Here is a 72,089-nt window from a genome sequence, read left to right as displayed (position 1 = left end):
AGTTTAGGTTGAAAAGATTGGTTGGGCTGAAGGGAAGTTTTTCTTTTCTTTTATATATATATATATATATATTTTAAGCCATTGATAATGTACCATTTCTTTGTGTGGGTTAGAATCACAGTTTAGGTTGAAAAGATTGGTTGGGTTGAAGGGAAGTTTTTTTTTTTTTTTTTCTTTTTTGAAGCCTTTGATAATGTACCAATTCAACATAAAGGGATTTGATTCATACCCTGATCTGAATTGACATAAAAAAAAAAATCTCTTCAATCATTTGTTAACTCTTTTCTCAATTGAAAGAGTCTATATCATTCTTTTTTAATCAATCAAAAATTTTCTATTGTTTCTGAATTTACTGGCTTAACCTGAGTTAGAGACGGGAATTTCTTAATAATGTGCGAATGAACGAGTAAAAAACGGAATGAGGTTTTACTTTTTTTTCCTGTTTGTATCGGAAAAAACGTGCCCCTAAGGGAATCATATATTCGTCATATATTCTAATTATATTAGAATGAATGAAAAATAGATTTTTTTTGTTTTTTTTAAGCTCTGAAATGGACCTAGAAAAATGGGATCACTCATGAAAAGGCATAATCGCCCCGGTTCAAAAAATAAAAAATTGGGATCACTAATGAAAAGGCAGGAGAAAACAAGTCCCTTTACCTATGGATCAATGCTCAAGCACAAAAGGTGCTTCGATCCTAGTAGAAGAATGGCAATGGCCGCTGCCCATAACTTAAGTTCATGAAGGTATCTATTTATCTATCTACAACATAGTGGTTTGTGATTTTGTAAAACATTTATATTAAATATTTACTCTCTCTTTCGCTCTATCTATCTTTTTCTCTCTCTCTCTCTCTCTCTCTCTTAAATGACTCATTATTTTTTAGATTATTCTTCTTATTTCTACGCACTCTTATTTATTATAAAGATTTATAGTTTCATTAGTAATAAAAATTATCATCGTGAAGCATTATTTAAATTCTAAATTTATATTATAATTTTTTTAAAAAATCTAATTTTTTAGGTTTCTAAAAGAAATAATGGCAATTACATTATTGTTTTTCATTATTGTGTTAAAATTATGTAATGCTTAAAACTTCTCATATTGAGTGTTTAGTGGCAATTGTATTATTTTTTTTCATTATTGTATTAAAAAAATATGTAATACTTAGAACTTGTCTCATATTGAATGTTTGTTGTCTATTAAATTTATTTTATAATCAAAATAAAGTTTAAAATGCAACATAACAATAAAATGAATTCCTCTAACTCAATTTATTTATTTGATTATTGTATTAAGGAGTTTTGATTTTTTAAAGAAGCTAAATGGAACAAATTTAATAGAAGAGGTCCTTAGTGTGTGTGTGTATATGTATATATATATATATATATATATATATATACTACAAAATGCCTATAGGCGAAAATAAACAGTGATTTCACGTACCATCATCACCGTCTAAAGTTCATCGTACGGTCACGATTGTCTGGTAGTATTTCATTTTTTATTTTTTTCTACAAATCGGAATGACCTGAAATTCGGAACGTGTGTTCATAAAAAATAGGCGAATCTAAGAAAAATATCAAAAACATATTTTACATGAAAAAAATAACCAAAATACCTCCGAAATGTTTGGGTATTTTAGTCATTTTGTTTTTCGTCAATTTTTTTTTTTATATTTTTATTAGGTGCGTCTCACTAAGATGTACATAAGCTTCGAATTTCAGATCATTCTGATTTGTATATAAAATAAAAATAAAAAATGAAATACTACCAGACAATCGTGACCGTGCGATGAACTTTAGACGGTGATGATGGTAAGAAAAATCACTGTTCATTTTTACCTATAAGCGTTGGGAAGATTTTTCATATATATATATATACATATATCAAGAGAGAGAGAGAGAATTTTAATAGAATTATTTGTTTGCACTAGTTAGTAGACAGAAAATTTTTATAGAATTAAATTTAATATAATTATTAATAGAACAAATTTTGTAGAGAAAAAAAAAAAAAAAGGAAGAAAGAGGCGAAAGTTGGGGAGGGAGGGAACATAAAGCTAAAAGATTTTACTAAACATAAAGCTAGAACGAGAGTAATTGTCCCACTAATACTAGAATATTTTATACTGCTACGGTAGTATATTTTGAAATACGAGTTAGCGAGAGAGTTTGTTCCATTTTATACGGCTATGAAGTATAAAATATACACTTATATGAGTTGAACATCGCGACAGCGAGAGAGAGTGGGTGCTGCAGAGAGAGTTAAACCTTGATGGAGTAGCGTGCACTTTTGCAGGAAGTAAGAAGCAATAAAACAAAGTCTTTTCTAAAGATAAAAGGCTTTGTAAAATCTTAAATGTCTTAGGTATATACTTGAATGTACGCATTAGCTACGTGTATAAGTTGTTTAGCTATTTTTTCTCTTGATTGGGAAGTATACGTGAGAGGTAATGTTCGTCCTTATAAGACTGAAAGAAAAAAAAAGGTGAGGTGGGCTGCCCTTTCTTTTAATTTTTTATTTTTAAATTACGCCAACTTTAAAAAATGACAAGGAGACTGGTTTTTATTCTTAATAGGACCATCCGATTCAAGGGGGGCTCCCGATATAAGATGGGAACCGGATCGGCTACAATGATTTTTAATCCGAATCCGGTGATTCCGATCTGAAACAACGATTTGTAAAACCTTCAAAAAGATAATTCATTATATATTTTTCTTTTTTGCATTTTTAGTTTCTCAAATTTTTAAAATAGTACTTACTTATAAGTAAATAATATATTTATTAAGATAAGTAAAAATAGTTTTATTTATATCAGTGAATGATATAATTGAATATGATAGTAATTAACCATAAAATCAAATTAGATAGGTAAAAATGTTATTGAAATCATATTTTTAGAAAAAGAATAACCTCAAAATTCAAGTCATAAGTAGAATTATAATCATACTATGAAGTTTATATGATAAATTTTTGTAATTTTATTTTTCTAATTCTCTAGAATAATATTTACTTATAAGTGAATAATAAGTTTTCTAATCTAATTAATAATAATTTTAGAGTGGGTTAGAGACTAATATAATTAAAATATAAAAAAATATTACTTAATAGAAGCCGATATGTGAAGATGGATTCAACAAATTCTCTCTTTCTATTACTCTTTTTATAATAAGATTAAATTTTGTGATTAACAATTAGTACACTTACAACGCACATGTGTATCATTATTATATTTATTTATGGAAGACACTACAAATCGCCTATAGGTGAAGTTCTACAGTATTTCACCTACACCTCATCATCGTCCAAAGTTCATAACACGGTCACAATTGTCCTGTAGTATTTGAATTTTTATAATTATTATACTAATCAGATTTATCTAAAATTTAGGGCATGTGCACATATGATCAAGTCGCACCAAAATAAAACATTAAAAAAATAATAGTCACAAAATAAAATGATGAAATTACCCCTGAAAATTTATAGGTATATTTTGTGTAATTTTTATCATTCAAATTATTTGTTTTACATTTTATTCATGGGCATCTCACTAAGGCGCACACACCTACAAAATTTCAGATCATTATGATTGGTAAAAAAAATATTAAAATTCAAACACTATCAAACATTTATGACCGTGTGATAAACTTTGAACGATGATAAAGCCGTAAGTAAAGTACGGTAGAACTTCACCTATAGAGGTTTTGTAGTGTTTTCTTTTATTTATATATTTATCTATTATCTATACCATATTATTAAACTAAAGTTAAGGGGTAGACATGTGTCGCGAAAATAATATGAGATCTTATTCTATAGAGATTGGACACATTCCTATCTTTGAGCGATAGAATACACACTTATTTTAAGAGGGAGGGAGAGAGTATACACCTATTTTAATATAAAAAAATAGTATTTAAGAGAGAGAGAGAGAAATATACTTATCATATTTAGGGGAAGAGAGGGAGAGACGTGAACAAGACTATGACAGATCGAGAGAGTAACGTGGAATGGAATTGAGAGAGAGAGGAAGAGAGAGAATCAAGGGGATATATAGATTTCCATCTTTAAGGGGAGAGAGAGAATACCCGTCTTTAAGCGGGAGAGAGAAGTGGAGAGGATACTGAGAGTGAAAAGGCTTCATTTGGTTAGTTGGGCTAAGGTGTGCGCACTAATAAAATAAGGTGGTTTGGGTTTTTTTTTTGGGAAGTAAGGTGGTTCGGAAATTCATACAGGAACTCTGCATTACTTTAAAATGGTGGTAGAGAGTACACACCCACCAAGGTTCCTTTTGGGTAAAAATTTTGAGAGGAAAATATAAGATTGATCAGGTTTATGGTATTATAAAAAGCCCAAAAATAAGGTAACTCTTTCCCATATTTAGAGGGGGATTGAATTGGTGGGTCAACTGGAACGCCCAACCCCCCGACCATCCCCACCCCATCTCTTCTTTTTTGTTTTCTCCATTTGCCATCTTATTCATTATTATAGGACTGGGCCAATTGTAGGGTTCACGAGAACCCCTAGCTTGAGGAATCAGGAATCCCAAATATCAGTATCTCACCCAAGGTCATGTACATAATTTGCTAAATGTGAAGTAGAAAAATACAACTATAAATTGAGTGCGAGACATAAAACAAACATAAAAATCACACCACAGCAACACATGATTTACGTGGTTCATCTTATAGGTAAAAGACTATCACCAATCTTTCATTCTAAATTCACTCTCACGACCGACCAACATTGTCGATCAATACATTCTTTCCTATTGCAATACCGCTACCGAAAAGATAACATCGAGAGCAGCCGAAAAATTCTCTCTCTCAAATGAAAGCCTTACCAACTCAAAACTCATGGGAATATCATCTCTCTTTCGGAGGCCATGTCTCTCTCTTTTGGAGACTCATCTCCATATTGGAGATTCATTCTCATACCTCTCAAAAGGGTGACGCTCAAAATGATGAATATTATGTCTTCCTTCACTCTCTTATATAGAGACCACTTTCTTGTTTCTTAAGAAAATTTATTTTTTAGTTACCATAATACCCTTAATTTTTATAGGAAAATATGGGTATGGTGATTTGGCTATCATCAAACCTAACAATCTCCACATTGATAGCAAAATCACCTTAATTGCCTTAGCAACTTTCATTGAATAGATTTTCTTGATTTCTACTTACTTGCCTCCATAGTAGAATTTTCACAAATATTTTTTCCCCATATTTTTCCACTTCAAACCATGTATCCATCAAATTCCATCATTAATCTTTTTTTTAATGCAATCCTCCTGTACACACCTTGTGTTCTGATACTAATGGTAAGGTACTCAAGAACCCCTAGCTTGCAGAACCGAAAATCCCAAATACCTGGATCCCACCTAAGATCGTGTACATGATTGACTAAATACGAAGTAGATGAATACAACTATAAATCGAGTGCGAGAAATAAAGCAAATATAAAAATCACACCACGACAACACATGAGTTACGTGGTTCACCCCATAGGGATACATCAACAGCCTCGGCAAACAGAAATGCAATATCTCAATAAAGCTTACAATTTTGAGTTACAAGCGATATACTTTTCTTTAAACATCGATAAAAGACCATCACCAATATTCTCTTCTAAACTCGCTCTCTCGACCGAACAACACCGTCGATCAATACCTTCATTTCCATTACAATACCGCTACCAGAAAGATAACATCCAGAGTAACAGAGAGATTTTCTCTCTAGAAGTGAAAGCCTTATTAACCCAAAACTCATAGGAATGCTGCATTTTTTGGAGGCCATGTTTCTTTCTCTTGGAGACCCATATCTATATTGGAAATCCATTCCTATAACCCCCAAAGAAATGACCCTCAAAAGGCTGTGTAATATGTCTTCCTTCACTCTCTTATGTAGATATCACTTTCTTACTTTTTAAGAAAGACTATTTTCTATTTATCATAATACCCTTAATCTTTATAAGAAAATATAGATATGGTGGTTTAGTTATCACCAAGCCTAACACCAGTAACCCGGCTTGTATTAGCCCTACCCCACCCTAATTCTCTATTTTTGTCCCTTTTTTTTATCTTAATTCATTATTATTCAACCTTAAAACCCTCTTAAGTCTATATAGCTTTTTTTTTTTTAAATATCCAATTAAAATCAAAATCAGTAAATAGACGATCCACCCTGCCAATCCATAGTATAAAATATACTAATGTAAAGTAAAGAAAATACCCATGTATTAAAGATTTCTAACTAAAGTACATGCCTCCCCATATTAAGAGGTTAGGATCGAACGAGAGTGGTTGTTCCTTATCGATGTGATGAGTTAGCATTTTGTATATTTAAAGGATGTGATTAATTATATAAAGAAAAAAAGTTCATATAACGTGCAAAAATTATATTGCTCTAAGAAAGATGCATCTTAAAAATCTAGAAAACCCTTAAATTGATCATCTCGACCTTTATATATTTCAATATAAAGAAAAAAAATGATCTCAAGTCTTAAAAATAGTACATCATGTAATAACTTATCTAGACTCTCTATTTTCATGATTTTCAAATATTTATAGATCTACTTAGTCTATAATATTTTAAAATGTTAAATTTCATAACTAGAGTTGGAAATAGATTTTCAAAAAAAGATTTCTGACAATAAAAGGCCATTTGGATACTTAGAAATACATTTCCAAAAATGTATTTAAGTAGAAATGGCACATTTCTGACATTTAGATTGAAATTTTGGGACTGAAATGTATTTTGGCTCATAAATGTTTTCTTCATTTCGAGCCAAAAATAAAGAAATTTGTATCATTGCATTAACCTTCCTAAATTGATTTCTACCTAGATTTCTTTATTATAGAGACGTCCACTTTATAAAATATAACTACGTCCACAAAACACCCCCACGAATTAGAGAAACTATCTCAAATTTTATGTTTTAGAGAGAAAGTATCTTAAAATTTTGGAAAAAGAAACTATTTTGAATTTTAGAGAAGAAAACTAAGTAAATATTTTCGATAAAGAAATTATCTCAAAGTTTTTAAAAATAGAAACAATTTCAAATTTTAAGTTTTAGACAAAAAATAACTTAAAATTTTAGAGAGAGAAACTACATCAAATTTTAGAGAAAGAAATATCTAAAAATATTTTAGAGAGATAAACTATCTCAAAATTTTTGGAGAGAAAAACTATCTCCAATTTTAAGTTTTAGAGAGAAAGTATTTGAAATATTTTAGAGAGAGAAATTATCTTCAATTTTAAATTTTATAAAGAGAAAGTACCCGAAAATTCTTAGAGAGAGAAATATTCTCAAATTTTAAATTTTAGTGAGAGAGTACTGAAAAATTTTAGAGAGAGAAACTATCTCAAAACTTTTAGAAAAAAATATATATCAAAATTTAAGTTTTAGAGAGAGGAAGTATCTTAAACATTTAGAGAGAAAAACTATATCAAATTTTTGAGAGAAACAATCTCAAAATTATCAAATTTTAGAGAGAGAAACTATCTCAAAAATTTTAAAATTTAGTGAGAGCAAGTACTTGAAAAATTTTATTGAGAGAAAGTATCAATATTTTTAGAGAGAGAAACTATTTCAAATTTTAAGTTTTAGAAAGAGTTAGTACTTGAAAAATTTTAGGGAGAAAATATCTCAAAATTTTTAGAGAGGAAAGCTATATCAAAATTTTTTAGAGAGAAGCTATCTCAAATTTTATAAGGTTTAGAGAGAGAAAGTATTTGAAATTTTTAGAAAGATAAACTTTTTCTAATTTTTAGAGAGAGAACCTATATCAAAATTTAAGTTTTATAGAAAGCGTGTATTAAAATTTTTAAAAAGAGAAACTATATCAAAATTTTTAGATTAAGAACTAACGCATATTTTAAGTTTTAGAAAGAAAAGTATCGTAATTTTAAAGAGAGAAAGTATTTAAAAATTTTAGAGAGAGAAATGATTTCAAATTTTAAGTTTTAGAAAGAGAAAGTACTTAAACATTTTTAGTGAGAGAAACTATCTAAAAATTTTAGAGATGAAAATTATCTCAAATTTTAAGTTTTAGGGAGAGAAAATACCTTTAAATTTTAGATAGAGAAACTACATCAAATTTTAGATAGAGTAACTACTTGAAATTTTTTAGAGAGAAATTATCTCAAAATATTTAGAGAGATATATTGTCTCAAATTTAATAAAAAAACATCATGATGAATAATACAATAAAAATATTTAACAAATTTTTTTTTAGAAAAAACACATGAATAATGTTATGCATCCATTTAGCATCCAAACAATTGAAATATATTTTAAAGGACCTACTTTTTTCGAAATATATTTCAATAGAAATAGATTTTTCCAGGTAATCCATTTCCATGGATCCATTTTAGAGAGAGAAACAATTTCAAATTTTAAGTTTTAGAGAGATTTTAGTGAGAGAAACTATCTTAAAAATTTTAGAGAGGAAAACTATCTCAAATTTTAAGTTTTAGGGAGAGAAAATACCTTAAAATTTTAGAGAGAGAAACTACATCAAATTTTAAAGAGAGAAACTACTTGAAATTTTTTATAGAGAAATTATCTCAAAATATTTAGAGAGAGATATTGTCTCAAATTTAATAAAAAAAATATTACGATGAATAATACAATAAAAATATTTAACAATTTTTTTTTTTTAAAAAAAAAATGAAAATGTTATGCATCCATTTAGCATCCAAACAACTGAAATATATTTTAAAGGAAATACTTTTCTTGAAATATATGTCAATGGAAATGGATTTCTCCAAGTAATCCATTTCAATAGATCCAAACGGCCCTAAAACGACACATCCATACAAAATTTTATATGGTGTCTCATACTTCTACAATGTAAGGATACATTACATAAAGGAAAAAGTTTATCTAGAGCCTAGGCTCTAAACAATCAAATCAGAGTCTACCTCAAAAATTTCACTAGAAGAGGTAGTTTTGATTTCCAAATATGCTCAAATTGATCATCTTGACATCAAGATGCATGAACATTAAAAAAAAAAGGATTTCAAGTTTTGGAAATAGTGCATCTTGTAATGCATTTTTGGACCGTCAATTTTCAAGTTTTCATAGATCTACTCAATCTACACTATTTTTGAAGCTTTAAATTTTATAATTACATATAACAATATATTTTAAGGCTATCATAAAGATTTCCAACATTAAAACCATATTTCTCGATACCATTTGAAAGTGGGCTCCATTTTGATTGTTTAGATCATCGGCTCTATACAAACAACACCCTTATATAAACTTCATCTTTAATTTAGAGAGAGAAATTAGGGTTTTAAATTATTGCATCCCCATGTTTCTCTCTAGAATTTGGCTATTCCTTACAAGAGAGAGAGGGAGAGAGAGAAGGGGGGGTGTTTGGGAGTTGGGGTGACAATAGATGGACCTGACCTGGGACCATTGGGTACACCCAACACAGGTCTGGGTATGGATTCAGCATTTGGACCCGATGGGTCGGATTTGGGTCAAAAACTTGGACCCAACCCGTATGCGTAAATCGTTAGAGATAAAATACTTTACTTTAAGCCATATTCGTTTGAGTGTATTAAGGATCGTATACAATAAGAATTTGTAGTCATCTTTAGCTATTAAACGATAAATCAGATGGCTTGAAATCTAATGGCAATAGACCTTCCGACGGGGTAGACCTAAGACCCGATGGGTACGGGTATGGGTCCAAGTTTTGGACTTGCCAAATCAGATCTTATTCCAAAACCTGGACCCAAATAATATTTGGATTTGGTTCGGATCCAGCCGAACCCTACACATACCCGACCCGTTGCCACCCCTATTTGGGAGCGAGGTGTACTGACTACAAAAGTGTAAAAGAGTGGATTTCATTTGGAAAAGGATGGGGAAATTGAATTGGCACCCACTTTGGACAATTGAGTTATTCTTGAAGAGGTAGAGAAGATGGACCACCTCAAAGACAAAGCAAGAGATTTTATGTTAAAAAAAAAAAAAAAGCGAAAAGAGGAACTGAGATAAAGTGGGCCAAAGAAAACGAGATATGGTGGTTCATTTTAAGTATGTCGGCTCTATTAACTTCATTAGGAAGATATAACCACCTTTGCTTGTTCAATCAGACTAATAAAGTAAGCTATTTTGTCTATTCTGGTCAAGTTGATTCACAATTGCTTTCCACTGTCAATGTAGAGGGTATTTTCTTTTCGGGTGCTATTTGTATAGAGCCGAGGCTCTAAACAATCAAATTAGAGCTCACCTTCAAATAATGTCAAGAAATGTGGTTTCAATACTAAAAATCTTTGTGATAGCTTTAAAATATATTTTTATCTTTAATTATAAAATTTAAAGCTTCAAAAATAGTGCAGATTGAACATATCTATGAGAACTTAAAAATCTTGAAAATTGATGATCAAAAAATACATTACAATATGCACTAGTTTCAAAATGTGAAATTCATGTTTTTTTCATATCCATGCATCTTGATGTCGAGATGATCAATTCGACGATTAGGCACTAAAACAACCTTTTCTATTGAAATTTTTTAGGTAGGCTTTAATTTGATTGTTTAGAGCCTCGACTCTATATAAACTTTTTCTTTTTTAAAAAAGGAAAGGGTTCCCTCCTTGGTGGTTCTGGCCTCAAAAGCTCCCACACGTGCCACACGCACATGCATGCTTGTGTACACACTACCACACATGCCACACACACTCCCACACGTGCCATACGTGCGACATGCACATGCACGCCGCGTGCACCGGTTCTAGCCTCAAAAGCTCCCACACGTGCCACACGTGCATGCATGCGTGTGTACACACTACCACACATGCCACACACACTCCCACACGTGCATACGTGTGACACGCACATGCACGCGTGCATGTGTGCACCAGTTCTAGCTCGTTCAGGCCTCAAAAACACTTTCAACACGTGTGACACATACCACTCCCACATGTGCATGTGTGACACATACCACTCCCACACGTGCTACACGCACATGCACGCGTACACGGATGCCTTAGTGTTTTCACACTTGTGTTTATTTTCCAATTAGATAGTTATTTATATAGCATATTTGAATACTCATCCTTCGATGTGGGCTAATTCTCAAACATCATTAAATGAAAACAGAATGTAAATATATGCTATTAATAGGCAATTTTAAACATATATGCTAAGGAGGCATGATGGTTATCACTAATGTTATTCGAATCCCCCCTTAGGCCATATAATAGTTTATCCCTTCTTGAGTTAATTTTTGTTCCCCCTTGGGCATATAATAAATTAAAGTTGTATTTCCAAAAATTTTATGTATTTTATTAATTTTTACATTGATAACCAAATCTTTTATTTTATTTATTAATTTTTACATTATGTAATGTACTATTTTTCTTACAGTTGTCAATAATGCATTTTAAATTAGATAATATTATAAAATATTTTTAATTTGTTATTATTTATTTAATAAAATAATTATAAAATGTAAACTAATAATTATAATTTCAGTATATAATATTATAATTAGGTAGGTTGTAATAATTTTGGATTATAGTTAGTTAGGCTGTAATAATTTGGGTTGTTTTAGCGTGTTAGGGTTTTTCGCCAAAACGAGATTTTAATGGCCATTCTTTTATTGATTTAGTCTACTCTTTATTATAGTCCATGTATAATTATATATTTTATCCATGATAATTCTATGATTTTTCTTTTATGTGATGCAAATTTAATACTTAAGTTTATACAGAGAAAGAGCATCTCAATATTCACAAATTGATGAAAAAAATGAAAGTTAATAATGTAGTACTCTAATTTCTTATTGGATTCCTAAAAAACAGTATTTATAATGAATTTTAATAATTTTTTCGGATTTTTTTGAAACTTTAATCCGATCGATTCAGCCGATTCTCGATCCGGATAGCCGATTCGCCGATCCGGATCGGTTTTTGGGATGCTCGATCCCGGTCACCGATCCGCTTTTTAAACTATTGGTTTATATACCTCCCCTAGCATAGAAAATATATGCTCACCCCCATCTAACCATCCAATTTAGATCAAGTGAGCCATTGCCTGTTTGTTCTAGATCCGATACTTCAAAGTATTTTATTTTTAATTTTTTACAAATTAGATAAATATGAAATTCGGTACCTGCCATTATATCATTGTGGTGCACCTAAAAAAAATATTAAAAATAATTTTTTGATAAATATACTGATCAAAACACCCCTTGAGGATTTTAGGGGTATTTTGGTTATTTTATTTATTGAGAATATTTGTTTTATATTTTTCATAGATACGACTTTAAGAGGACTGGCAAAATTTGATTTTAAAATAGTTTGTGAAACTAAAATTAAAAATGAAATAATATAAAGATGTGACATTGTGATTGGGACAGTTGGATAGAGAAAAGCATATAAGTTTTATACTATAGAAAAAGCATAAAAAGCCTTCTATAAAAATGTTTGCCTTCTTATTTTATAAAAATGTTTTCCTTCCTTATTTTATAAAAATGTTGTCCTTCGTTATTTTATATATTGTGAGCTTCATTTCATACAGGACATTAACCTCGAAATAAGGTACTCTAAATCTTCTTAGTAGATGTTTTTTTTTTATAATCATGAAATTTAAAGCCCCAAAAATACTATAAATGAGCAGATTTATACACTTAAAATAACTTGAAATTGGATCGACCTAGATAATATTGTGCAAGATGCATTATTTTTAATATTTGAATTCATTTTGTTTAATATCTATACATCTTGAGGTCGAGAAGATCGATTTGAGGGTTTTCCTGAAAGAAAGACCTATGTGATCTTTTGCCGGATAAATACAATTTTTTTTTTAATAATAATAATAACTTTTTATAATTTTGGTAACAAGATCACTCACAGATGGTCTTATTACAAACAATAGAAATTCCAAAATAAATAACACATCAATAAAATAAATCTCAACTACTTGATGTCATTCATAAAACGTAACACTATGCTTGAGAATATAAAATAAAAGAACTTAACAAATAAACGAAAAGATGCTGGAGATTACCTCAACCATGTTTTTTACATCCTACATCGAGTCACCACACCCAATGACGTGGGATCTGTGATCTAGCTTCAATCTCGAACCGGGATAGCTGATTTCGGCCAAACTACATAACCACCTCTTAAAATCTCTACTAAAACTTTAACCCCCAAAATTAACTTAGGTCTAGAAAGGAGAAACAATATCACCTAAAACTTGGAGAGAGAAAATTAGAGAGAGAAAGATAGAGGAGAAAGAGTTGACGTGCCCCTCTAGGAGAGAGAAAGAGGTTGTGTAGAGATTGGAGGAGAGCACCCCTATTTATAGTGAATATTTAAATTTAGGGTTTTCCCATAGTTTGCCTCTTTCACAACATTGAATCTAGACCGTTGATCAAGGTGACTTGTGGGGTAAGAGATTTGAGTCATCCATTCCATAGATGGGTCATCAACATAGAAGGTGCTTGAACCATTATTCCCCTTTTCTTAACCATTTTTCCATCAATATATTTAAATAAAATAAATATCATGCATTCTATAAAATTGCATAATCCACGTCACATATTCCATAAGGATATGTCAAATATTATCAAGTATATAAATACTACCAAATATAAATAAGATAAGATCAATATTTAATATCAATTCAAATTGACCATATCTCTTTAAAATAAACTTGCTACAAAACAGAAAAAGCCATGGTCAATATTTCCCTTCCAAGATTTGACCACATGCCACAAATCAAACTTACCTTATCTTAAAAACTTGAACATAAAGCAAACAAGAGTATCCAAAAAAGGTGGGGAGTGCCACCCTTTTGTGGCACATGTGGGCCCCCCACCCACATGCCACATGGTGGGCCCATGTACACTATAGGCCCCCAAGGGTTTTTTATAAAAATATATTATTTTAAAATTAAATAAAATAATTTAAAATATATATTTGAATATTTATAACTTTGTAAGAACAATGACTGTATTTTTATAAGTCTAAAAATCACAAATAAAATATTGAGATATTCATAAAAATTCAAATAATAAAACAAAAATCATTTCAATAATAAAATGAATACAATTAAATTAATATGATGGGAAAATGATCCATATGGTTTTAAGAATCCAATCTGTAATGATGGGGTACTCTACCTTCAACTGTGGACTACAGACTGCACTAGCTTTATCGAACAAGCCTTGTGTTTCCCATGACCCACAGTCCAAGCAGGGGCTCATTAGTGTGTTACCAAAGACAGGTCGATGAATCAAGGGGTCGTAATCCCAGTCTGTGGATTACAGGTCCTTCCCTAAAGACGAGTCAAGTTCACTACGACATGATGCGACCACAGCTCTGTGGCGCAGAGGGGTATCTCTCGCACATGCATACGCTTCACCCAAAGGTGGATATCTGGCTTTCCCAAACGACCTATCACTATGCATGCAGTGTGATAGAACATGGATGAGGTTTTGGCCCCCGTCTCAGTAGGCCTACCATCACACACAAGGGTCACACAGTCCCTTGGCTCTCTTATCTAGGCATAAGCTCCGACTTCATTAAGGGCTAACCTAAAACCCTCATCGGTTAATTCCTTATGCCTAGGTACTTTAGGTTTTCCAACTGTCTGGCCTAGATTGATAAGCACAGTCCGGTATAAGCAAACATCATTTGCTTAGTATGGTCCTCAAAACCACACTCCCACTGAGTTTATGTTTTACTATAATGAAAGTATTTCAATACATACTCATAAGGCCTTTAAAGGCTGCATAAACCCAACATTTCCAATGTCCAAATAACTTTTTTCAATATGTTTTTGAGATACGCTTTACTTTTATAATATAATATTGATGCTTTTTCTTTTCTATATTTTATGGATACGAAACTTATGCGATTTCAATGTCAATTTAATTATTAAATATGTACCACTTCATTTTTATTTCTTATTATCTATTATATATTAAGCGAGAGCAATACCCTTCTTATTATTGTGTCACATATCTTTTTTTCACTCAATTCTTATGCTTCTCTCCAATCTCTCTTTCTATTCAGTATGCATGCAAATACATAAAAATAAATAACTCTTTTAGTTGTGCGATGATACCTCATCTTCTCTCCATCTCTCCTACATTTCTATATTAGCTCTCTCTTTTTCTCTCCATCCTACATTCATGAAAATACATACAAATTGGTAACTCTTTTGGTTGTGTGATAACAATCTTATCTCTCTACCAAATAAAGCAAACTAATTTCCTCATCTATTCCTCTCTCCCGTGTTTCTATATTCCCATTCTCTCTCTCTATCTCTCTCTCCATGCATGCAAAGGCATAAAAATAGGTAACTCATTTTTTAATATTATGACACATCATCTTCTAGGTAACTTTTTTTAATGTGGTGACAACTTATTTTTCCTCTTTCTTCAATTTAAGTAAATTCCTTTCTCTCCCCAATTAAAGTAAATTCATCTCTCTCTTAATGACTTGGTGTCACTCCCTCACATATTTCTCTTCCCTTCCCACATTTATCTCTCCTATATTTCTCTTCCTATCCCACATACCCCTCTTCTACATATCTCTATCCCATTTATTTTCTTCTATTTTTTCTCTCCCCCTCTCACAATTCTCCTACCCACATTACTCTTTCACTCTCTCACACATAGGCACGCCACAATTCTCTCTCTTTTCTCTACCTCTCATGCATGCCACAACTCTCTCTTTCTCTCTCTCTCTCTCTCTCTCTCTCACTCACACACACAACTTTTAACCTGTGTTTCACACACAACAAATGTGACTATGATAATTCTCTCCAAGGCAATTATATTTTTTCGTCTACGCAGGTATGTTGATTTTCATTTTCTTTTGATATTGTATATTGTCTGGATTTCTATTTTTTCTTCTTCTTTTTTTTTTGTTTTTCTTTCCCAGGAACCCATAGATGAAGCCCAGTTACACGCCATGCAAGAAGCAAACAAGATGTATCCAGCAGCCTTGGCTACCTTGACAGAGAACCTAGATGAGCATTCATTTGGCTACTCATTGGATATTAGAGTTGTTTGGTATTACTTTTGCTTAAAAGTGTGTGTAGTGTTGAATGTAAGAACTAAATAATTTTTATTTTTTATCGGTTGTAGTTCTATATGTGCAATGAAGTTAAGCAATGTGCTTACATAGATGATAAAATACACCTTAATAAAATGTACCAATGCAAAATTTCATGAAGATGAGTGAATTAAGTGAATTTTTCATTTTTTGTGTGATACTCGTTATTTAATTGCAGCAATTTACAAAATTTCATGAAGATGTTTGGGTTAAGTGAATTTTCATTTTTTGTGTGATACTCATTATTTAATTGCAGCAATTTATTTATTTTATATATGAATCATACAAGTATAGTGTATTTTTAAGAAAATAATAATCTCCTGGTAATAAATATATTTAATTATAAATACTAATAGTAAGAAAAATAAACTACTTTTATTATAATTTTTAATAATAATTATTAAATTATTATAAAATATATACTAATATAATACTATAATTGTCCTACATTTTTCTCTCCCTTCTCTCTTTTCACCAATTTCTCATGTACTTACTCTCTTTCTCCTAATAAATCAACCTTCCCAAATATTTTCTCCTATTTTTTCCTACCTAATAAATCTCCCCCTACTATTTTCTCTCTCTTCACAAATATTTTTGAGGTACCTCCACTCTCTCTCTCTTCTAATAAATCAACTTTCTTAAAATTTCTCTACCTCTCTCCCCCACATTTCAAAACTTCACTCTTTTATAACTTCCATTTACACATATTAAATTTTATTTTCTTTCATATTTCAATAAAAGTTTTTTATTTATTTAGTGAACGGTTGAATGTATGATATAAAATGTAGTTTTCTATCTCATGTAAATTTCTTTCATATATTTAAAATAATTAATGTTATTTGTTTTCAATTTTAAGGAACTTTTTTCTATTTTGTGTAAAAATTATTTAATCTATATTAACGAATGATATAATTATAAATACAAAAAATAGAAAAAAACATAATTATAATTAATCATAAATACAAATTATAGAGGTACTAACATAATTGAAATTATTTGTAAGAATAACTACCTCAAAATCGTGTTGCATTAGTAAATCAAAAAATTTTAAAATTTATAGTATTAGTAGGTGCAAAAAAAAGGGGGGAAAAAAAAAACTCTTCCGATTTTCTTTATTCATTTATGTTTTTCTTCTTCTATTTCTTTCATTGTCTATCCGTAATTTTTTTTATAATTTTCAAAATTCTAAATAATTTTTTTTTTTTAAATTACTATCATAAAAGGGGGAAAATCAATAATACAAACACTATGATTAGTTTCGATTGTGATAGATACATGTTTATTATAATTTTATTATATGTATCATGTGAATTTTATATTTTCATATTCTCTAATTTTTTAAATTTTTACTTAAAGTGAATAATATATGTACTTTTGTAATTAGAAATAAAATTAATTATATTAAAATAATATAACCGAAAATATAAATGCCAGAAAAATAATTAATAACAATACAAATTATAGAAGTTAATAATATGGTAAAACTTATATTGCTAAATGAAACAGAAAGAAAGATACTTTCTTTATTGTTTTTCTTTTTTGCATCTTTATTGTTGGTTAATTTATCAAAATAATACTTATAAATAAATAATATATATTAATATAAGTAAACTAATTAAGTGAATGATATAATTAAAAAGAAAAATAATAATTTGGAAGTCATTGGGCTCTGGTTTGACCCATAAATATGCAGAATGCATTAAATTAGAATAAGAGAAAAATATTCATAGTTTGCATTCACTGTATTGTTTCTCAATTATTTTTATCAAATGAGACCGACAAAGTAGATCAATCTTCTCTCTCTATAATTATGTAAAGATTGATCTATTAGAAGCTCTCTCTCTATAATCGAATATCTTTTTAAAATATTATTTTATAATAAAAAATTATTTTTATAAGTAGTAATTAATTTCACATGATATCACTATTTCATTTTAAGTGAATTGTGAATACGGATGACTTTGGCATGAATGACAAAAAGAATAAAGGGGGGTTCGGGGGTTGTTTTCAAGGGACCATGAAAGTGACATAGAATGATTTATAATGCAAGTAAATACAGCTTCTGCTCAACATAAATAATACTTGACATCAAATCCGTGGCATCATATTACACGATTTGGCATACGAAAAAATGAAAAATGAAAAATGAAAAAAAAAAACATTAATAATTTGAAGAAATTAGTTATTCAGGTCTTTTGACATTTAAAAACGTAGCCGAGATTTTAAATCCTAGGTTTATTTCCACAAGCATTGAGTCTAATGGTATGAAGTTTTTCATTTTAAATCCTACGTTTATTTTGAGAGAGAGAGAGGATTCAAGTCAAATAATGATCTGATTGCTTTTATATAAGGACTGTGGTTTTTATGAGTCCTTGCACTCATATGTAGATGTGGGTCCTTTTTTATGATTTATTTTTGAGATAGATGTTGGACTTTTTTTTAGGTATATATAATCTATAACATAGAGATTATTAATATGTAAAATTAATACTTTTTGGAAGAAGATTTTTAGGGCATTGGTTTTTTTTTATCTTTTTTAGAAGCACCACTCTATTTTTGATTCGTGTGAAAATATTTCAAAAAAATATTTTATGTAAAAAAATTTTCTCATGTGATTAGATGTAGAAATATTATCACATGTACGTGTGATGCCTCAAAAGACGCATAAATGTAAAGCACTTGTCCTTTATATAAACAACAAAGAAATTCTATTGGGAGGTAATATCCATTATCCAAAATATTTTTAGCTTCTTTTTTAATGCTCATAAACATTCCGTGATTAGATCTTCACCCTTCATATTAATGATAGAGACCTTTCCCCCTCAGCACTGAGCCATGAGGCCAACCACCTATCCCACAAGCTTCAAAAGGACATGGCCTTTGGTCTCGCATTTTCCTTTAAAGGGGTTGGTTTCCTATTCTTAACCTTTATACATCACGTGTGGCAGTAAATGGGTCTGATCAACCTGATACAAACCCAACAAGGTTCAAGCCATACCGGGCCCGTCCTGGACTTGGTCTAGTCCAAGTTTTGGTTCTGTTCAGATTATTCAAACTTGGACCCAACCCATCTATGTAAAATTAAATTATATAACAATTATTTATTTAAATATATAAAAATAAAATTTATATTAGGGTGCGGTTTGTATAGAGCCTAGGCTCTAAACAATCAAATTAGAGCCTACCTTCCAATAGTGTTGAGAAATGTTGTTTCAATATTGGAAATATGTGATACCCTTAAAATATAGTTTAGTATTTATTTATAAATTTTAAAGCTTCAAAAATAGTGTAGATCGATAGATCTATGAAAACTTGAAAATATTGAAAATTAACGGTCCAAAAATACGTCACAAAATATACTATTTCCAAAACTTAAAATCCATTTTTTTTCTCATGTCCATGCATCTTGATGTCAAGATGATCAATTTGAAGATATTTGGGCATCAAAACAACCTCTTCTAGTGAAATTTTTGAGGGAGGCTCAAATTTGATTGTTTAGAGCCTCCGCTCTATATAAACTTTTCCCCTTATATTAGTATAGTGTGTGTATTGCGCTCCCAATAAGGAAAAAGTGTTTCATTTTTTTTTCATAACGAAAAAGTGTTTCAATCTAACCGGTGGCGGAACGAATTGGGAAAAAAAGGGATTATAGTTATAAGATATCTAATATTTCAAATCAGGTCTACCCTAAACCATGACAGACTCAAACCAGTTAGATTTCAGTTGGACCCAGTTGAGTCTAAGTCAAGTAGATCTGAACCCGATACATCATGGCACCACCTTAGTAGGGTCAACCTTGCGACCAAACCCCCGATTTGCACTCTTACTATAAGAATGCACCCACAATGGATGTATCAGCATAGGGAACCCACCCTACACACACCTAGTGTGTGTAGGGCATGCATTCTTGTGTGTGCATAAGCACGTGTACACATACCGATATGCATGCACGTGCATTAGATCATTAGGGTACCAACCCTAGAGAACTATATTCTGACAACTACGATACAACCTTGCGATATTATTTATGAATGTGAGGTCCAATCAATGGTCTTTTGCAAGGATATCCCAATGATATACAGGCTGGTTAACCCTTGTCTTGAATGCCCTATTGATTTATTCATTGGCCATTATTTTCATGACTCCCAATATGAAATGCATTACAAAAGGAACCTACAAACATGATATGCATAATGGTGGCCCTCAAAGCACAAAAAGAATTTCAGCCAAAGTGGTGAGGGTTTGGAACCTTCCAAATATAAATTAAATTATGATTCTATATGTATACATGGTCCTTATGAATCACTCATGTTCCACATTTTAAAGAGGAGATGATATTTTATAGAAGGAAGGATTCATGAAGGTCTCACTCCCTACCACTATATTTCAAGAAAGAAATTGGGGAGCAAATCCAAACTACAAGCTATTTTTTCAAGGAAAAAGTTTATATAGAGCCGAGGCTCTAAATAACCAAATTAGAGCCTACCTCAAAAATTTCAGTACAAGAGGTTATTTTGATGCTCAAATATTCTCAAAACGATCATCTCGACATCAAAATGTATGGGCATGAGAAAAAAATGGATTTCAAGTTTCAAAAATACTGCATCTTGTAATACTTTTTTGAACTGTCAATTTTTAAGATTTTCAAGTTTTCATAGATCTGCTTGATCTACGCTATTTTTGAAACTTTGAATTTTATAATTAGAGATGATAATATATTTTAAGGCTATCACAAAGGTTTTCAATGTTGAAAAAAGGTCGGCTCTACTTTGATTGTTTAGAGCCTCGGCTCTATGCAAAGCACACCCTTTTTTCAAAGGGCTCTAAGGGAGGTAATTTGGAATTTTTTTTTTTTTTTTTGAGAGAGTGGTAATTTAGAAAATGAAAGACATCATCATAGATAAGGACACGGTTTCTATGCGGCTAGATTGCATATTGTAGAAATGCGAGTTTGGCAATAAATATATTTTAAAAATATAATTTGATCCTAATTTTTAGAGAACATGTAATCTTTAACATGGAGATCATGAATATGAAATTTCTTTTTTGCAAACTAGAAATAATAATCATATTAAGAAAATTTTAGACCGTTAGTTACACTTGATTTTAGATGAACCATCTATTTGCATCCATCGTTAAGATGGATGCTTTATACCTCTGGACCGCATATTGTAGAAATATTGTCCAACCTACATGAAACAATTTTCCTATAGATAATGCATTTCTCCAGTAGATAAATGAAAATGAAAGAACCACTTATAGAAGATGCGAAACTGAGCTGTCGAGCCCGGTTAAGTGATGTAGTGAGAAAGTGCAAACTTTTGTACCTTGAATCGTTGTACATAGTTTTACTTAGCCCAAAAGTGTTCAAAACAGGGCTAAACATGTATTGCTGGCAATGGGCTAGGCCTAGGCACGCCTGATCTGGCCCTGGCTGGTCCAAAGAGGCCCAACCCTAGCCCTCTCAAGGTCAAGCCTAGCCCTCGGGTCGCATTATGTGACCACTGGGCTAGGCCACCAGGCCCAATGCCAATCTTATAAACATGATGCTTGCAAATTGCTGTCAGATAGGGCCCGAGGAAATATCATCGCATTTCACAATGTGCTAAAGCGATTCCATCAATAATTGGGGGCCGCTGTTTCAGTAGTCCATCGGGACCATCTTAGCAATCAGTCTTACGGGGGAAAGGCATAATAAGGGGTCTCTTTAATCGAAAAATTTCAGCACATATTTAATTAACTTTTATCAAAGATATCAAGACGAAAATATTGATAATGAACTCAAAACCTGAGAACTGATCGTCCCTCAAATAGAAGGTCCAGTCATTCCCTTTGGGCTTTTTGATATATATGGCATTCTTTTGAGCCCCAAAAGAGTTAATTTTTTTAAGGATGGGGTTTCTATGCAACCGAGACCGCATATGTAGAAATGCGGGCCTTTTAATGAATATATTTTTGAGATGGATTTTAAGATTTAATTTATAAGGACATGTAATATTTAACATAGAGATCATGAATATGAAAAATAAATAAATTTAAAAATAAAAAATAAGTATTCTAATAAGAAAATATTTGGACCATTAGGTTTTCATTGTTTTTAGATAGAACACCTACTTTCATCCATCTTTAAGATGGACGCTTTACACTTTCTGGACCGCGTATGTAGAAATACGGTCCAGCCTGCATGAAAACAATTTTCCATTTTTTAAAGTGATATGAAGGTAACGATGTTTGAAATTTTTTAGATTAAAAAATAATTCCTCATATTTTTGATGGAGATAACATCCCTTTCTCGAAGGACTTTTCGAAGTTATTAGTGTATCAAGAGAAAATAATAAACTAAAATGAAAAATAACAATAAAATAAAAGTTTGAGATATTATAAAACTAAAATGACATAATAAATTAAATAAAAAATAAAAACTATAGGACTCTCTCCCTCCCTCCCTCCCATGTTTTCCTCTATATCTTTCTAATGCTCTTATAAACTCAAACCAAAGTCAATCTCTCCATGGGAATCTTTTCTAAATTGCTCGAGTCCATAAAAATAAATAGGACTTTTCTTTTTAAGCTCATGGTAATCTTCTTCTCTATCTAAGAGATAACTCCTGCCATGAATCCCACATCCCTAGTTCTCTATGGAATAAGGTTATATAAGGATGCAACTTTATAATGTAGAAGTACCGATGCACTTCAAAAATCCATCAGAAAAGGTAGTTTTAATGTTGAAAAACTGTTTGATTTATCATCTCGACATCAAAATGTATGACCATGAAAAAATAAAAAGATTTTAAGTCTCAGAAATAATACATTTTACAATATATTATCTACACCGTCCATTTTCAAGATTTTCATATGTTTATAGATCTACTTGATTTTAACCATTTTTAAAATTTAAAATTTTATAATTAGATATAAATTTAGATTTTGAGATAATCCTAAGAATATTTTACGTCAAAATTATATACCATGATAAAGTTTGAAGGTGCACCTTACCTCTACAACTATGGATGCATCCGTATGCCAACTGCACCCTTTCTCAATATCTAAAAGATGACTCCTACTATGAATCCCACATCCCTAACTATATAATAGGCTTCCCAAAACCAAAAATATTATTCATACTAGACAAATCTCTACAATAAAAAAATCCAAAAAATAACTATGAGTAATTAAAAACCTAAATAATACCCAATCTAAAATAAAAAATATATAAATATATAAAAATATAAAAACTCACTGCATCATGTACCAAATTTATATTAGTAATAAAACGGGTAGAAGCCCTTTCCTGGTTGATTCACCCAAAATAATTAGAAAAGCATAAAAATTAGGAAAAAGTCGAGCACTAAGTAGGGGGGCAACAGACCCGGACCCAGTCGGATCCGAGTGACTTTGATTGGGACCCTACTTGGGCTCAGGTTAGGTCTAAATGATTTGAACCTAGACCTGGGTCTGGAAATTTAAAAAATAAAAATTTATTTTATATAAATTAGTATACATATTTTCTATACTTGTACTGGGGCAAGTCAACCCCAACCCGAACCGGACCCAACATGATAGAGGTCCATGCCGGGCCCGGTTCAGGTGTGACCCAACTCAATAGTTCCAAGTGACTTAGACCAAGACCCTACTGGGACCCAGGTCAGGTCCCAATCATTTGGACCTAGACCAAGGTCTAAAAATTGCAAAAACAAAAATTTAATTTATATAAATTTAGTATACGTATTTTCTATACTTGTACTGGCTAAGGTCGACCCCAACCCAAACCAAACCCAACCTGATAGAGGTCCATGACGGCCCGGATCGGGTGCGACCCGACTCGATATCCAGTAATTTGTTGGCGATTCTGGGAAAAAATTCTGTTGATTTCAAAAAGAAAAAGGGACAAATTTGATTCGTCCAATTGTCTGTAACTTCCAACTTTCAAACCACTTGCTCGCTACGGCGGGTTGTAGACTATGATAAGGGCCTTGTTTCCGCCCAAAATCTCGCAAATGTCCTGCCCTTTTGAAAGAGTTAATTTATAGTTCAATGATAAAATAAAACTTCCATGGACACCAAACCCACAATTTAGTAATCCACCCAAAATGATACAAAAGGGTGACTAAAACTTGGGCCAAGGGAAAAGCAAAATGATAGTCCAATTATAAAGCAAAACCTACACATTTTGCCCCTCCTCTTTTGAGTGACATTCTCAGCAATAACCAATTTTTAATGATTTTTAAGTGATATAAAATATAGGTTTCATAGCCTATTATAAGGGCTAAACTCTAAGAATTGGCCTTTAATTCAAGAAGTGTGATGGGTTTGATAAGAGTTTTAGGAACCAGAGAGCTGACTTGAAACGGCCTAGGCTTGACCAACCTGAGGTTAAGACTTCTCTAATTTTTTCCATTTATTTTATTTATTTATTTTTTGGAACTGGTAGGTGACAAGTTTGACCCATTGATTGTTTCAGATACTAAGATATATAACACAACCAATTATTTTCGGTTACAATGATTAAAAAATGATTATTTTTCAATTGTTAGCGTTGTCCTAATGACTAAAAGGTATTGCCGTAAAAATATCACTGAGCCGATTTCTCTAGCACAAATGTTACCAACACTAAGGGCTCTTATGTAAATTGCCCTCGTAACTTTAAGGGTGCTTTTAATTTCTGGAAGACATGGTTTTTGGAAGTCAGTCTTCCATTATTGTAACAGGAAATTATAGTAAGAAAAATTGTTTCATGCGCTTTGGGTCACATTTCTACAATATGCGGTCAAGAGATATAAAGTATCTATCTTAAAGATGGATGCAAATAGGTGGTCCATTTGAAAAACAAGTTTAACTGACGGTCCAAATATTTTTTTAATATAATTGTTATTTTTTGTTTTCATTTTTTTTTTTTTATATTCATGATCTCCATGTTAAAGGTCATATATTCTCTAAAAAATAGGATAAAATTATATTTAAAAACTATTTTTTGCCAAGCCTGCATTTCTACAATATGTGGGTTGGACGCATAAAAACCGTATCCTTATAGTAAAGTGGACCCACTTAACTTGTATGTAAGGCTAGCGAGTTCCATAGAGAACTTGAGGTATCCGCTTCCCTAGAAAACACACTTTCCAAAACCATGTTTTCAAGAAATCAAGCACATCATACGTTTTTGGTTTTCTAGTTAGGAAAATGCTGAGATTAGCCCTCTAGTTCATATGAACTTATGAGCTCAACTGTCCAGATTAAATCTAAGTCAATCTAACGATCATGATCTCATTTCATATTTTAATTTTAATATTTTTTCTACAAATCCAAATAATATAAAATTTCAGGCGTCCATTCTTCTCATCAATATGCACATAATAAAAATATTTAAAAACTAATTCACAAAAAATCAATTGACCAAAATACCTCCGAAACCTTTCAGGGGTATTTTGATCAATTTATTTTTTATAAATTATTTTTTTGATATTTTTATTAGATTTTCCTATTTTTGAAGAATACACACTTAAAATTCAAGTAATTTGGATTTATAAAGAAAATCAAATTTGAAATTCGAAATGACGTTGTGACCGTTAGATCCGCCTATATTCAATATGGGCCGTTGGGCTCATATGTTTACATAAGCTAGTGGCCTAATCTCAACATTTTCCTTTTAGTTAAGAGGCCGTGTGCTATGTTCCCTTGGAGAAAAATTTACATCTATTCCAATGATCAAATGACCTATTTAATAGATTTTTTAAATCTAAAATTTTAGGTTTCCCATTAACATCACTTAAATCAATATTTTTAAAGAAAAATTTTCAATATTTGATTACTATCCAAAAATTGGATTGTTTCTAGGATCATAGGATGTAATTTCTATTTGGTTCACCCAGTAGAGCCCTCTCGTATTAATATGGATGCACATAGTGGAACCCATATTATAGGATATAAAATAAAACCGATATGTGTGTGTATGAATAGAATTCATGCAATAAAATAAATAAAAAATTATTGCACCGAAATTTACTTGTTTTACCTTTTCAGTTTACATGATAAAGATATCAAATTCACTATTAAAAACAATAGCTACAAAGTTTTTCAAAAAAAAAAGTTGTTTAGGCTCTCTAGCTTTTTCTAAAGACTTTCTCTCTTTAGGTTTTTTTTTGTCTGATGTTCTTTCTCTCAACAGCTTTCTTTTTGTTTGAGTTTATCTCTCTCCTACACTTTTCTGTCTCTAAGAGACACTACCATAAACTCATATAAATATTATTTCTCTTTCCTTCTCTCTTACAGTATTATAAATAGTATTATAAGTACCGTAATATATTTTCAAAGTATTACGATACTCGAAGTACCGTAATTCTATCAATGCCTTTACAATAGAGAGACTACCGTAAAGGGTATTTTTATCCAAAAAATCATAAAATTGGGAAAAAATGTGTGTGCGAGGTTTTGGGGAGTTTAGGTTTTTTTTTCAATTTTGTTAAAATTAAGGAATGTTAGCGATAATTTCCCTAGATTTTAAGTTTTGGAAATAGTGCATCTAGTAACGTATTTTTAGACCGTCAATTTTCAAGATTTTCAAGTTTTCATAGATCCTCTCGATCTACACTATTTATGAATATTTAAATTTTATAATTAAAGATGAAAATGTATTTTAAACCCTTCACAAAGATTTCAAGTATTGAAACCACAGTTATCAATATTATTTGAAGGTACGCTTTACTTTGAATGCCTCAACTCTATACAAACCGCACCCAAATATATTTAAAGGCTATCACAAAGATTTCCCATATTGAAACCATATTTCTCAGTACTATTTGGAGGTTCCTCTATTTTGAATGTTTAGAGCCTCGGCTCTATATAACCTGCACCTTTTTTATAAAGTTTAAGCTTTGTAGAAAAAAATGAAAAAAGACTCACTTATAAATTTTGTCCAAAGAATACTTCAGGCATGAAAATCCTTGATGACTAAAATTAATTTCCACCATTAGTTATGAAATTTGTAGCTCAAAAAAGATAGAGATCTCACGGATTTGTAGCTAAAAAAAAAAAGATTATGTGGATCTATCATCATCATTTTAGCATTTTCTCAATTAATTGAGGTCAAAAATCTTGACAATATATAAACACCTAAAAAATAGATGGCCTATAATATTTGCTATTTTTAAGAATTAATTTTTTTCATAAGTATATTATCAAGCGAGATTGATTTTAAGGTTTTTCAATGCCACAATTGTAATTGGGATTGTATACAATGAAAACATTTACCTTTTATACAATGTCGTCACAATTATGTATAACCATCTGATATGAAATCTGATAGTTTGGATGTGTCACAAAACTCAAAAAAAATTATTTTAAAGTCTAAACTTAGTAATGGAATAAATACAACCATCTAATTTCACATCCAATTATTAAGATTAATTGTGACCATCTTGTACCAAAGATAAAATGTCTAATTTTATATTTTTTCATAATTATCCATGAATTTTGAGGTGAGGTTTTAATTATCTTGATAGGAGTGCATCCCCATGAAAACATTGTCTTCAAAAAAAATTTACACGCGCAAAGGCAAACATCGAAATTTAAGATCAAATTAGGCACATTTTCATTACCGATTTTGAATGATGAGTCGGTGGACTGACGCAAACATGCCACGTTATTTCGGACCCACAAGAGCGGATGCCGTGGTCCGTGCCACGTGGCACGTGAGACTTGCCCGGAAAACGAAGGCAAAAGTTCGCTCTCCATAAAACCCTTACCTTTTCGCCTCCGATTCTCTCTCTCTCCTATTTTCTCTCTCCTCTTTCTCGCTCCTATTTTCTCTCTCCTCTTTCTCACTCTTATTTTTCTGTCCTCTGTCTTCTCTCTCTCGCTCGTATTTTCTCTCTCCTTGCTGCTCTCTGGTCTCTCTCCTCCTTGCTCTTCTCGCTGTTCTCTCTCTACTCTCCCTGTTTTCTCTCTCTACTCAGGTTTGTTCTCCCTTTTACAGGCCGCCGGCTTCTGAGGTACTGTATTTCCTTACAGCGTGAATTGCCTTTGCATATGTATATGTAACTGAAGCAGTTTGAATTTCTTCTTTGTGCTATTAGAGAGATTGGTTCTCTTAATTTTTTCTTAGAGAGATTGGCTCTCTTAATTTTTTTCTTTCTTTTTGGGGGTTAAGTTTTTGGGTATTCTTTTTTACATAAGCACTTGTTGGTTGTTCTATGAGAGAGATTGGTTTCACTTAATTGTTGTTTGTTTTTTCTTCATGTGTATGTTATTTCCTTCTATGTTTGTATGATGGTTCAGACTACTCTTTGGTGATTGAATTGTTTGTTTTTTTTGTTGGCTGGTTAATGGGTTTTGGGGTTTCATGTGCCTTGGGGTAGTTTATGATGAGACTGACCTAATTATTAGATACACAATATCTTACCGTAAAAGAAAAGGAAGAGACAAAGGTATGGGCTTTGCTGGAATTATTTCTTGTTATTTTGGTTCTCAACTAAACAGGAGAAAAAAGAAAAAGAAAAAAGGAAGAAGAAGAAAGACTTGGGTTAGCTAGTTCCAGTTTTACAAAACAATCCCAGTCTAATTTATTTTTAATATGTTTGTTTGTGTTTTATATCATTCTGGCAAAGATTGAAAAGTGTTTTTGCCATGAATACTTAATTTTAACTACTTGTTTAACCTCAATTTGATGTGGTTTGTTTAATTTTACTTTAAATATTTTTTTCCTATTTTTGGGATTTTGTCTTTTTTATTCTTTAAAACTTTTTGGCTTGACCGGACCGGCCGAGTCCGAATTGCTCAGTGTGTTCAAACACTAGGACTAATTATGTGGAGCTATGTTCTATTCCTTTCAGTTCGTTGGATGGATAGACCAATTGAATTGTTTCCTTGAATTGGGTTTTCTTTTGTAGTGTGAGAATTTTACTGATAGCTATGAATTTGTACTTTGTTCTCTTCTGAATTCTGTTTATTTGGGGTGTAGTTAGTTGTTATCCTTTTACATAAAGGAAGTTGGGTACATGCCTAAAGCTAGTGTACTACGTATTTGTTTGTGAGTCAATCTCTCCTGACCACTTTCAATCCTCATGTAATAACCCGAAGACTTTTGCAACCTTTGGTCAGTGCCCGAGACGTTGCACCCATATTCATATGATCTTATTAGTATCAGTGCCCGAGACGTTGCTCCAAGTTAGTGTTTTTTAGTGAGTCACCATTCAATGAGCGAGGTTAGAAGCTTCCAAGTGGAAATAAATGGGGCTCTCAGATGAAAAGAACTCAATTTATTTATTAAATGATTATGGGAGTGATCCAGAAATGTAATTGCTTCCAAATTGTAGGAGCAAGTTGTACATCCTCGGCACTGTTAGTATTAGGTATTATTTTGGTGGTGTGTCTCTTGCCCATGTGCTTGTATAAAGTTCAAAGAGTAACTTTTAAGATGAGATGCTTTATTGAGTCATTGCAGCTTTTAGTTTCAATTTCTGCTAAATCCTTACCAGTTATGTATGGCTGCTGTGTGCTTTTGTTGGGTGAGTAATCAGTTTTTTTTTTTTTTTTTTTGTGATACATTTCCCATTAGATATCAAACTTTCACATTCTCAGGGATTGGTATGATACAGTTTTATGAAAAGTTTATCCACAATGTTGCCAGAGACTTGTCATAAGCTCACAATTTGTTTAGCCATTTTTCTTATACTAAGGCCCTCCATCCTTATATATGAAGAATGCATCATAATCCAATGAACTGGTTTGATTATAGTGAATCGAGTCATCACCAGCCCTTGAAGTGATGGGAGTGAAGGAGAGAGAACAAGAGCAGAACCCACATTTGGGTTCATGCCATGTTCTTGTGAATGGGCATTGATGAACTGATAGGCTGTGATCCATAGTCCATTGTATTATGTTTATCCCTTCCCTTCTGTTTATGCTCTTTAATTACAATGCTCATTCTACATTTTGTTAGATCCTAGACATCCAAAGCCTGGATGTTAGTTTGAATTGAAGTGTGTAGCACTCTCAGTAGATACTCTGATAATTGTGGGAATTATTTTTCAAAGATTGCTCACATTGTCAAGACCTGTCTTGCTGTGTTGTTCACTTAGAGTGGATAGTGTTGTTAATAGTATGTAATCGCTTGGATGTCCATATTAGAATTTGATTTCAATTCAAAGATATGTGCTTGAAAATGTCCATGCATGGTCAAATTTAAGAAGGTGATGCTAATAAAAGTCAAGTAGGTTCACTCACATCTATTCTTGCATGGTTGGTTTGACATGCTAATTTCTAAATTCAACATACTAAAACCTTCACAGAGATCACATTATTGTATGCTCTAGTGGTTCTTAGACTGTCTAATCGCTCGATCAACCTTGTGACATCTCCTGACCAGCTTTTCTTCATTGTCAGGTACTCAGCTAACCATGCAATTTTAGATCCCATCTTAATTACTCTGCGAATCAATTTCCCATGTTAATTACTCTGCGAATCAATTTCCTAATGAATGAATAGTCATGAAACTAGTTTTTATCTGACATCATATTGCCTCACACTTAGGTTGACATTATATTATATGTTATATTTTCAAGATGTGTTCATATTCCACTTAAATGCTTTGAATTTGCCTTTGGACCTTCTTTGCAAGATTCATCCTCCTGAATGTGAGAACCCTAAAGTAATATCCAAACCTTTTTTTAAGTTTTTATCTATACAAACTGGGATTATCTCATGAACTGTCTAGTGTAGCTGTCAAAAGAAAAATGGTGTTATTCTATTTATCTGTTGGGAGCCATCTATACGAATGAGGGATCTGGGATAAAGTTTATACACTATTAGATTACTAGTGAATTTTCCTGTGGAGTACTCATATGTATCATGCAATTTTTTTTTTTGTTGGTGGATGGGGGTGGTGAGGTCAAATATTATCATAGTTAGTTTTTTTTTTTTTTAACTAAATGTTATCATGTTGGTTGCCATTCTGTATTTTTATAGCAACCAACATCATCGTGATCATCATCCGACCCTTATCCCAACTATATTTCGGGCAACCATATTATCCTTAAATTAGCCAACCCCAAACAGTTGGGATAAGGCTATGATGATGATGATATTATCCCTAAATTGGATCACAATATTGGTGTATCAAGAGCAACAGTTCTACAATCCATTCTGAAAAATGTGGCAAATTAAACTTCCATAAGCTATTCTGAAATCAAAAAAATTAAATGATACGGACAAAGAGAATGGAATGGAGAGTTCGGGATGTCTAGATGTAAATGTGCACCAAAAATATGGAACTTAATGATATAGCATTCTGAATCACTCATGATTTGGTGCTGTTCCCAGGGATTTCAGAGGCAGGCCTATGCTCATGAGTTGAGGAAATTGACGTTGTGGGCAATAATTTAAACTAGTCACACAGATGGAGCATGGTATTTCTCATTTCTGATATATTTCATGCTTTCAACATACAATATTGATCAGTCTTTTACAAGAACGCTGGTTAAGAGTTGTATGGCAAAAGTGTCTCCAATGTCATGCAAGAATCATGTAGAGAAACTACCTGTTGCGAATCTCTCTCGCTGTGTGTGTTAGAGAGAGAGAGAGGGATGAGTCAATATGAGTGAGAAAGCATCGCTATATATTCTAGATCTCATGGATGTAGCCAGATTGAGTTCTTGTGTGATGCTGTGTCAGACCAAACTGTTAGAGAGTTTGAAAGAGTGATTTGCCAATGTTTGTAAAGCATTTTGAAAGCAAATTGTGAGTACATGTTTTCATCCTTTTGTGAGAACATTATGAGAAAGCAATGAGCTGATTCAGTTTCCACTGACCCTGGTGTGCAGGGCGAGGCATACAGGGAAAGGCCAGTGAACAATCCGACGAAGGGAAGTACGTCTTGCTAAGGGATGAAGAAAACCTCCATTCTTGCATTTTTGATAAGCCTCTTCCATGCTGCGGCTGTGGGATCGGCTGGTTCTGGTAAGCTCTCTCTCCCTCTCGTTCTCTCACATATGCACACGTTCGTCCCCCTTGCTTCTTTGGTATGTTGGGATCAATGTTATCAGAACTAGATTAGGCACCAAACTCGTAAGGTGTATGGTCAATCAAAATTGGTCCAGCCATTTGTTCAATTAGTTGGATCATGTTTTTAGAAAATAAAAAATATTAACAATAGTTTAAAAATATGAAATGCATTAGAAATTGTCTAATATTGTTTAGCCGGTCTAATAGGTCAAAACTGATTGATCTAACTTGCCAAAAGCAATCATAACCATAGTCTTTTTAGATTTCAACTAAACTTGATTTTTACTTTGGATTGACCGGCCAAGGCACTGGCCGTCCGGTCCGGTCTTGATAACTATAATGGATCAGTCTCTCCTTCACTCATGTGCCTGCATTTTACCCTTGCTTTGATTGGTGGCTTGCCTCTCTCTCTCTCTTCAAATTCCCTTGCTTGGCTTGTACAAATGGGATCTTACAATGGCTGTTTCCTTTTTCTTTTGCAAGTTTTCTGCTAGGGTTTGCCATTCCTTTACTGTGGTACTATGCCACAACCCTCTACTTTGGCAACTACTACCGTAAGGACCCTAGGGAACGAGCTGGGCTTGCTGCTTGTGCCATTGCGGTAAAAGTCTCTCTCTTTTGAGTGTAGCTTGCCTCTTTTGTTAGTAGCTTGCCTCTTTCATTCAAATAAAGGGAGAAATTAAAAAAAAAAAACACGTTTAAAAAAGTGTGGCTTGCCTCTTCTGTTAGAACCAATTTGCATTGGAAGGCTGTTTTGGTTTGTTAGAACCATTTCTCATTGGAAAGTTGTTTTTGGTGTATAGTTTACTAGCGAAATATTTATTTTTGTGACCCTTTGTTTTGGTTTCTAGTGTTCTCGCGAAATATTTATTTTTGTGATGCTTTTGGCTGCAGGCTTTGATATGCACAGTGGCAATCTTAATCACGGTAGCTTGCATATTTCTATAGTTGAGAGTTTCAGTTCTAGTGTTGAGAGCCTCCGAATTTGGAAATCTTCAGGAATGGAAGCGGGGAAAGGCCCCACCTATATTATCATTGTCTCAAAGGAAAATTACAGAGAGGAGAGGAAGTAAGAAGGGCTCGTCAAAACCATTCCATTCATTGTACAAAAAACACAAAACAGGAGGTTTAAATTATATCAATGCATTTCCTCATAGTTCCACAATTTGGGGCCTCAAAAGCCAAAGCACTGGATCTCATCAGAGCAAAACTTTTTATGTTTAGCACTCAATTCTTTGGAGCCAATTGCACCACATCTCCATTGACAATAAACCACGAACTTGAAGAGACCTGCACCAAAAAAATCTGCCTTCAAAATCTTACTTATAAATGGTGTTTAAAGAGCCTCTTTCTCTCCCTTTGTGTCTGATTGAGAGAGAGAGAGAGAGAGAGAGAGAGAGAGAGAGAGAGAGATGTTTTAGCTCCTTTCAGCTTCCAAACCTCTGCTGCTAATCTATATCATATGTAATCACCGTCTATTTGATGGGCTGTACAGGTGATGGGGGAAGAGTCATTCAAAATTAAGGGTGGCAACAGGCCTGGCCAAGGCTGGGCCAGCCTTGGCCCTTGTCCCGATAGGACCTGCCCTATGACTTGGCCTTTGTCCCATCAGGCCCTGCCCTTGGCCTTGTTTAGGCCTAGGCCGGGCCAAAAACAAATGAAGAGAAGTCGAAAGAAAAAACAAGGAAAAAGAGGGCCAGCCTGCCTAACTAGGCCAGCACTACCTGGCCCTCGGGCCACAGTTTGTGGCCCATGCCCTATTCTTTTAGGGTGGAGCCAACCAGGCGTGGCCGCCCTGCCTATTCAAAATTGATATCATGTTTGGTGGGTCGTACTCCCACGCTTTCAGCATCACAATCCCTGTGGACCCACAAGTTCATGTGGCCATATGGATCACATAACGAACTTTTATGATCTTTGTTATCCCTTCTGTACTTTTTGAAAGATTGAAGGGAACGGGTACTTGATCAACTGCATTGGCTTACCTTATGTGAGAAAAGCTCCTTGAGTTTACTTTTGTCTTGGGTGATGCCAGACTCCTTGAGGGAATCTAGGACACGTTTTCGCAGCTTCCGCAACTTTAGAGTTCCTTCGGGGCTCTGAAACATGAGCTCATTACATGGAAATAACAAGTTAAGAGACCTTTAGTTATAGATCTTATGTTCTATACTAATAAGATCATACTATGACATTTAACGAAGTGGCTAATATGTAGTGGCTCATATATATAGGCAATGGTTAGAGTATTCACGATGGACTAACATAATTCTATGAGAGTAAAATTTGGAATTCTCTGAGAGAGAGAGAGGAAAACTTGGAATCCTCTGTGTGTGCGTGTGAGAGAGAGAGAGTGAGAGAGAGAGAGAGTAAAACTTGGAACAGGGTATTGCTACAGTGCAACAAACTTGAACAAGATAGAAATCATAGAACAGATAGGATGAGAAAACAACGGGTGGTGAAGGAAAAAATATTGAAGATAAAATCTATTGCAGCCGGGTTCCTATTTTCCTAGTTGGTGGTAGTTGTTAATACTGGCAATTTACGATGAAGCAAGAACAAAAGCAAAAGATAGCATCAGTTGAAAGCCAAACTAAATACAATTAATGGAAGAAGTTTTTTTTACTGTATGCGAGAGCGTTCAAAGGAATTACTCGAGTGAGTCAAGGGATTTACAGGAATTGCTGCTCAAATTTATGCCCCAGATTAGAGACGACTCTGCGGAGTACTTGAGTTTGTAGAAAAGACAACAAATGTTATGGATCAACTTCTGTTTTTAGAAGAAATGAATGGGGACTAGTTACCTAATCTGTAGATGATTCCATGTCCACATTATGTAAGAAATCATGGAGGAAATTCAGGACACACTTTTGCAACCTTTGTCAAAATCGCATCAAAATTCACAAGACAGCTGAATGCAGTTTGTGTGCATTGTGTGTGTATGAGAGAGAGAGAGAGAGAGAGAGAGAGATCCATGATTCAGACTAGAGATATAATTACCGATTTCAGGATAGAAGTTATCAGCTTTTTCCACTTTATTTCGCCAATGCTCTTCCTATCACCATTCTGATCAACTTTAGCTGAACTATCACTAATGCATCTCCTCTTCTGGGGGGGGTCATATGATTGGCCTCCATCATTTCCACCAACCATTTTTCCATTGTTTAATTCTCCATTTCCATTCTCTAAATCTTCAGCTCCTCCAGAATGAGGCTTATTCATTTTCCTCTTTTCCTTGGACAATTTTTCTTTTTCAGATTCTAGGCTCTTAGTGTTTGAAAGATCTTCAACTTTTGGAAACCAAGACCTTGATTCTGACTTCGCATGACCATTGGCAACAGGTTCATTCTCATTGGGTTTTGGTTCTGCTGCTAGTTTGGTATTTTGGTTGGCAGCATGAAAAGCTCGAGCTTTTGCTCTGTGTTTCTTCCCTTCAGCATGGAGCGACAGTGCTTGATTACTCGTTGCATTGGTGTTACAGAGGCTGCATAGAAACAACTTATCGTTAGTAACAATAGTTAGTACCACGGCATCAAATACATCTCTCTCTCTCTCTATAACCAAAAAAGCTGCTTGACATTTAGAGTTTTTCCTTGCATCCCAAATGACAAGAAGATTGAGAACAAAAATATATATAGAAGCAATGGTGTCTTATGCAAAGTCACATGTGCCAAGTCAGACTTTGGATATTATACTAAATCATATCAGAGTTCATTAGCAACGTTAGCTTACATCCATATAAAGAGAGATTTAGTTCCATGGGCCGATCAATATAGTGATTAGTGAATGTGGTTTTATCCAGGTGGGGTTATTCGCTTGCACTCGCCATGGGTGTGATGAACCTCTGTATGCCTATTGCACATCAATGTCTGTTTACTTCATCAAACAAATGACAGGCACAAAGGATGACAATGCTGCCTCTGACGTAACATCGAAAATCAATCACAAAGATGGCTTCATATAATTTTTTCAATCCTAGTTCCTCAAGAATATGTACATTATTTCCATTTACCCACCAAGAAGAATTTGGAGTATTTGGCATTTTGATATTCTTCTCGATACTTGTGTGAGGTATTTTATTCTTCCAGTTCACAAAAGAGTTTCTCCTATAAGCAAATGAAAATGGACTATGCATATATTGGGCCTAATTATGCAATTTAGTAATTAAATAGAGCATTATCACAATAGTATTTTTGGCTATTAACCAATAATATCCCAATATTCTTCCATCTTATGATCTTATCACGATGTCAAATTAAAAAGAATAGCAACATGCTGAGGTGGGGAGCAGGTGTTCAAAGTCATTAGAAAATGCAAGTTATGATGAGCGTGTAATCTTTATACATGGTGATTATAGTCCACCATTCCCTCAAAGGTGTTTGGGTCCTTAAACCCATGACTAAAATTACAAAATTGCAAGTTTGTCCATTAATAAGTGAATATCCATCTCAGAATGGTATCCAATGAATTGGTCACGCATCTATTGATGATGCCCAAGTTTTTATCTAGAGCTTCAGGGGTTTGCAAGTCCTAAATAACTATCTGCTAGCAAAAAGATTCATTATTCTCACCTTTAGCTACCAAATGATCACAAGAAAAACAAAATTCACTGCACAATATCAGCTAACAAGAAGTTTTGTATCACACTCACTTTTTTTTTTGGTTGAGTATCACCCTCACTTTTAGCTACCAAATGATGACAAGAATGAAACATTCATCACACAGTTTTCTTCCAACAAAACCTCTTTCTTCAAATAAGTTGCAAAACTCCTAAGATTAGGAGCACCCATACCACGTTGTCATCACATGTTAGGGGAAATATAACTCTCACATTGATTGCCAAGCAAAATGAAAATACTCATAAGTGATGATAGTTGCCATCAGCTCACTTGCATTCCTAGCGATAAGAATGAAGATGATACAGTTGCACATATATCACCGATATATAAACATAAAACATATACGCATGTGTGTATATCGCTGCACAGGAACAATAACGTATTGATTTGTATGGAAAGTTTTGTTAAAAATGAGAAAATAAATAAGTACATGAATTTCTAAGAGGTGGACTTGGCATCAGAAGACTACGCACATCAACAACACCTTCCAGGAAAATTTAAGTTGGGAATTGGTGAATAGAACCCACTCCAAATGTTTGGAATTATTTGGGAAAAATTAACTTTGAAGGATTCATATAATAGTAATAAGAGGAGACGCTTGGGCTTGGATATATAGCAAACTCCCCCATTGGTTAAATGTCATAGCAAATGGGCCCTAGATGATGATGGACTTGTTGACAGACTCACATGATTACCCAATAATAATGGTGATTTTACCTCCCATGGTGGACATGATTAGAGATTAAGAGGAAAACATAATACCCTAGAGGCCATATAGGAAAAACCATTTCACCCTAGGGCCTCTTGGTTTTCATGCTTAGCCTTCCAAAAGAGGCAATTACAACATATAGGGCACAAAGCTGGGGACTCCAACTGAGTAACATATATGCCTAACGCTAATAGTGAGACCTGCGGCCACCTTTTTATCTCATGCGATTTTATGAGTGACACACAAAACTATGCTGTGGAAATTCAATATTAATACATTAGCTGGTCCAAATATCGCAAGTCTCCTAGCAAAATAAATACCTCGCCAACTTTTTCACTCTCCCTAGGGGTCAAAAGAAGATAGCACGCAATCATTCCAAAGGGTTCTAAGGGAAATAACTCGGAAGATCAAAAATACCACCCCACTAAAATGGTAATTCCACCAAAGGATGAAAACTCAGTAATTATTATAGAAGGTGGGGATCTGAATTCCCCAACATACCTGAGTATATTGAATGTACATAGTGGGAAGTACATAGAGGGCGTCTAAGAGCCCATTGTGTGCATTACATTGTAATTATTACACCATATACATCTCCACAAATCACATCAAGAGAGGGGGACCTGGGGTACTCACTCTAGCCCCTCACTAACCTAGCAAAAAACAAATTTCTACCAAGAAAAGATAAGTAATACATTACATGGTTACAATTGATGATGACTGCATCGATCAAGAAAGGAAAAGTGAAAAACTATCAATGACTCTCGTTAACATAGTGAGGGAGCAGAAGAGCCTAAATCGCAGCTTTTTAGAAGGAGAACTATATGAATACTATTGGAACAGGCCTAAGTTTTCAGAAGCTCTGAAGAAACCTTATGAGTGGCATGCTAATGGTTACATTTATTATATCATGCTCTAAAGTTCGATAACAAATAGACGCATCAGCCCATCAGCATACAAAAAAGTGATTACATAAATTCCAATCGTGGTAGTGTCAGGGGCAAATAGCGGGATAGAAGCAGGAATGGATGAAATATGTAAGAAAAGTTTAAAACTGTGGATGCCAAGTTAGATAACAAATAGATACATCAACCCATCAGCATATCAAATAGTGATTACATAAATTCCAACAACAAACATATACTCAACTTTAGGATCGCAGGTTTCCGGGGTGGCAAATAGTGGGACAGAAGCAGAAATGGATGAAATATGTAAGAAATAGCAGATTATAACAAACTACTTTCCATTTGAAGTTTAAAACTGTGGGTGCCAAGCTTGTTCAAGTTGAAATGATAAGGGTCATTATCATTATAGAATGCTTCCAAATTAGACCACAGACAGTGGTATAAATTTGTTTGAAAATTTAAAAACTATGACACAGGGAACATTGTAATGATGAGAGAGAGTGGTATAATAAAATTGGCATGAGCATAAGAGAGAGACATACAGTAGTCAGAGTTAACGAAGAGGTGTAAATTTACCTGCAAAACCATGGTGGACGAGAAGATAAACCGACATTTATATCAACATCAGAATTCTGATTAGATTCGGTTTTAGGCTTGTTTGCTGTGATTGTAGAAGCTTTTCCTTGACCTTTCGGACCATATTTCTCCTGAAGAAAGTAACTGAATGTCAGTACGTGGAATGTATTAAGAACAAGAAGTAGAAAGAGAGGCATCAAGGACTTTCGATTTCTATAAGTCAGATGCATCGATACTACTGATTTTTAGTAATGCACAGATTACGATTATTTTTGGGTGTTTTAAGTAGGTTGTGGTTCAAATAGGAAGTTTTCTGGAGTCCAAAATAGCTTGGAAACTTGCTTCTAGTTAGTTTCGAAGAATCTTTAACTTCAAATGTAACATACTGCTTCAGTGATACATTGTTGGTGGCCTTGAACGGTTGCCTGAGTGAATATCACCCCACAATCAATGCATGATAGCTGCAAACAGAAAACAACATAAAAGCATTCAATAAGCATATAAGGCATTTTATGTCAGTCTTGAAACAAAGATGAAAGCATAAGTCAGAGCTGAATACAAAATTCAATGCAAACCTGATGCTTTGTCCAATGAACCCGGAAAGTGTATTTTGCTAAATGTTAGTTGCTACAAGTTAAAGCATTAAAAATGAAAAATTTTACCTTTCAACGAAAGGAGAAAATTTTCTGATTGGATCAAAGTATTAACATTCAAACTTGACGATACACTAACTTGCCCAGCTAAGTACATGTACTCGCTGTTGCTTCTGAAAAACAATTGCTTCCGAGAAAGGGAAAAGTTTTATAAAAAACAAAACATATGAGAAATGTATAAACTCTAGTTGTTACATTATAATTGATAAACATTTCAAGAATATGGCAGGTGCAGCAGCCTTGACCACAAAGTTTTCACACCTACCAGTTTTTTTCTTTTTTTTCTTAATTGACCGATCACTTCAAATATTAAATTACTCTTCCAGAAATGCCAGAAGTTTTAAATTCATCTTTGTCATATTTCATGAAAAATTTGATCATGTCCAAACCAAGCCAATTAACTCATGGGGTAAACTCGACTTGTATAAACTTTCTGAACGCTGATAGCAATAACAATGCAATGAAAGAGATATTAATGACATGAAAGATCGCATGATATGATCACAGAGAACAAAATGTCGACAAGTATCTGAACTTTTAAGCATTGTTGGATTTCAAGGAGAATACTCTCAGTGCGATCAGATGGGTAATATGGTGTGGGAGTTCGGAGGAATCAGAAAATTCTCGATTCTTTTCGATCAGTGATCAGGAAATATGTTCTCATCTTTTTGGTAACCAGAAAATCCTCAGATTATGATTGTTAGTTGGCAAACATGGAGGGGCAGTTTCAATTCTTGAGATATTCAAAGATAAAAATTTTTAGAAGGATCTTTAGTTTCGAAGATTAATGCGACGCTTTTTTTTCCAGTTACAAAATAATAACTGAAAGTAGTAGCAAACAATGTACATTAAATAAGAATATCAAAAAGAAAATTTGATACTGCACAATCACTGCCCTTTCTCAGGATGACTAAAGATCCCATAAACGCCAATAAAAGCACAAAAAGTACCACAAAAATTGTTCTTTCACACTTCAAAATTACTTAAATTCGTAGCTTTTGTATCCCAATCCAAATTCAGTTAAATCTACCAGACGCCTAAACTTCTATCTAAGAAAATCACCATAAAACAAATAACTAAAATGTTAAAATCGCTCTAAGAATTACGACGATAAATTCTTTTTCATTCTACTGTAGCACTTCAAAATTGTTTTTGAAATGAGAACTGACCTTCTTTGCTGAGCAGATTCTGAAATGGTTCTGTAACTTTGGCTTCTTCAGATTTTCTCCACAATCTTCACATTGAAACCAAACCATTTTTATAAGGAATGATTGTTTATGGAGAAGAATTGAAGATCTTACCTCTCCTCTCTCTCTCTAAGCTGCAAATCAACTGCGTAATGTTTCAATCGATAATCACTTTCTCCCACTTGAAGCAGCCCTAGCCGTTGTGTTGAGAACACAAGGGTTTCCGACGGTTTTAGGGTTTGTCTGGTCCACCGAAACTTTACTGAAATTGAAATACCACCGAAACTTAATGGAATTTAGGCCCTCCACGAAAACTCACTATAATTACCAATCCAACCGAAACTGTATGAAATTTTGCGACGGGCCCGTTAGTTTGGCGCGAAGGGTCTTATGCTGTGAGGAGTAGCCATAAGATATCAAATTGGATTTATTTGAGTTTGTTACAAAGTTTTTAATTTTTTTTTTTTTTTTTCTGAACTTTCTGTTTATTCAAGGGTGGGGTTTGTGTAGAGCCGAGGCTCTAAACAATCAAAGTAAAACGCACTTTTAAATAGTATCTAAAAATGTGGTTTTAATATTGAAAATCTTTGTAATAACCTTAAAATATGTTTTCATCTTTAATTATAAAATTTAAAGCTTAAAAAATAGTGTAGATCAAGAAGATCTATGAAAACTCGAAAATCTTGAAAATTGACGGTCAAAAAATACGTTACAAGATGCCCGATTTCCAAAACTTGAAATCCATTTTTTACTCATGTCCATGCATCTTAATGTCGAGATGATCAATTGAGGATATTTGGGCATCAAAACAACATGTTATAGTAAAATTTTTGAGGTAGGCTCTAATTTGATTGTTTAAACCTTTGGCTCCATACAGTTCCAAAATCTTTGTCACACAGTTTCAAAATTTTTTTTTTCTTAAATTTTCGAGTTTATTGACACACTCAATATTTAAAATCCAATAGAGAAAAGTGATTATGACTTCTTTTTATTCAAAGTAAATGGTATCTTTATATATTTTTCCTTGTTTACTAAATAGAAACTCAAAACCTTAGCCTCTTTTTACATTTACCCCCTTCTTAGTTTTGAGCTGTGACATTTACCGCTAGGTTTTAAAATGAGAAATTTGCCACGGCCACAAAAAATAAATAAAATATAATAAAATAAAAAATTGAAATAAATTTACAAAAAGAATTCTATTTATAATTAAAATTTTAAAAACAAAAAATATTTATAGAAAGCACTCACCTTATACTATAAAAGTAAAAATGATTAAAAAATTTATCCATAGCATCCACTTTATATTATAAAAGTAAAGTGCACTTCAAAAATATATTGGAAAAAGTAAGACTGAGGCCCTAACCGATGAAGGTAAGACACCCTTAAATATTGCTGAAATATAATATTTCCATATCAAAACATCTTTTTGATGACTTAAAAAATAATTTTCATCTTTAATCGTAAAAGTTGAAAGATTAAAAAATAGTGTAGATTGAACTCATCCATGAGCATTAAAATATCTTGAAAAGTTACAATTTAGATAAATATATTACAAGATGCACTATTTCCAAGACTTGAAATATATTTTTTCTCTGTTCATACATCTTGAGGTCGAGATGATCGAATTGAGTGTCTCTTAGCATCAAAATCACCTCTTCCAGTGAATTTCTGTTGTGTGCTTCAATTTGATTATCTAGGGCGTCACCCTCATATAAACTATTTCCTTGAGCGAAGGGGGCAGGAGTAATGGTGGTAGTGACATCTGAGCCCCAGTTAAAAGCCTTGACCTCCATTTTCACTAACGGATTAAAAAATAGATTATTTCAAAAATGAGAAGGAGCTCGTCATCCTCACTACCTAACCCAGAAACAAAGATATTTGAGGGATATGAGTGTAAAATTTGAAAATAATTTTGGATGGGTCTCTCTCTACCAATACGTGTGCATTGATTGAGTGCTTCAATTTAAATGTTTGGTCTTGCATGTGCAAGGGTCTTCTAGTTTGAGATCTACAAGCACATCACTTATAAAAGAAAGCAACTCCCTACGTGTTTCTTTGCACATGCACCATACACGTGTGTATATCTTCATGGATAGAGTTCTCAAATGATAGAAACTTTTAATCTTTGACATATATGTAAAATAAATCTACCATTGGTATAGATCAATTATGTGTTCTGCATATATCAATTTTGTGTTCTTCACAATCAACCTTAGACTTTGACCAAAAAAAAAAAAAAGGCTAGAGTAGCTTGTTTGTTTGAGATTAAACTTCAAAAGTTCAAACCCTAGGCCTCTCTCCATCAAACACGTCTACCACTAAAGAATATAAGCCAAAAGATATTCTACTCCCTTGGGAGTAGAATGTGTATTTACTCCCTCAGGTAAAAGCCCACCTAGAATTAATTTTAGGACTCCAAACTTTTGGGATATAACATCTTCAACCTATAGGTTAACCTTAATAATAATAATAAAATCCTAATTGTATCCTTTATGCACCTAAAAAAATATAGTGTCTTGAGATAGAATAGAGACTGTAATTTGAATATCTATTTTTTTTTATGGGAATAATCATCTCGTATTTCTTAAGTCCTCCCAAAATTTATTATTGAAAAAATCCGCTTAAGTAGGTCTTCTGACCTAGGGAATTGGCAGTAAACTATGCTCCTAACGGAGCACAGTATACGTGGTCAATATCAAATAAAAATACAAATACAAAGAATTTTCTAGGTTAAAAAAAAAAAAAAAGGTACAATAAATTTTAGGGGACCTTCAAAGAAGCCGAGTCATATGACCTCTATCTCATAACACCAGTTCTATGAGCCCTATGGAGTTCCCAATGAAAATAAGTATGACCTAGTAGTGGTCATTCTCAAACTCCATTGACAGTATTGGTTCCCTTTCTCTGGAAATAATAAGAGTAAAATGCACTTCTTCTTCCCAAATCCTACTAACCCCTACATTTAATTGAAATCATAGAATCTCTTATGTTTTTTTCACTGTGTAGCCCTATGGTTGTCACTTATAAGTGAAATAGAACAATGTGTTGTTTCAAAAAAAAAAAAAAAACGGAACCATGTGTTATAGTTATCATGATGTGATTCCCTTGTAATTACAATGTGATAAGTGGTTTACGAGGTCGTTTGCTCGTTAAGGAATCGGGCTAGGGCTTGGGCCTGGGCCTGAGTTTGACAATTGACGTCGTCATATCTCAAGTTCGATTCCTAGCCCTCAACTATCCAAAAATTAAAACAAAGGTTTCCAATTTAGGCATGACATCAGATATAGCATAGTTTATGAGTTTTTACTTTTTATGTTAATATTTGTTTTTATCCAATGGAGTGAGGCCTCTTGGCTTAGCAATTGGGAGGTAGGACAAAGTTTGAATATTATCCTCCAAAATTTGATCTTTGAAATCCACCTTATCCATCCACTTGAAAAGCAAAATCCAAATAAATAAATAAATAATCCCTTTTCTTTTTAATAATTAATATTTTTTTATGAATTTTTTTGTCTCTTGGGTTGGTAAGCTGTGGGACTGGAAATTCCAAACATTGCGGTTTCACCGCCCCAACTACCGAATCATGGGAATGAGGAAGGAATCCATGAATTAAAAAGTGAGTGGAATGTTGCCATACCATTTATCTACTGTACAAGAATGTTACATTTGATTACAGCCGTTAGATTTGAAATTAGTCAACTAAAATTATGTAAGAGTATAAAAAAGCCAGTGGACCTTTGTTAGGCACATTCCCAACTACTACAATTGTTTATAGCCGTTAGATTTGAAATTAATAAGCTAAAATTATGTCAAAGTATAAAAAAGCCAGGACCTTTGTTAGGCACATTCCCAACCGCTTGTCCCACATTTGATAGCAAAATGATAGTGACCTTTTTATATTAAAAATAAATAATGAATCGAACTTGAGATGTAGTATTGCTAATGTAACTTACTAATCACTCAAGTCCAAATCAAATTCTTTTAAAAAAGGAAAAAATTTATATAAAGTTCCAACCTTAAAATGTAGAATTACAGATGCATCTAAAAATTCCATCGGAAAAGGTTGTTATAATGTTTAAAAACCCTCTAATCAATCATCTCGACATAGAGATATATGAATATGAAAAAAAAAAGTTTTAGAGACACTAAAATAGTGCATCTTGCAACACATGATCTAGACCGTCTATTTTTAAGATTGTTATATGTTTATAGATCTACTTGATTTTAATCATTTTTTGAGTTTAAAACTTTATAATTAGATATGAAAATAAATTTTAAGATAATCTTAAGAATTTTTTACACCAAAATTATATGTTGTGATAAAATTTAGAGGTGCGCCTTAATTGGATTGTTTAAGTTTGTAACCTTATAGAAACCACAACCTGTAAAAATGAGAGTTAATAGTTTAATGCTAGTAAATAGGACAAAGTTATGTAATGTGGAAACACATACATATTGCTTTTAGTGTAATTGATATGGAAACATAGTACGATTCCTTCTTTCTGTTTGTTGCAGAGTGTATGACATTGTCTCTTGTCTTCAGATTCCCTTATTTTCACAAAGCTTCTTAAATTGATCAGATAAGTATTCTCTCTCTCGATCAGTACGAAGAACCTTAATTCTTCTGTTCAATTGATTTTCAACCTCTATCATGAAACGGTGAAAGCAATCTATTGCTTGTGATTTATGCGAGATTAGGTATACATATCCATAGTAAGAATAATCATCGATAAATGTGATAAAATAACGGAAACCGTCACAGACCATCTCTTTAAATAGGCCACAAATATTAGAATGTATTATGTCTAGAAGACCGATTGTTCTTTTTGCTTTAGGAAATGGCTTTCTAGTTGATTTTTCAGCTATACATGATTCACAAATATGTAGGTCTATTTTGGATAAAGGCAACAATCCTTCTTTGACTAACCAGATCATCCTATCTTTTCCTATATGAGCAAGTCTATCATGCCACATTATGGAGTTATATGTAATATAAGAGGTGGAAAAGGATGACGATGTCATATAGGTAGAATGAAGGGAAAAATTAATATCATTATTATCCAAAATAAATAAGTCATTAAAAATTTGGCCATAATAGTGAAAACCATCTGGAAATGTAAAGGTAGCATAATTAAGCAACCATCTCTAACTAGACATAAAATTGAGCAACCATCTCTAACTAGACATAGAATTGAAAACAATTTTTTTCTCATTCTGGGAGCATGGAGGACGTCATGGAGAAGAAGGGCCCGTCCACTTTGGAATTGGAGTTGGTAAGTTCCAACCCCTAGCACATCCTCTTATGCACAATACCGCATTATCTTCTGACTTCCAACCAGCAAAGTTTGGAGCTCAACGAACCCTTCTCGATCCCTTGCTATATATCTTGTCGCTCCTGAATCCACAGTCCACCTAGTAAATTGTGAATGAGCAACAAGCACCTGAGTGCAAACATTTGCATAACTAAGGAAATCAGTTCGTATCTTTCTAGGTTTAAGACATTCATGTGCATAGTGGCACTTCTTCTTGCAATTGTAGCAAGTTATTTCAGATTTGCCCTTTATGCGCCTCCCGCGTCTATGCCTGACATTTTTCTTTTCATCAGCTTCTTGCTTAGGTTGCTCTTTCCTTTGAGGTGCCCCATTCCTAAACTTACCTCGAGGTTTACAGCCTCGAGGCCTGTTGGATTGGGCAATTAGAGCGGTTCCAGCTCCAGAAGATGAGCGGAACTCAACCTCTATCTCTAGGTGATAAGAAATTGGGAAAAAGTTGTTACAACTTCATTATGCAGCATCAATGACTTAATATTTTCCCAAGATTTTGGAAGAGACCTAAGCAATCCGAGCATATGTTGCTCGTGACTGAGTTTATTTCCAACTGCCTCTAGGTAATGTACCATTTGAGACATTTTTTTGACATGGTCTGTGATCGATCCATTTGGAGGCATTTTGTATGTCTCAAAAGTCATAGATAAGGTTCATAACCAAGCAGCGGAAGTGCCAACATACTTCTGCTGAAGTGCATCCCACATGGCCTTTGTTGTGGTGAATCCCTCGAATTCACGAATGAGGTCATCAAAGTAAAGCGAGTGCTACGGTCAGCATTGTCCTATGCCTCATATTCACAGACATGTTCTTCAGCGGTACCTTGTTAAGGTTTTTGCTTAATGGTAGTTAGGTGTTCAAGCGTACATTACTCATTTAGAAGGTATTACATTTTCCTATGCCACATAGAAAAACTACTCCCATTCAACTTTTCATCTTTAGTGAGATCTGCAATCTCATTTTTAGAAGTCATTCTAAGTCAAAACAACAAAATTGCACCAATTAATATGGATATCACACGATTTGTTTGATACATGATAGTACCTAGATTATCATTTTTACGCTTGCTAATTGTCTTGCTACTTAAAAAACTTGACCTTTAAAAGTCTTGATATGAAAATTTTGTGTGGCCACATTGAACTCTTGTTTGCAATCAATATCAAATTTCTTTCTTGGATCTTGTATCTCAAATACCTCATAATTTGCAAGTGGTACACCTTTTTAAATGCACACCCACTAAAAAAAATGCCCTTGTATACGGCCTGAACATACCAAGAAAAAAGAAGTAAAGCCTACCATGCACGGCTTAGCATATGAGGCCTATCAAGATTAGTTAGATATAATCCTTATGGTCTAGAATGCCTCAACTTGCATAACCCATACATAAGGCCAATATGACTATGAAGATTGTATAATGCACATGCCCATGGTTTTAATATAACCATTATGTGCACTTTGCAACATCATAAGCCAACCACAGCCAAGCCTTCACAAGTAAGGCGGAAATGGTTATGCGAGCACAATCGAGAATCCAGCTTCACGATAGCTTTGATACCAATGTTGAAAAAAATACGGTCCAACGGCTGAAGAGGAACCAAAATAAAATAACAAAAAATCGTGTATCATACATTAGTGCTCGTACAATAATTTTGGTGAACAAATGTGGAGAGGAATGATCAACTCATGTAGGCACGTTCGACAACTATTAGAGTTGCCGAAATCAATTCCACGCCACAAATCCCAAGCGAGGTGGAAACTCACAAACACTCCAACAGATGTGATAGGAGTAGTCCAAACTTGACCCTCACGCAAACTTTTTATCACTCAGGGCTAGATCTCTACTTAGATCTCAAATAGGAGAGGGATTGTACTCTCTCACACATTTTTTCTCTATCTCTCAATATGAGCTCTCACACTTTTCTTATATGTGTTGTAGTGTATATGGAGACTTGCACCCTTTCCCCTTTTATAATGAGAGAAAGTGCTCTCTCGTGAAGAGGTGCAACCTCACGAAGAGGTGTAACCCCCTCATGAAGAAGTGTAACCCCATGAAGAGGTGTAACATTTCCCACATCTCTTTATGTTGTAAGTTAAACATGAAGGGAATGTAGTCCACTTGGGTGTTCCCTCACACTAGGGATGCACCCTCGTGCCTACAAAAACAAAATGAAATTATCAAGAAGCAATCCCTTCATAGTATAAGGTGGGCACGGTAGAAGACAATTTCTTAGCAGCGGGTAGGGTATACAATTAATCCATTGTATTTTATTTTTTTATTTTTATTCTTTGGTATCATTGTTTCTATTTTTTTTGTTCTCAAAATTTGTCTTTGAGTGTGTTTTTTGATGTTGTGGACATGTTGTTGCAATGAATGGAATATAGGTTCCGAAATATGAGAGTTTTCCAAAGTATTCTCTCTATCTACAACCCATAAAGTTTCTCTCAAAAAGAAAAAAAAAAAAAAAACAATGGCATGAATGAAATGTGGGTTATGAAATATAAAAGTTTCCCTAACGACTCTCTCTATGGGTTGTGGAATACGAAAATTTCCTTAAGTACTCTCTCTCTCTCTCTCTCTCTCTCTCCAACTTCTCTAGCACAAAAAAAAGGCAAGCTTTCTATACTTCCCCTACCGCATAAAACTTATATACTTCCCCTTATCCAACTGTAGAGGGCTAAGATTGCCTCAATCACAATGTCACGTCTCTACACTATTTTATTTGTAATTTTTTTCTATAAACTATTTTGATACTAAATTTTGGATGTCCAATCCTCTATTAAACTCGCACTAGCAAAAAATATAAAAAAATATTTCCAATAAAATAAAATGATCAAAATATCCCTGAAAGTTTTAAGGGGTATTTTGGTCATTATATTTTATCAAAACATTATTTTTAATATTTTTTATAGGTGCGCCCCAATGAGAATATGATACGTACCAAATTTCATATTCATACAATTTGTATAAAAAAAACTAAAAATAAAATACTTTGAGACGTCGGATCTAAGGTCAAATGGTGAGTGACTCTCTTGATCAAAATCAGACGGCTGAATGGTAAGGAAAGCATATATCTTCTATACTGTAGAGAAAGTATAAAAACTTTTTCCACAAAAAACAAACACAAAACACTTCGAGAAGAACTTCTATCTAGTGACTTTGCATATTGGAGAGAGGTTATCATGCTTGGATGGGAAATGAAAGGTTATTATGCTTGGATGGATAACCCTCTTAGATATGGAAACAATCTTATATATGTACTCATATTTTTCTCTCTCTAAAAAAAGTAGGGCATGTATCCATTGAGAGAGACTTTATCATGCTTTGATAGGGAGTCCTCTTGAGTATGGAAACAATCTTAGATATATATGCATATCTCCCTCTCTTGAATTTGAGTTTGGGATAGGTGCCTATTTTAGGAAGTTCAAACCAAAAAATAGGGAAGGAAGAAGAAGTGAGATGTGCTTCCATTGAGAGATGTTATCATGTTTGGATAGAGAATCCTCTTGAAAAAATCTCTTATTTCTCAAATTAAGATATAAGGAAAAAATCTCCTATTTATCAAATTAAGATATTGGAAAAATTTATCTTTCTCCTTCCCTAAAATCTCTACTTTTTCTCTCTTTCTAAAATATATACTTTTCACACATAAAATATTAGGACATGGCATAGATTCTCTTTTCTCTACTCTTCAATTACAAATTTTAGGAAATGGTTGGATAAAAAAAGTTCTCCTATTTCTTAATAAGATACAAAAACAATATATCTATCTTCCTAAAATCTCTACTTCCTCTCTCCTCTTAAAATCTATACTCTACACACAAAATTTTAGTTTATCTCTCTTCTCCTAAATATGGGGAATATGTCCCTACAACTTCTATAACATTAAGGTCCCTTCTTATTTTCGTGACACGTGTCCACCTCTTAACTTTGATATGGAACCATCTTAGATATATATATGCATATCTTTGTCTCTCAGTTTGATCCAAAATATAAGGAAAAAATCTCTTATTTCTCAAATTAAAATATTGAAAAAATTTCTCTCTTCCTAAAATCTCTACTTTTTCTCTTTCTTCCTAAAGTCTCTATTTTTGTTCTCTTTCTAAAATATATACTCTTCGCGCATAAAATGTTTAGAAATGGTGTAGATCGCCTTTTCTCTACTCTTCAGGCACAAATATTAGGAAAGGGCTGGACCAAAAAAGTTCTTCTTTTTCTTAATAAAATATAGAAACAATAATTCTATCTTCCTAAAATCTCTACTTTCTCTCTCGCTCTCTTTTAGTCTCTCTCTTCCCTTAAACATGGGAATATGTCCTACAACCTCTATAACATTAGGGTCATTTTTTATTTTCGTAACACGTGTCCACCCCTTAACTCTTGCTTAATAATGTAATATATATATATATATATAAAGTCGTTGCCCAAAAAAATTAAATAGGTATCTCAATTTATCTATGAACAAAATCCAAAGATTTTTTTATCCAAAATTTCACTACAAACAACCAGAAAAATAACATAAAGAGCATGTAATAACCATCAAGATTCCTAACATATACTGAACTCAACTTTTCACTTCAAATAGCCAAAACATTGATTAAAAAACTAAAAAGCCATCCATGAATAAAATCTTAATAGTCTTTTATCCAAAATTTCACTACCAAGAATCAAAAGAATAACATGAAGAGCATGCAATAACCATCGTAATTCCTAATATATACTTAATTCAACTTCTCACTTTATAGCCAAAACATTGATTAAAAAAAACTAAAAAGTCATAATTTCCTTAATTCAAATAACAAATTAAAGCCATAAACCAATAAATTTATGAAACTCACGCATAAACAGAGAGAGAGAGAGGGATGAAGAGATAAACAAAGCACACTTTGTTGAGAGGTTGAGAGGGGCACGTGAAACTAATTTGAGATATTAAGAGGCTTCTATTTATAAGACTTCTAAACTTAATTATGATAGAATTGATATAACATGAGATATGTAATCTCTCTCTCTTAGCATGATATTGATATTTTAGATGAGGAAATAGTAACTATAAAGGTGAGATATAGATTGAGCTCTCTCTCTCCTCTTTCTTCATTTTTCCCTTCCTCTATCTTGTATAGACTATCTCTTTCTCCTTCTTATTCTCTCTCTCTTGCACATACTCTCATTCTCAAACTCTCTCCTAAAATCTGTTATTATCTCTCTCTCTTGTGCATATTCTCTCAAATAAACCCTATTAAAATCTTGATTTGTTAAAATATCTCATTCTCTCTTTCTTGCACGTACTCTCTCTCCTTGTCAAAATATCTCATAAAGTCTCTCATTATCTCTCTCTCTTATACATACTCTCTCTACTTTTCAAAATCTCTCCTAAAATCTCTTATTATCTCTCTCTCTTGTACATATTCTCTCAAATAAATCCTACTAAAATGTTTATTTCTTAAAATCTCTCATTCTCTCTCATGTACTCTCTCCTCAAAGTCTCTCATTATCTCTCTCTTGTGCATATTCTCTCTTGTAATGTACTCTCTCTCATTCTCAAAATATCTCCTAAAATCTATCATTATCTTTATCTCTTATGTATATTCTTTCAAATAAATCCTACTAAAATGTTGATTTTTTAAAATCTTATATTAGGATATTATCTCTTATATTCTTCCTAAAATATATATTCTTCACGTATAAAATATTAAGAAATGGTAGAGATCATCTTTTCTCTACTTTTCACTTACAAATTTTAGGAAAGGGTGGGATAAAAATAATTCTCTTATTTCTCATAAGATATGGAAACAATATCTCTCTTCCTAAAATCTCTACTTTTTTTCTCTCTCTTCTTAAAATTTCTATTTTACACGTACAAAATTTTAGTATCTCTCTTCCCCTAAACAAATGAGGTATAGGTCCTACAATCTCTATAACATTAGGATCCTTTCTTATTTTCGCGACACGTGTTCACCCCTATAGATAAGATAAATGAATGTGTCATCTTTATACACCCAAAAAAATCTTCAATGATCTCTCTCTTTGATTTTCATTCTATCTCATTCTCAAACATATTTCTCTCTCCCTTAAATCTATCTATTTTCTTGATTTTTTTTCCATATTTCTCTCTTTAGCAGTCTCTCCAATGTACTCTCTCTCTCAATATCCTCTCCAGGTCTCTCTCTCCCGTAAAATAGGATTAGGCACCCTCTCTTTCTCTCTCCCCCACCCTCTAAAAAATAGAAAGCTATCTATCCTTAAGACTTCTCTTTCTCCTCCTAAATATATTAAGTTTCTTTCTCTCTTTTTTAAATATTAATTTTTTATATCAAAATAAGTGTATACTCTCTCTCTCCCTCCTTATTCAAAGATAATATTTCTTACAATCTTTATAGAATTAGTTAGCCTTTTTATTTTCGCGAGATGTGTCCACTCCTTGACGCTGACTTAATAATATAGTATGAAGGAAAAATATCTTCATGCCTTTTATTTTTAGGTTTCATTTTACATTAGACCCAAGGTTTTAAAAGATATCTTGGAGTATAAAAATTTGTAGATTTTATTTCTTCTAATCTCCTAAGCTACTTTAAACATATTTTTTAAGGCCAAACAAATCTAAAAAGATACATCTTTTTTAAAAGCCATCATCCCAAACTTATTTTTCTTTCTCTTTCCCTGTACGTTTCTCTCTCTCTCCATCTTTTTCATCTCTAACCCCTCACTCTCTCTCTCTTCACGTTTCCCATTTCCCTCCAATCACCAAGTATATGGAGAGAAACCAAATACACAACAAGTATACCCAGAGAAAAAGAGAACGATGTTTAATCTACGAGAAGAGATAGAGAGGTATTTGGATAAGCACGGGATGAAAGAGAGAGGTATTTAAAGTCAATGGGATTAGAAGATATTTTTTGAAACTTTAGATTTATTAATAAATGAAATCTAAAACTAGAGATATAGTAATAAAATCTAAAAATAAAGAATATAAAGATATTTTCCATAGTATAAATATCAATGTGTAAGGTATTTTAATTGGGAAAAAACCCATTGCTTCTATGATTTGGGTAAGGGTTAACTTTTCTAAAAAAAGATGAGGAATAAGGAAGCATTAACTTTTCTCAAAGATAATACAAAATAATAAAAAGAAGAAGAAACTGGAAGCATCCTATCCTGGGCCTTTTCCTCCAGCCAGGTCAATATTTAATTGCACAGAGATTAGAGAGAGAGTAATTAATATTACTTGTAAGAGAGTGGAATTAATATTGGTGAGAGAGAGAGAGAGAGAGAGAGAGAGGGAGTTGCATTGCATTTTAAATAGGGATTAGTAGAATTGTTCGATAGTGGGAGCAGGAGAAAGTAATGTGCCCTGCTTACGCAGATATCCTTCCTGAGAGAAATTCAAGAAAGAGTGTTAAAAAGAGAATAATCTCGTTACAAAGTGAGTATTCTAGAGAGAGAAGATTCGTTCTTGCAAAGTTGGGTATTCGAGAGAGAGTGAGTCGTTTTACCCATCGTGTATTGCGAGAGGGGGGACTGTGATCGCAGAGAGGGCATAGGAATTCAGTCCAGTTAGAGAGAGTGTCTTATTGCTTAGTGGGCATTGGGATTCAATCCAGTTACTGATTCCAAGAATCAGAGTTCCCGGTTTCTCTCTCAAGTGGAGCTTCTTAACAGTGAGAGAACGACGCCCTCTTGGATACGGGGTCTCATTCACAAGAACCCACCAGAACATATTCTACTTTACTTCTTTACAGTGGTGAGTTCAAACTTTTGATGAGAATTCAACTTTCTCTCTCTGAACTTTTCTCTCTTTATGTTCATTTTGTGTTTTTGTAATTATTTGATGAATTTTTCCTTTGGGGTTTCAGGAAAATGAATTCTGGTGATATTGTGGATGTGTATCCTCTCTCCTGTTACTCATTTGGATCAAAGGAACCCAAGCCTGAAAAAGATGCTTATATCTCAGATAGAACTGAAAGAATGAAATCCAAGTAAGTGATTCACCAATTTCTCAATTGGGTTTCTCTTTTTAATCATTTCTCTTTTCCTTTTTTTCGTGTTCTATTTCTTGTTCAAGCGCAGCTGATTATTTGATATTGATTCACCATCTACTCCATTGGGTTTCTGTAAAAATTTGTTTCTTTTCTTTTTGTCAGTTCTATTTCTTGTTGTAGAGTAGATTACTCGATATAGATTATTCATTGATATCAATTGATTCACCATGTCATCTCTCTCTCAATCGATCTGCTGAATTGGGTTTCTGTAGCTCTCGGTTGAGTAAGAAGTATTCAAAAGATCTAAGAAATGCTCGAGGATCCAGGGGACATGGTTGCCTGCATTAGTTTAAAATGGTTTTAAAACTCGTCTTTTGGTACTTCAAACCACTTAATAGAGTTTTGATTGTCTTGGCTAAATCTGTGAAGATTCATATATTATCATGTGTTTGATCAACACAAAATATAGCTTGGACCTTGGGATCTATCTTTCTGTTTATGAGAGAGCTATGGCAAGGTTGAATGGTTTAATCTCGGATTTAACACACAGATTTCACTAGAAACAAGTAAATAAGACTAAAACTCCCCTAGGGCCTTTCTGCACAGTTGTGATAGATGCCAAGGTCACTGTGGTCATGGCATCCTAAGCCACCTACACCTACTATATACTTTCAGTTTTCAAATATTGTGACATGGGCGTCCTCTCCAACCAGTCCCATCTGCTCCAGTATAATTGTCATAGATGGACAAATGAATTTCAAGTCTATGTAAACTACATTTTAAATTGAAAACTGGATGAGAACGTTTCTTAAAGCGATAAAACTCTGCTACCATGAACTATCATGGTGGTTTGTTGAGAAACCGAGATTTCACAATGTTTTCTCAATCATTTTCAAGATATTTGTTTCTCTGCGATTGACAGCCTAAATCCCATCTGTTTTAGCCGACAGGCATATCTGTCCAGGGCTCTGTAAGGTTCTTAAAAGGCTCTCAAGAGATTGCAATTTTGAAGGTTCTTTAACAAATGTTTCTTTTCGTCCAGCTTTATCACTGGATTATATTTGCCCTAGACTAGATTTTGTAAGGTAAAATTATGTGTCGAGGGAGTGCAATACTTCGAAGATAGTGAGAGCATCCCATGACTCTGGGTCCAAGTTACACAGCCAAACATTTTTTAAGTATTGCGTTCTAACTGGAATCGTATTTCTGGAGGTTCCATTGCTTTATGTGAATTATTGTAGCCCATCCAATCTTTAGATATTGGATAATTTGAGGGGGCTACTTTGTTTGCAAGAAAACTATCACTATATACAGCCAAGTGATGAACATGGCTATGTGCATTGAGACCATATGAGTGAACTCTATACATGTTTCATCATGGCATATAATAGAAACAGTTACATCTGAATGAACCGACCAATACAAGTTATTCTCACTGTTTTGCTCTTGTATTGTAATAACAGTTATCACTTTATGATTTTTTTAGTCTGCCTAGTGAAAATAGTGCGGTAACGGCTTGTGTCTAAGGTACAATGGGCAATTTAAACTAGGCAACTGTATACTAGTGAACTGTGTATAGAGGAAGTTCCATTACTTGTCTATTGTCAAGTTAAGATGTATCAAGTGAATCCTTAGGTTTGGTTATTAGTTCATAATTATTAAATTTAGAGCTATTATTCCGGTTAAATAGAAGAAATTTCAGCTAACTGATATGGTTATTTCGGTTATTAAGATTAAATAATATGCTTAAATATTCATGGCCATTATGTAGTGAGGAGCATTTAATAATCATACTGAATGGGCTTATTGCATTACACATGTTGCTGCACCGATGAACTTTACTAAGGTTGGTTAGGAGTTACTGCATTTAATTCTGGCTAGTTATGGGATTTGATGAGAAAGTTGTCATGGAAGCCAGATATTTAAAATTGAATATCTCCTCTGGAAAACCCCACCAAACTACATTTGGCACATAGTTATAGGTTAAACAATATATTTTCTTGTTTACTGAGCCAACATGATTTCTTTCATGTGTATCAGTTATATGAGACATGGTATAAGGAACTGCGTTGCAGCAGTCATTCTGGTTAGTATCTTATCCTTATAACATATTTGTCTACTTTATCTGTTGTTTATGATTTGCTTTCTTCATTTTCTTCCTATAAAAGAAACTGAATGTTCAATAGTAATTAGCTGGCTAGATTCTTTTAGGGATAATTTTGTACATATTCCTAAAAAATTCAATTTTGTAATAACCCCTCTCTCTTTTTTTCTATCGCACGGCATTAATTTTTAGAACATCATACAACATTAGCTTATAGAAGTATCTATCATCTCACCCCCTCATGCTTCCCTCCCTATTGTTGTCTTACCCCAATAAGCCCAAACAAAATATGAAATTTTTTCTCAGTCCTCCGTCTTTCATGTCCCCAAAATAGCAATAGATGACGAAGGGCAGTTATTGAGGTAAAAATAATTTTTTGGGGGCAGTTTGTAAGTGGGGGTAGAAAGATACATATTAATAAAAATTAATGCCTTGCAATAGGAAAAATAAGGGAGGGGTTATTGTGAAATTAAATAATTTTTTAGGGGTCGATATAAAATTTTCCCATTCTTTTAACATCATGACTCATGAGAAAATATACCATACACATCCTATGTATTGTATATAACATTCACAGGTGAGGGACACTCGCTAGATTCTTTAACATCACGACCCATGGGAAAGTATACCATGCACTTCTTATGTATTGTATGCCTTCCACAAGTGGGACATCCACCATCCACTCTAATGATGGAAGGTTGAGATGAACCATAGTTCCAGGTGAATGTCTCTTGTCAAGATAAATGGTAGCATAAATTCTTACGGACCGGTGATTGCCTGCTTATTCCTTCTGCTACCACTACAATTTATTCCTGGTCCTGTTGGATGTGATATATCTTTTCATCTATTATATTTTTTAATTTAAAAAATAACCAAGGGTATATTAATCTGTACAAATGCTTTTGTTTATTATTCCAAGTTTGTGTTAGATTCTACATAAAACAATGTGTTTGTCTTATAAAAAAGGGTAGGGTTTAGGTGCTTCTGGACACACCCACTCTCTCAATCCAAATTGGAGATGGATTTTGGATCACAATTTTGCTGGTCCATCAATTGAAAACCACGATTGTGAATGCAAAATAGTATAAATAAATAAAAAACCTTAAAACGATCTATTTTATATTTCTTTTGGACCATATATTTTAGTTCTTTAAAAATCCTAAGCTCTGCACTATTTGTGGGGCTTCAAATACATGGACCAGAGGGAAAATGGCTTTACAGTGATTTAGTATATGCTTTGGATCCCAAATCCCTTCCAAATTTCAAAAAATTGATGGACACATGAGTTGACGAACTCTAACAAATATTTTTCCTATAAAAAAATTAAATTTATATTAGTAAAAGCATAAAGAATGAAGTCAAGAAACATCCAGCACAAAGGAAGCATATTTTATGTATTGAAGAGGACATGTATACCCTTATTAAGACCAACATATGGGGATAAAATCAAATGCATATAAAAATAAAGAGAGAGAGAGAGAGAGAGCGCTTAATCCTCTAGAGAGAGAGAGAGCTTAATCCTCTATGGAGGGGTGAGAAACTGCAATGGAAGCTAATTTTGCTGGCTCTCTCATGAATACACAACAGCGACTCCAGGGCTGAAGGTTAATACAAAGACGAAGCCAAATGAATCTAGATTCTAGAGTCATGACCAAGTTAGGCGTATCTCTTTAAACATGAAGGATAAAAGAAACTTGCAAACTTTACGACATGAGGTAAATAATGAGAGACACAATATCCATGCTGGGTAATATATTTTCAACTTGACACTCTTAACTCAAGCTAAATATGTGTCTACTAATTATCATTCAAGATTCTAATGGTCATCAAGAGTGAATATCAGCATAAATGAAATAAACCCTGAGGATAATTCTTTTATTGTTAGTCTTTTCTCAAGGACAATAATGTCATTTAACGGATACAAAATTTATAGGTATGTTGTCTGGGAGTAGACAAACAAAACTGAATAAATATAATTTTCAACAAGTTTCTGTTTACACCATTCTGACCTTTTTTTGGGTGGATTAAACCATAATGACCTAGCTATTTACCATCTTATTTTTCTACCTAGGGGACATGGATTTGTCGATAATATAGAAAATCTCAGAAGTAGTTCATTGGTATCTTTGATATTCTGCCAAGTTTCTAAGGAATTGAGTAGTTCCCTTTGAGCCATACCATAGTTGTTGTAGACGGGAGCGGGATCGGTTTGGGACTCGCCGAACCACCCTATAGTGGAATCTCCTTGGGGTTAGGATCGGCATCCGTACAATGAACAAGAAAAAGAACAAGATCCTTAGGTTTATGAGAGCAAGATCCCATGTCAATGGGTTCGATGTTTTAACTAGCAGGAATCTAAGCTCCACTATACATAAAAATGAGGTTGTCAAGTAGAGCTAGTACGAGTTCCCTTGGTTAAGGAATCGAGGTTTTAGTATGTTATATAATGGGGTTGCTCTTGTTCTAATATCGAAATTCTTAACATATAGGAATCAAGGTCCTCGGTGGTTGGCCCCAGTAACCTAGAATCCTATCACTCAAGAGTCATCTTCTTTTAATGTAGTCAACTACTCTCTCTCTCATGTAAAAGAAGCTTTCCAAAGCTTGAAATGAAAGCATATATTCTCATGTCACAACTAAGAAGGTTTATCATTTTGATTTAAGAATCTAAAACAATAGGACATCATAAATATAAGATTTTAAATAAAATATATATTCTCACAACTAAGAAGGATGGCTTACATAATAGGACTTAATAAAACAATGGTTCACTCTAGACTATGCCTAGTTTAAATTAAGAATCTAGAATAATGGAACTTCATGCTATGCAAAAAAGGTACTGGATTTTACCATCATAGAACTTATGATTCCTAAATAATGGGAACTCGGGACAATGACAATCTCTAACCTAGTATCATCCATTGATGAAAGTAGATCCCACAAACATGGAACCCAAGATTTTAATGAACCGAAATCTTGGACCATGGTTGATAGGAGTGGGGATCTATTTCGAAATGGAATTGGATTCCACTGATGGTGCCCTTGTTTTAGAAGCGAGATCCCAAAATTGAAAAACCGGGGTCCCTACAAGATTCTTTGTAGGAACCGTGGGATCGAGGTTCCCTTAACTATGAGCCATACAATGAACATTAACCTCCTCACCTTCAATAATACCAAGTCCATTTATCAACCTTTTGGGATTTTGTATTAGCTAATGCCGATTTTCATATACCTATATAGTACACTTCATTGAGTCCCAGTCTCCTCATGTCACAAATAACAATGTCATAGTCCCCACTAATCTGCTTTTATTTCTACACGTGTGAATTCTGCTGCTCCTAGTTACCCTGTAAAACATTCAAGGAGACCGCCTTCCTCAGTATGGATCACATCCTTAAGGCCAAGAGCCCCAAATTCAATTTTATACAACTCTTGAAGTTCACCTTCAAAACTCACTAGAGGATGGCGTAGGCTTAAGCATATATGATCACATAATCTCCTTCTTGGTATTAGGATGTGTCAAGAAAGGTTTTTATGTGATAAAGAATGAAACATGGAAATAAAGTCCCACCATTAATTTCAAGTTAAAAAGGAAGGAGGTGATTATGTTCAGTACTTAAAATAAAAAAAGAAAAAATGTGAGACAGCCATATATCCTAAAAGTCCTGTTATCCTAATAATATCATAAAGAATAAAAGGATAACAATATGGTGAGGAATTAAAAAGGCCAACCTCATACTAGAATGCCCTCTTATTATTCAATTATCATATTACAGTAATAGAGGATTTATCAGTAGGGTAAGAGCCTAGCGTACTTCTATATGTACAACCATCCATTCAATGGCATTTAACTTCACTAAATCTCAAGTGCTTCAACTTTCATGTGGAGATTAATGCTCAAGAATTCCTTAAGGCACCAATTCAGAGAGTATTTACCCCAAGTCATTAATGAGGCCGGTTGACTTTTGCTTATATGGTTTTTGCTCAACTACAGGAACAAACTTTGCCTAATTATACAATATCTCTTTTGTGATATATTCTACTTATGGACAAAAAGCATCTTAGGTAAGCGGATCGTCATGGGGGAAGAAGCAATAAATGAAAAGATTCAGTTTAAGCTGTTGCTCACACATTTACAAGAGTCAAAGAGTTTGTGACTCTAAACATGATGCCAAGTAGTCAGGATTTTTTCATTTGAAAAGATCTGGTACAACTCAATCCTTACTTGTTATGAGTTGCTCCTAGACTTATACATTTCTTACGAGGTCTCAAGCTTACATTCTTTAGGAGAAGAACATACGTAGGTACATTATGTTCATATATGTAAACATACGTAAAAATTATACACATAAATGACAATCATCTTCAGAGATAGTCCTATTAAGAAAATTTGTTAGAATCCTATTGACAGTTCTACTGATTATGGAAAAACCAGTCCATTGGGCCATCGCTGTCCAATCAATGGATGGGCAGTGATGAAAATACAGGAGCCCACCATTACCGTATTTCATATTTAAGTGAGTCCCTCCCTCTCTCATCACATCCATTGATGTGATAATTAAATGGACTATGGTTCTTCCATGGTCCATAGGTTTTGCTATACTTTCACTTTCTGATTACAAGGGGAGTTGGATTGACTACTTGATGTTACTCTATATATTGTTGATGCTATTGTTACTTTTGGAATTTAAAATGCTGAATCGGAATATTGCTATTCTATAAGATTTTTTTTTTTAGATGGCTTATAAATGAGTGTGGGTGTATATGTCACTAGTTAATTGTTTCATAACTTAGCAGATTCCTTTATTTTAGTTGTTTTCATTGTTGTTAACATAGGTCCAGGAACTTGATCACCCTCATGTGTTGCTGCTGCAAGTCAGAAACTCATTCTTCACATTACCTGGAGGTCGCCTAAGACCTAGAGAATCAGGTTTGTTCTCGGCCAAACTTTAAAAAATGATAAGAGTTATTCATCATCATAAAATATGTAAATTCATATAAATGGAAAAAGAAGCAAACCAATCCATCCCAACAACCTCCCCACTTTTTCTCTCCACATGTTGTTGATTTTGGAGTTCAAGTCATGAGGCCTGGTCCTCATCATCATGGTAAAATTTGAAAGACTGATACATCAAGTCTAGCTATCCATTGGCGCCTAAGTCATGAGGTCTACCTGTCCATTTCCAGAGCATGCAATGGTTGTAATCTTGATTGTTTTTCTGTATTTTGCCTCTTAGAATTCATCCCAGTTTTAACTGTATATACCTTTTGGACTGTCACATGCCATTGTTTTTTCTGCCAACTCATTGTCTCATAAGTAGAAGAATAAACTAGAATTGCAAAAGGTTCTATTAAGTAATATTGCACTCACAAAAGTACCACCCCCCCCCCCCCCATTTTCTTTCTTTTTTCTCTTTTCTCATATGTATGCCTCTTTTCTCACGTGTCATGTATATATGCACAAGGATCTAAACTTAATCCTTCCTTCTATAAATTTTTTAAATAAGGTGTTTTCAAAGATTTGTTTTCCATTTTTAAACAGAAACATTCTCTTATGATTGGAAAGTTCCATTCGTTGAAATAGTGGTTTCTGATCCCTGTCAAATCTTTTGAGAGAACCCAAAATTTCAATATCCAGGCCATACAGATAGAAACACTTAGGCGATGATAAGCTCATCACAAGTATGTAGTACTGTGGGAGCTCATGCCCTCTGAAAGCTACAAAAAGAAAAGAAATAAAACTTGTTGAAGTGAACATGAACTTTTCATCTGTTACTGACAATTATGGAATCTTTTCTAGATATTGATGGACTGAAGCGCAAACTATCAAGCAAATTATCACTTGATCCAGATGGTGCCAATACTGACTGGGAGGTAAACCCAAGTCTTATTTTTCTATGGGTGTAGAGAGAGAGAGAGAGAGAGAGAGAGAGAGAGAGAGAGAGAGAGAGGCAATTTTGCTGGATTAGAATTGCCTACCAAATGAATTCCCTTTTTCTGCCTTGATTTTGTAGATAGGAGAATGCCTTGGAATGTGGTGGAGGCCTGATTTTGAAACTTTAATGTACCCGTATTGCCCGACTCATATAAAGAAACCCAAGGTTGTAGATTTCTACTGTGTGACTACTTTATTATGTGATTGTTTACAAGATCTGTTAGTCACAGTTTGGTGATTTTGCAGGAATGCATCAAGCTTTTCATGGTTAAGTTGTCAGGGTGTCAACAACTTATTGTCCCAAAAAACCTAAAATTACTTGCTGTTCCTTTGTTCGAGCTTCACGATAACAAGAAAGTAAGTTGAATTCTTTTAAGTTTAGATTACATTACATTGCCTTTCAATTTAGTTTTCCCTTTTTTTTTTTGGGTGGGGCCCCAGGGGGGGGTGCAGGTTGGTGTGTGTAATTCTTCCAAGAGAAAGCATATTATTGTCAAATCGACTATGTAAAAAAATGCATAGTTAGTGATGGAGAGTGGGCTGTAGCGTTGAGATCATCTTTTTTCTGGCAGATCCTGGTCTCTGTCCATCAGCCTATTTTAATGGATGATGACCCTAATAGATTATGGTATCCATAGTTCATTGGGCTATGGAATAGTCTGCCTCCTCCTGTTTGAGTTCAGTCATTTGATCATAGGCTAACTAAATTATGGTGTTTTGTAGACTTATGGTTCAATGATAGCGGGCATCCCTCAGCTCCTATCCAGGTTCTCCTTCAATTTTGTTCGAATCTAAAGCTGGTTCTCTTACATCAATAAAGATTTCAAACAGGGTTTCAAGGACTCTTTTAACTACAGTATTTTGTGTATTGATTTTACCCAAACAAAGGGTTCCAATGATGTACGATCTCTTTGTATATAGACTTATAGGGAAGTCGGTTATGTAGTATTTTCTTTTGCCATAATTAAGGATCATCTACCCTACCCCAAATAGTTGGAAAAAGCCTTTGATGGTGATGATGATGATCAGGGATCATCGTCCACACTTCTCCACATGTTACAGTTGTGCAAGCTTTGTTCATATAACCTACTATCGATATGTACTGCATGTTTGGGAACCTTATACTTCGCATGTATGAAAGCAATTTCCCCTTGATACCTACATTGACTGGATGGTCTTGATAAATGCAAATAGCTGTGGGTGTAAAATTATTTGGGTTTTTCCATTTCTTAATGTTTTAAAGTCACTGGAGCTAAATGCGAACGTTGTAACGAGTGGACTTCATCTTTCAATAGAACCAAAGTTATCGTAACAATATTTGTTTATTTTATTTTATTTTGGTTGAAAGAAGGTTTAGTTAGTGGGGATTTGGTTTTTATCTTTTGGTGAGAATGGAGTCGGAGATTTCATCATGGGGTTCAAAGGTACTAATGCTGAGGCACCAACCTATTCTTAAAAAGAGTGGTTATATAGAGGGATTCGAACCTTCACCCTAATTAACAATAAAGATGGCTCCACCCGGCGCAATATTTATTCTAAACAACTTATATAACTTTGTTTCTCGCAAGGCACATCATACCCATTAGAATTTCATCATGTGAAATGAAGAGAATAGATCTAGTTGTAATTAAGCATGCAAAGGTTCAGCAAATCCCATTTGGATTCCAAAGGTGAAAATGTGCTTATGCAAGGAAAGGATTAATATAAAGGACCAAATTTCTATGCAGCCAACACCGTATATGTAGAAATGTGGGTCTATTAATAAATTTATTTTTGAGATGGATTTTTTAACTTAATTTTTAAGGACATGTAATTTTTAACATGGAGATCATGAATATAAAAAAATAAATAATTTTTTAAAAATTAAAAATAATAATTCTAATAAAAAGACATTTGGACCGTTAGTTTTCATTGTTTTTAGTTGGAACACCTACTTGCATCTATTTTTGAAATGGATGCTTTATACTTTTTAGACCGCATATGTAATGTGGTCTAGCATGCAAGAAACAATTTTCTTAATATAATATAATTGCTCAATATAAGTGGCCTCTTAGATGCCCCTTTTTACAGCACCCTCATTAAAATAATAGGATTGTATGGTATAAGGTTACAACTATTTGTAACTTTTCAACTTGAAATCTAATAATTTGGGTGTCATAAAGTTCGAAAAAATTCTTTTGAATATTGAGCTTGATAGTAGAATAAATGCAACCACCCAATTTCAAATCCAATAGTCAAGATTAATTGTAATCACTTCATACAAAAGCTCATACAAAAGGTAAATGGTCTTATGATTCAAATATGAAAACTAGAAGTACAAAACTTGAAAAAAGGGAAAACTTTCACAATCCAATGAACCCTAAGCTTCAATCAACTATGTTTGGCCAATACGAGGGTATCCTGGAGGGATAGCAATTTAGTTGTTTATTTCCTTTTTCATTGTGGGATAGCAATTAATTGTTGATAATGAACCCCCAAAGTTCCACCTTTTATTAGGCATCAAGCGAATCAATCCCATAACACTAGAAGACCTAATCTTAATTGGTCAAGTTTACCATAACGATTTTGAAATGGCCAAATCGATTTTGAAATGACCAAATAGATTTTGAAATGGTCAAACCTCATTTACTCAATAACCTTTTGAGTTGGGTTTTAATATGAAAAAAAAAAAATTATATAAGACGGCAACTTTAAAATGTAGAATTAAGAGGTATATTTTTTTTAAAAAAAAAGCAAGATAAGTTTTATCTATTTCAGCATGTGGAAACATGAGAGATGAGTAAAACACTTTTTAGTTTCTACCCCTTTTATTCATAAAAGCTAATAAACAGATTAAGGAGTATGGATTTGCAACAAATGATAGATAGCTTGTAACAAATAAAAAAACAAAGTAAAAGAAAGTGTCACAACTGAACAAGAAGTTGAGAACACATATATCACAGTAACATACACCAAAAATAACCTTAAAAATAAATAATTTTTTTTTCATATTTATCACAAAATAATATTTTTATAAAAAAATATATAAAACATTAAAAACAATCCAACAAGCTCACCAAAAATGTATAACATTACAAAGAAACAAATTTTTTCTTCATATTCATCACAAATAAACATATTTTTGTAAAATAATATATAATATTAAAAACAATCCAACAAGCTCACCAAAAATATATAACTTTAGAAGAAAAGAATATATTCTTTTTTTCTCATATTCATCACAAATTTCATATTTTTATTAAAAAAAAATTGTTTTAAGAACCCTAACCAAAGAATACATAAACTTTAGAGTCGAAATCGAACCCAAATCTTTCATTTTTTGAGCAAATTGATATGGGGATATGATAGATACTTCAATTAAGATTCAAATGCTCCAAATTTCATGAAAACTTATTCACTATTGAGATCTTTATTCAAAAACTTGCAAATTTTTTACTTCATGACAATTTTAGGAAAAATTGCAATAAAAAAAATCGATATAAAAAAATTTAATTAATAGTAAATCAAAATAACTAGTTTATTTGATAGATAAGGACTTCATGATCAAACTTCAATGATTAATTCGATAAAAATCGATCAAAAATCAATTTGTTTGGATGAAAGTAGTTCTTCGAGCAACAATACTTCAAGTCCAAAAAAACCTCAAATCTTCATTTTTTTGGAAAAATTGAAATATGTAAACATTGAATCCTTCAAACAATCAATCAAAGCCCTCCATTTTTATGAAAATATATGAGGTATTAAAGCTGCATTTGATAGAATGGCGGAAATTTCTAATTTTTAAAATGCCCATTTCCAAGAACTCTTTGTTTTTCAACTTTTGATTCAATGATAGATAATCTATAGAAACTTTACGGTGTATAACATCAATATTTGACTGAAATAAACAAAAAAAAAGCTACAAAATGGAAGAAAAAGAAGCTGCAAAATTTTGATCTATGAAAATAACAGGCCTATTTTAAATAACAGTCGTTATTTGATACGTTATAACGACGTTATAACACACGAAAACAACAATAAACCTGACCAATGAAGAAAATTGGCCGGTTTTGAAGAAGCTGGTTCGACATTGAACCAGTCAATTTTGGTCTGGATTTTTTTTGGAGAGTTTCGTCTTACCATGTGTACCCCACCGATAGCGATCTAACGCGCCGATTTCGGTTCTAACCGGCCGATTTTGCGAACACTGACCTTTTTCTTAACTTTCAAAAGAATCAAACATATTGAAATCAATGGCCCAAGAGTCAGGTCCAAGCTGTCAACGTGTTTGGCAACAGAGAGAGAGAGAGAGAGAGAGAAGAGAGAGAGAGAGAGAGAGAGAGCTTTGTATTTTATGAGATATGGTGGGTAAGTGAATCATGCAAATAGCATGGAAAACTTTGACAAGAAATTGGCGAGTGGAATATGGCCCAAGCATTAGACCAAAAAGTGCATACACATCTGCAACTTCCAAAATTAATGGATAAAATGATTATCAACCACATCAGTAACAGAGTTAATTCATTAAATTTGAATGAATCATTGTCTAACTAGAATAGCTTAGGAAGAAATCTAAATCTGATTTACATGGACACAAGCATTATGAGCCATATATGAATCTAAAGCCTTCTAAAATCAGTGGTGTCCACAAGAAGAAGCACACTCGCGAGACTGGTTCGAACCAGTATTGTTCACTGGATTATTCATGCCCCCTTGCTACAATCTTAAACTTGCCCGTCTCTTCTTGCTGAAACATAGAGAGAGAAAATTGGTTATCTGTTTATGCGCAAAAGGTGTGGCTTAAAAATGAACAAAAGCTGAATATCGTGAACAGATTAAGAAAAAAATTGTTGGCAGAATGGCAGAAGTAGCCAACCCCAAATAGTAAGGATAAGACTGATGATGATACAACAGAAGATGAAGAGTAAGAGACCTGTTCGAATCAAAAATCTAGAGAGAGAGAGAGGTCATACCTTCTTCCACAACTGGGTGTGAACCTCGCAGAACCCAACAACAATCCCCCTTCTCTTCTCCTCTCTATACTCCACACACAAATCTTTTTCCAAAGCACAAGAGACATGGAACTTTGCACCACACTTGGGTTCAGAGCAATCAATCACAGAGCCATTTTTAGTCCCACAAAGATAGCATCCCTCCTCAAACCTCCTTAATGGAACTTTAGAACAATCAATACCTTCTCTCTCTTCTGGTTCTCTGAAAAAAACTTCAGGAACAAAAAGAGCACAGAGAATATGAGCCCATTTCCCATCAATGGTGGGTTTCATGGCCCCTTCCTTCACAGGGCAAAGGCAACAGGTTGGGTTCTCGGCAATTTTTTCGCACCTGCAACAAAACCAGTCACCTTCGGGAATGGAGCTCTGTAATGGGTCTCCGTAGCATGAAGCATGGACCATGAGATCACAGCCATCGCAAAAAACAATTGGGTCTAAAGGATCTCCATCTGTGCTTGCACATATGCTACAAATAACCCCATCTTCCTCTTCTTCTCTCTCTATCTCTTCTCTCTCTTGTTTCTCTTCTAATTTTTCAGAGAAAACAAGGCATCTGGGTCTTTTGAAGTGGGTTTTTTCTTTTTCTTTCCCTACTTCCTGTTTTCTCTCAGGTTCTTTCTCTTGTTTTTCTTCTGATATTTTCGAGAACACATGGGATCTGGGTCTTTTGAAGTGAGATCTTTCATTTTCGCTCTCTATTCTCTGTTTTCTCTCTATTCCCCTCTCTTGTTTTTCTTCTGAATTTTCTAAGAAAACAGCTGATCTGGATATTTGGAAGTGGGTTGTTTCTTTTTGTCTCTCCGCTTTTTCTTCTCTCTTTACTTGTTTCTCTAGTTTTTTGTCTGCTCTTTCAGAGAGAACAGGGAGTCTGGTCTTCTTGCAGTTGGTCTTTTTCGTTTCTCTCTTTTCTCCCTGTTTTCCTGAGACATCAGGGAGTGTGGGTCTTTTGAAGTGGGTTTTTCCTTTTCCTCCTTCTCTCTCTTGTTTTTCTTCTGGTTTTCCAGAGAAACTGAGCCCTTTTTCTTTTTTTCTCTCTATATCTATCTCTTCTTTGCGTATTGCTTTCTCTCTTCTCTCCTCTTTTTCTCTCTGTACTTTCTTTTCTCTCTCTGCTACTTCTCTCCGTTGATTTTCTTCTGGTTTTCCTCTCTCTACTATTTTTCTCCCTTGTTTTTTCTCTGGTTTTTCTGAGAAAACAGGGGATCTGGGTGGTCTTTTGAACTGGGTTTTCTCAGGAGAATCAGGAGAAATGGGGAAATGGTTGAGAGCCCAAATCCTCTTTTTTGCAGGTAAGGAGTAATTGAGAGGAGAAACCATGAATTTTTGATGCATGAGCTTGAATCGTTTGAGAGGGTGAAGGCCATGGTACATGCTTGCTTCGTCTTCTTTCTGGGATTTTTCTCCTTCTCCCATTGCCTTAACAGTAGGGACTCTTGTGAATTCAGTAGCAGCTTAGAGAGAGATAGATGAGGTTTTCGAATGGGTGTTTGGCGGGTTAAGTGAGAGAAGAAAACCCAAGAACGGGCAATGGCGGTTTTCTACTGTGACTATTTCGTTTCGTGTGAACAAGTTTTGAATTTTCGCTTCTCTCTAAATTTTTGAATCCTCTCTCTTTCTCTCACTATGAGGCGGGAAAGAAAAGCCCGGGAACGGGAAAAAATTGCGGGAATGTACCGTGGAATGCACCGGTGTTTTTCGCGGGATTTGAAATTTAGCGGCTTCTCACTCTATAGGCTCTCAATCTCTCAATTCACCCAAAAAAAATAGGAAAATGGTTTGATAGGGCTGCAGTCCTATCAAAATAAGTAAACCCTCACCTCATAACTCATTCAAAATTTTAAGTCTAGTATTGGAAAACCTATACATTAATTTAAACCATATGGGTATAAAAAAATAGATTGGGATTTCAAACTCTAAAAATAATGTATATTGTAATAAATTTTTTAGACCATCTATTTCACCTCAAAAATTAAGTATTCACAAGATCTATACTTCTTTTTTTAAATTTGAAATTTTATTGTCAGTGGTGAAAATTGATTTTAGAGCCATCACGGTAATTTTTGTTAAAAGAACTTTTCAAATGAGGATTTAAGATGGTACTTTATTTTGTTTTCACAAAGAGAAAAAGTATATATGGAGCCTAGGCTCTAAAAAATCAAATTAGAGCCTACCTCGAAATGTTCATTAGAAGAGGTGTTTTGATATCCAAATATTATCAAATTGATCATTTTGACATCAAGATGCATGGACATGAGAAAAAAATGGATTTCAAAATTTGGAAATAGTACATCTTGTAATGCATTTTTGGATCATCAATTTTCAAGATTGTCAAGTTTTCATAGATCTACTCAATCAACACTTATTTTTGAAGCTTTAAATTTTGGAAAGTTATTTCATGCGGGCTGGACCGCATTTCTACATATGTGGTCCAGAAAGTATAAAGCATCCATCTTAAAGATAGATGCAAGTAGGTGTTCCATCTAAACACAATAGAAACTAACGGTCAAAATGTTTTCTTACTAGAATTATTATTTCGAGTATGTTTTTCATATTCATGATCTCTATGTTAGAGATTACATGTCCTTGAAAAATAAGTCTTAAAACCTATCTTAAAAACTAGATTTACTAAGAAGCTCACATTTCTACATATACGGGCTTGGTCACATACAAACTGATTCGTTAAATTCTATAACTAAAAATAAAAATATAATTTAAAGGTATCATAAAACTTTCTAATATTGAAACTATATTTCTTGACACTACCGGAAGGTGGGATACAAACGGCATCCTTTCACAAAACCTAGGCCTTATAGAATCTCATCTCTCTCGCACTATGTGTTTCTCCCTCTAAAGCTTTGAATATGCGCGGATGCGAACTAAACCACCTATATTTTGGGTGGCCAAATCAAAAACGTGGTTGCATTGCAGAGAACGTGGGTCTGTGGGTCCTTTAAGTTGGAATCTGGTGAAGTCAGTTGATTTTCTACTCCTGCAGGATCTATTTTGTGTATTGCACCCTCCGGTAAAACCAAGCTTGGAGTTTTTTTTTATTTTCTTTATTTTTATTTTCAACCTACAAATGGGAATGGGTTATGTTTGGGTTCGGTCCTGGTCAATCCTAAACCAAGACCCAACTTGATTAGGTCTACGTTAGATCCAAACCCGACCCCAACCTAGTTGGGGTCCAAGTCAATTGGATCTAGACCTGACCTATTGGGTCACGGCTCTAAAATAAAATATATATGAAAAGTTATTTATATATTTAATCAAATATGGATGAGTGTGATTGAGAGTGCAACACATACCCGATACAATACCTGTTATGAGGTATGAGTTAATTCAAGTTAAAGGCCTCAAAAGGCTAAAGGGTAAGATAAAAAAGACATGGTTGGAACTTGGAAGTAGAGAGAAAATATATGTGGACTTGTGGCCACATTGAGAGGACTGCCCTTGATAAAGCACTACAGCGGAGTAGAATTCATGTAGTTGGCTCCAAATAAAAGTTTTAATAATGATGATGATGATGATGATTAATCATTATTTGAATGTAATTCACACTTATATATTTTGGGTTGGTTGTCCTAGACTTAGACCAAACCCGACCTAATAGGATTCAAGCTAGACCATGACTCAAACCTAAACTTGACCCATCAGGTCCATTATCGAGGTCCAAGCCCGGACTCAGGCCCAATTTCTGTTAATATGTGGGAATCTAACTTTTAGGACTTGACAACCAACCTCAATGTAACTAAATAAATAATATCTTGAGATTGACATCTGAATTTTTGAGAGGCAGGTGTTCAAGAACTCAAACTCTAATCTTTTCTTAAAAATAATCATCAGGTGATATTAAGGTAGATCACAAATTAAAAGAAAATATCATCTCAACGAACTCCTTAAATCGAGGAAGTTGTTGTGCAGTATACTTCTACAGGAGCATGCAATAAGTTTGGTAAAGCGGGAAGCAAGAGAACTTTCAAACGTGAGAGAAACAATTGAGAAAGCCGCCAAAACCAAAAACAAAAAGGTTCCCTCCCTCTGAAAATTTCCCACAAGCGAATCTTATTCGATAAGCATAATGTGTATCTTTGCTAGGTACACATGAAAACGGGTAGCATCAGATGGGGGTTGGGTAGACCCGAACCGGACACTAGACTTGGATCCGACTTTAACGTCCAAGTGATTTGGACCCGGACCCAAGTTGGGTCCAATCATTTGGATCCAGACCTAAATATGAAAATTTTAAAAATAAAAAATTATTTTATATGTTCTACTTTTTATGGATCTGACCCGATAGTATCCATGTTGGATCAAAGCTTGAACATGAATTGCCAGGTCCAAACCATGGACCCAGACCTAGGCGCGGTTCGACCTGATTGCCACCCCTACGTATGAAGCCCATCTACCGCATGACAGGGAATGGGTCTAAATGGACAGTGGAGATGAACCGGTGTATGCTACTTGCATGACATGGAATGGGTCTAAATGGACAGTGGAGATGAACCGGTGTATGCTACTTGCATGACATGGAATGGGTCTAAATGGACAGTGGAGATGAACCGGTGTATGCTACTTGCTTCACCAAAGGTCCTTAATGTTCGCAACGTTGACCCAAAAACAATAGATCTTTTTGGTTTTTAGAAGTAGAGAGAGCTACAACATCATGTAAATTGAGTTTTGAATTCAACCATAAATATCATCAAATGACATGCAAGCCATTTTTCTCTATAAAAAACAATCACAAATAGGTTGCTGCGATCTTTTTTATGACTCCAAGATGATACACAAGAACTATGGGAAAAATCGGGCAGCTCAAATTCTAACCACACCGTTAGATTGGAACTGTCCATTGGCCGGTTCCCATTTTGACCAATTTTTGTGAACCGGCCGGGCATTTTAAAAAATATTCAAAACATTTGTATAAAATCTCAAAAAATAAGAGATTTTGTTTGTAATGTATGTTTTTCATCATTTTGGCAAAGATTTTTTGTCCATTAATATTTATTTTTACAATTTCCTATTTTTTTTGAA

General features: G+C 33.6%; 4 protein-coding genes across 5 annotated transcripts; 2 read left to right on the top strand and 2 right to left on the bottom strand.

Moving 5' to 3' along the window:
- The first annotated feature begins 27,827 nt into the window (after positions 1 to 27,827).
- On the top strand, positions 27,828 to 33,249 carry LOC105420557 (large ribosomal subunit protein eL20z-like). 2 transcript variants are annotated; one of them, XM_011624601.3, is made up of 6 exons: positions 27,845 to 28,075; positions 30,374 to 30,467; positions 31,404 to 31,489; positions 31,904 to 32,039; positions 32,568 to 32,685; positions 32,979 to 33,249. In XM_011624601.3, the coding sequence occupies exons 3-6, from the start codon at positions 31,480 to 31,482 to the stop codon at positions 33,030 to 33,032; spliced, it is 318 nt and encodes a 105-aa protein (XP_011622903.1). In that variant the 5' UTR covers positions 27,845 to 28,075; positions 30,374 to 30,467; positions 31,404 to 31,479; the 3' UTR covers positions 33,033 to 33,249. The 2 variants fall into 2 exon arrangements, with proteins under 2 accessions (XP_011622904.1, XP_011622903.1); XM_011624602.3 differs by lacking the exon at positions 30,374 to 30,467 and having other exon boundaries at positions 27,828 to 28,075.
- On the bottom strand, positions 33,079 to 40,934 carry LOC18433017 (zinc ion binding protein). The gene is made up of 6 exons (XM_006843115.4): positions 40,713 to 40,934; positions 39,277 to 39,351; positions 38,891 to 39,021; positions 35,082 to 35,565; positions 34,070 to 34,183; positions 33,079 to 33,374 (listed from the first exon to the last, which is right to left on the bottom strand). Exons 1-6 carry the CDS (start codon positions 40,797 to 40,799, stop codon positions 33,312 to 33,314), a joined length of 954 nt encoding a protein of 317 aa, XP_006843178.1. The 5' UTR covers positions 40,800 to 40,934; the 3' UTR covers positions 33,079 to 33,311.
- Positions 40,935 to 53,498: 12,564 nt separating this feature from the next.
- Positions 53,499 to 63,228, top strand: LOC18433016 (pre-mRNA cleavage factor Im 25 kDa subunit 1). Its single transcript, XM_011624600.3, has 8 exons — positions 53,499 to 53,790; positions 53,903 to 54,025; positions 56,069 to 56,114; positions 60,969 to 61,062; positions 61,933 to 62,006; positions 62,147 to 62,233; positions 62,314 to 62,424; positions 62,791 to 63,228. The coding sequence occupies exons 2-8, from the start codon at positions 53,907 to 53,909 to the stop codon at positions 62,860 to 62,862; spliced, it is 603 nt and encodes a 200-aa protein (XP_011622902.1). The 5' UTR covers positions 53,499 to 53,790; positions 53,903 to 53,906; the 3' UTR covers positions 62,863 to 63,228.
- A 3,255-nt stretch (positions 63,229 to 66,483) lies between these two features.
- LOC18433015 (RING/FYVE/PHD zinc finger superfamily protein) lies at positions 66,484 to 68,639 on the bottom strand. The gene is made up of 2 exons (XM_020666487.2): positions 67,020 to 68,639; positions 66,484 to 66,793 (listed from the first exon to the last, which is right to left on the bottom strand). Exons 1-2 carry the CDS (start codon positions 68,469 to 68,471, stop codon positions 66,746 to 66,748), a joined length of 1,500 nt encoding a protein of 499 aa, XP_020522146.2. The 5' UTR covers positions 68,472 to 68,639; the 3' UTR covers positions 66,484 to 66,745.
- Between the last annotated feature and the right edge of the window lie 3,450 nt (positions 68,640 to 72,089).

This window comes from Amborella trichopoda, chromosome 5 (assembly GCF_054954075.1).
Source record: "Amborella trichopoda isolate Santa Cruz 75 chromosome 5, AtrichopodaSantaCruz75HAP2 v2.0, whole genome shotgun sequence".
Classification (NCBI taxonomy): domain Eukaryota; kingdom Viridiplantae; phylum Streptophyta; class Magnoliopsida; order Amborellales; family Amborellaceae; genus Amborella; species Amborella trichopoda.
The sequence above is the reverse complement of the archived record's forward strand: the minus strand, read 5'-3'. Positions and strand labels throughout refer to the sequence as shown.

Excerpts from the sequence above, each read along its gene's own strand:
- LOC105420557 (XM_011624602.3), top strand. Across the intron at positions 32,040-32,567 it reads TGTGGGATCGGCTGGTTCTG|TTTTCTGCTAGGGTTTGCCA; the intron begins GTAAGCTCTCTC and ends TTCTTTTGCAAG. Across the intron at positions 32,686-32,978 it reads TTGCTGCTTGTGCCATTGCG|GCTTTGATATGCACAGTGGC; the intron begins GTAAAAGTCTCT and ends TTTTGGCTGCAG.
- LOC18433017 (XM_006843115.4), bottom strand. The coding sequence starts at position 40,799 with ATGGTTTGGTTTCAATGTGAAGATTGTGGAGAAAATCTGAAGAAGCCA. Across the intron at positions 35,566-38,890 it reads CGTCCACCATGGTTTTGCAG|CCTCTGTAACACCAATGCAA; the intron begins GTAAATTTACAC and ends GTTTCTATGCAG. Across the intron at positions 33,375-34,069 it reads AGGAGCTTTTCTCACATAAG|GTCTCTTCAAGTTCGTGGTT; the intron begins GTAAGCCAATGC and ends TTTTTGGTGCAG.
- LOC18433016 (XM_011624600.3), top strand. The coding sequence starts at position 53,907 with ATGAATTCTGGTGATATTGTGGATGTGTATCCTCTCTCCTGTTACTCA. Across the intron at positions 56,115-60,968 it reads GCGTTGCAGCAGTCATTCTG|GTCCAGGAACTTGATCACCC; the intron begins GTTAGTATCTTA and ends TTGTTAACATAG. Across the intron at positions 62,425-62,790 it reads AGCTTCACGATAACAAGAAA|ACTTATGGTTCAATGATAGC; the intron begins GTAAGTTGAATT and ends GGTGTTTTGTAG.
- LOC18433015 (XM_020666487.2), bottom strand. The coding sequence starts at position 68,471 with ATGGGAGAAGGAGAAAAATCCCAGAAAGAAGACGAAGCAAGCATGTAC. Across the intron at positions 66,794-67,019 it reads ACACCCAGTTGTGGAAGAAG|CAAGAAGAGACGGGCAAGTT; the intron begins GTATGACCTCTC and ends TCTATGTTTCAG.